The sequence below is a fragment of the Ranitomeya variabilis genome, chromosome 6 (genome assembly GCF_051348905.1).
Source record: "Ranitomeya variabilis isolate aRanVar5 chromosome 6, aRanVar5.hap1, whole genome shotgun sequence".
Lineage (NCBI taxonomy): Eukaryota > Metazoa > Chordata > Amphibia > Anura > Dendrobatidae > Ranitomeya > Ranitomeya variabilis.
In genome coordinates this window covers 570801825-570865663 of record NC_135237.1, presented here as the reverse complement: position 1 = coordinate 570865663, position 63839 = coordinate 570801825, and the positions used below count along the sequence as shown (strand labels likewise).

General features: G+C 43.8%; 1 protein-coding gene across 1 annotated transcript; it reads left to right on the top strand.

Annotated features, from left to right (window-relative positions):
• The first annotated feature begins 3398 nt into the window (after window positions 1-3398).
• Window positions 3399-57562, top strand: LOC143783338 (uncharacterized). The gene is made up of 18 exons (XM_077271741.1): window positions 3399-4544; window positions 4692-4770; window positions 5121-5303; window positions 5375-5498; window positions 9811-9896; window positions 9985-10054; window positions 21486-21574; window positions 21732-21840; window positions 22802-24213; window positions 44523-44604; window positions 47630-47742; window positions 48170-48331; window positions 48403-48526; window positions 51178-51275; window positions 51366-51432; window positions 51859-51947; window positions 52091-52211; window positions 53188-57562. Exons 2-18 carry the CDS (start codon window positions 4693-4695, stop codon window positions 54708-54710), a joined length of 4530 nt encoding a protein of 1509 aa, XP_077127856.1. The 5' UTR covers window positions 3399-4544; window position 4692; the 3' UTR covers window positions 54711-57562.
• Window positions 57563-63839: the final 6277 nt, after the last annotated feature.

Sequence of the window (63839 nt, the reverse complement as noted above, 5' to 3'; positions counted from 1 at the left end):
TGAGTGGAGTATATCCCCCTATTACCTCATTGCGGCAGCGTGGGGGTCTCTGTGCTGGGAGCGGCAGCTCCTCTTCGTGCCGTGGGTGCTCTGTGTCGTGGGTGCTGTGGGGCGGCGGCGGCACATCTTCTTGCAGCGTCGAGGCTTCTCCGGCATCTCCTCCAGGCCCGGAGGCACCGGCAGCCCCATTGCTGTGATGCGGTGGCCTCCGGGAAAATGGCCGCTGGGGGCGGCGCATGCTCAGATTCAGATCTCGTCTCCCGAGATCTCGGGAGAAGAGATCTGAATCTGAGCAGCGGCCATTTTCCCGGAGGCCACCGCATCACAGCAATGGGGCTGCCGGTGCTTCCGGGCCTGGAGGAGATGCCGGAGAAGCCTCGACGCTGCAAGAAGATGTGCCGCCGCCGCCCCACAGCACCCACGACACAGAGCACCCACGGCACGAAGAGGAGCTGCCGCTCCCAGCACAGAGACCCCCACGCTGCCGCAATGAGGTAATAGGGGGATATACTCCACTCACACTTTACTGTGAGACGCCCCCTGTCTTAGTCATCGGGACCACTCCCCCCCCCCCCACCCACCATATGCACATTTTATCTGTACCAGGCGTGTAAGACGACCCCCGACTTTTAAGAAGATTTTGAGGGGTTAAAAAGTCGTCTTATACGCCGGAAAATACGGTAATAATAATAACAATAATAGTATTAACCTGGGTAGTAAATAAATGTGGTGATCACCCCTTTCCTGTTGACTACTTTTTATTTTTTATATGATCACTTTGAGTTAAGTTTTGAGGTGTATTTATGTTCTAGAATTTATAGATTTTTAATAAATACCAATAAAGATATTTTTTAGTTTTGCATAATTGGTGATTATATATGCAATAATATACACTGTTTCCATTTATTTGGTGGGCAGGCTGAGGCGGCAGCGGTGGGCAGGCTGAGGCGATCATTAGATTCTTGACTGGGTGGTGGGCGCCGGTGGCAACATCAGCTGTGTGAGTAAATAACAAGTCCATGTATTTTTGTCCACTTTTTCAGTACGTGATTGTATGATACAATCATTCCTTCCCCCTCCCCCTTTCACTCCCCAACAGCAATGTATATATGTTACTGGATGATCCTGACCTGGATCATCCAGTAACTTATAAGTTTTGGTTGGGAAGTGGGGTGGAGAATTATTGATGCAAGTGAGTATATACGATTGGAAAGCATCTTTATTATTATGGCAGCGTAATTTTTGGAAGGGGGAGATCGGTCTGCGCTCACACAGCAGTGCATGGATCGGGCGCCGATCTCCTAACCAGCATCCTCATGCATGCTGTGAGGCTGCTGAGTTCAGGTCAGGAGACCTGAGGCCCGTCCCAAGTGCAGACCGATATTCACCAACAGTTCCACTAGTCAGATTCCTCTAGTTAGATCCAGAGTCTACCTTGTCATGGTGGTAGGCTTAAAAAATCTTTTGGTCAAAACAAAAGCTGATGGCTATGTATGTGATATGGTGTTAATGTGTGATTGGCGAGGAGGTGGTGAAGAAGTGGAGTTTTTCCAAGAGAGGGCAGAGGGACTGTTGAAGGTTCGATGGGTGGAGGCGGAGCTAGGGTGGAGGTGGAACTGGGGGTGGAGCCTGGGCAGAGTTTGAGGGGGGCCCCAAAATTTTGACAGTATGGGGCCCTGAAATTCCTAGTGGCAGCCCTGGCTACAAGGTACTAACCATGCACAATGCCCAAACTTTTGCATTGGCCCATTTTCTTTTTTGTAATTTTTAAAAAGCAAAAAAATGAAAAAATATATATTGTTTTTGCCTAAAATACAAAAGAAATGTCATCTTTAACTTTAGGCCTTTTATAGATCATTTCATCTTCAACTTACTTAACTGTTCACAATAACAGAAATTTTGGCCAGTGATGCCCAAACTTTACATGCCACTGTAGATCGTACTGGAAGCAGTGTCGGACTGGGGTGCCAAGGGCCCACCAGTAACATTGACTTTGGAGGGGCCCACTTTTCATCTGGATGCAAATATTACACTACCCTCATTTACAAATTTACCTGTATCTCTATATAATAATAAACTGTGTAGTTTGGTTAATGAATGATGAGATGCTGCTTTTTTCTGTACAGAGTGAATCAAGTGAATTGTGTCAGGTAGTGCCCATATAGTGGGGTTGGGGGCCCACATCAGCACAGGGACCCACCGGGGAATTCCGCTGTTAAGGTATCTTCACACTCAGCAACTTTACAACGAGAACGACAACGATCCGTGACGTTGCAGCGTCCTGGATAGCGATCTCGTTGTGTTTGACACGCAGCAGCGATCTGGATCCCGCTGTGATATCGCTGGTCGGAGCTAGAAGTCCAGAACTTTATTAGGTCGTCAGGTCGGCGTGTATCGTCGTGTTTGACAGCAAAAGCAACGATGTCAGCAATGTTAAACATGGAGCTAACGACCTGTGAGAACGATAAGTGCGTCACCGTTACGTCACAGGATCGCTCCTGCATCGTTCTGGAGCTGCTGTGTTTGACGTCACTCTACAGCGACCTAAACAGCGACGCTGCAGCGATCGGCTCGTTGTCTATATCGCTGCAGCGTCGCTGAGTGTGACGGTACCTTTACCCTATGGGCCAGTCCAAGCCTGACTGGAAGCCATGGGATTTTATGAGTTGTCAAACGCCAAAGGTATAAATTGACAAGAGTAAGGGTCCCACAGTGGCTTGAGGGACACCAACAGAGAGAGGACGGGATGAGGAGGTAGTGTGTGAGTGGGAGACACTAAATTTATGGTTTATGGTTATGGAGAGGGCGAGGTCTTTGATACCAAGTGAAGAGAGGATCTGTAGTAGGAGGGAGTGGTCGACTGTCGAAGGCAGAGGACAGGTTTAGAAGGAGTAGTATAGAGAATTGTGAAATGATGGGGAAGGAAGCTGGATTGTAGATTGTGAAAGAGTGAGTTATATGAGAGATGGGAGAAAAATTCAACATGGACATGCTGTTCGAGGAGTTTGGAGGTGAGAGGGGCAATAGCTGGACATAGAGGTCGGGTCGGGGGATGGCTTCTTTAGTATAGGAGTGATAGGTGTGGCATGTTTGGAAGCAGAAAGGAAGTTACTAGAGGTTAGCCATAGCTTGAAAAGATAGGTTAAGTCTGAAATAAGTCTGGTGGTGAGGCTGAGGAGGAGGTGGGATGAGATAGGGTCAAGTGCACAAGTGGTGAGGTGCCATTTGGAGAGTAGATGAGTCAGCTCTCCTTCACTGATGGTGGGGAGGAAGGTTATGGAGGAGGGACAGTGGTCTTTTATACAAAGAGGCAAAGTGTGGCAAAGTCATCTGCAGATATCAGGGAGGATGGAAGGGGCAGCGGAGGGTGGAGTTAAAAGTGTTGAATAACTGTGTGGGGTTGTGGGATAAGGAAGATACCAGGGATGTGAAATAGTCCTATTTAGCAGAGGTGAGGGCTGACTTGAAGTTGCTGTTTTGAATTCGTTGAAGTCTTATTGCGAGTGTTTTCTTCCAACGCCGCTCCTCAACCCTGGGCACTTGCCAAAACGTTTAGTGAGGTTATTGTGCCAAGATTGTCTATTGATTCGTTGCACTCTGCCATTCACGAGAGGGCCAACCGCATCAATAGGTGATGCCACTGTGGTGTTGTAGAAAACAGTGGCACTGTCTGTGTCATAGAGTGAAGATATGGAGAACAGAGGTAGAATAGAGTCATAAAGAGAATGTCTAGATGTGCAAGGTTTCCACTGAGGGTGTGCTAGTTTCTGAACATGAGGGGCAGGTGAGGACGACAGGGATGAGAAAGTGAGTAGATGGTGGACAGATAGTGGGAGAAGTGAGGTTGTGAGGTTAGATAGGCAACAGAGGGAGTGAAGAGAAGGTCTAGTGTATGTCCATCTGTGCTGGTGGATGTGAAGGACTGAAGACCAAAGGATGAAGCAACGGATAGGAGCTTGGAGGCTGCAGGCTGATGGGTGTCAGTGAGGATGTTGAAGTCATCCGTGATGATGGTGTAAATGTCAGCAGAGAGAAAGTGCAAAAGCCAAGTGGAGCAGTGGCCGGGCCTGGTGGTCAGTATATGGAGACCACTTGGAGGTTGGAATGAGAGTACATATGGACAGAGTGCACTTCAAAAGAGCAAAGGATGAGGCAGGGTAGAGGTGGGATTGGGTTGAAGGTGCAGTTATTTGAAAGAAGAAAACCCACTCCTCCACCATGTCTATTGCCAGTGCTAGGAGTGTAAGTGAAATGAAGGCCACCAAAACACAGTATAGTGGGTGAGGCTATCTCAGGGGGTGTTAACCATATTTCAGTTAGGCCCAGGAAGGATACGTTACGAGAGATGAAGAGGTCATTAATGGCATGGAGCTTAGTGCATTCCAGAGCACTCCAGAGAAGTGGTGCTATGGAGTGGAATTCGAAGGTGACAAGCCTTGATGAGGAAGGCCGGACAGGATAACATTTTCTGACACTTTTACTTCTAAGTACAGTTGGTTTTGTCATCGTCACAGGAGTCCTCAGTGTCTGTCCTCTGCCTGGAGGTCAGAAAGTTCTGTACTTCACAAATTATTTTGTCCCCTTTTACAGCCTCTCCATTTTCCATAAATGTGCTCTTAGCACCACGTTCCCAAGTCTAATCCAATTTTCTCCTATTCTTATCCTCTCTTTCTCCTGAATGACTGACCAAGAATGGACAAGGACTGGACTGACGTTACCAAAAGATTATTAAACGTCGCCTTTGAGATCATCTATCTGCTGACCAGAGAGGTAAACCTTTCTATCATCTCTATTGAGTCAGACATTGGGAAGGTCAAATACAAAGTAGGAAGTGATAGGAGCAATCCACTGTACTGGATAACGGAGTGAAAGAACAGCAGAAACCATGAAGATCGGTCATCAACATGGTCATGTAGGCATCAATTAATAGTGACGCATTGTAGGAGCAGTGACTGTGGTAAGCAGCATGTCACAATGAAGGTGGACTTCTTCCACAATGTCGGGAAGGTTAGCGGCCATATTTCCACTATTAGTTTGTAGTTCATCAAAGGGAGTTTGGGTTGAAGAGGTAAGGTTATAATTCTCCAGAAAGGCAATATGACATTTCTCTCCTCACACAGGATTACACAATAGTGAAGAAGACATCAAGTGACTGTGTGACTCCTGGCAGCCATGAGTCAGAAGGGCGGAGCAGGAGGCGGAGCCCCATCACAGATCCTCCCCCGCACTCCCAGATACATGAGAGGAGCAATAAGAAGATCCTAGAACTTGCCAACAAGATCATTGAGCTACTGACCGGAGAGGTGACTGCTGGGATATTATACAGGACTGGCACTGGAGGATTCTGGGTAATGACGGTATCATTGTCTGTCAGGTTCCTGTAAGGTGTCAGGACGTCACCATCTATTTCTCCATGGAGGAGTGGGAGTATCTAGAAGGACACAAGGATCTGTACGAGGACGTCATGATGGAGCATGGCCAACATCCTACACCACAAGGTAAGGAGAGACATATATATGAGCCTCGCTGTCCGCAGCCATGGGTGCAGGCTAGCATTAGCATTGTGAAGCTGTAATAGTCGTGTTCATGCTCATGTGTGTAATGACGTGAAATTCAGTAGTTCCCAAGTTCGCGTTCAAATATATCTATAGGGATATATTCCGTATATATTCCGATATCTTCTCCATGGAGTTGGTTTAGTAGCGTACATTATTCTACTATGTGATTTTATGCAGAGGCATCCCACAAAAATAATATACTATGTTGTATGTGTTTGTTTTTATCAACTTGTGAACTTATAAGCCATTTATGTCAGATGGTACGAGCCCTGAAGCCCAGTGATTGGCTGCAGCAGTCACGTGTGCACCACTGCAGCCTGTGATCACGTACCGAGGCAGAAGCAGTGAGCTGGACTATGGGGATGATTAGTAACACTGGAGTTCATTATTTTGACCTGTGAGAAGCTGTGATGAACCCGCACCTCACCACCCGCCTGACGTCAGCAGGATCACGTAATGTGGTCTCCCCACTTTCACCAACGTGACATTCTGCACCCCCTAGGCACACGTTAGGTCAGCTTGGAACAGTTTTGCAAACATACCCCCCTGTCCACACGGGCACAGTGAGTGAGAGGATGTGGCCCACGCAGTGACTGACGAGACACCACACTCACAACCCTGACAGGCTGAGAGGCCCCTTTCTCTAGCACCAGTGAAACAACGTCTGGTCATCCCAGTAGGACTGCCACCAGTTCCCCGTTAGATATAAACCCAGTCCGCTAACAGGATTTATTTTTTTTTATATAGCACTAACATATTCCGCAGCGCTTTACAGACATTATCATCCCCGATGGGGCTCACAATCTATATTCCCCATTAGTATGTCTTTGGAATGTGGGAAACCCACGCAAACACGGAGAGAACATACAAACTTCTTGCAGATGTTGTCCTTGGTGATATTTGAACCCAGGACTCCAGCGCTGCAAGGCTGCAGTGCTATCCACTGAGCCACCGTACAGTGCTAACTACTGAGCCACCATGCTGCCCAACAGGATTATATTGGTGCAGAAATGAGCCCCGGTAACATGGAAAGATAAGCTGAGAAACAGATGTGTGGATCGAGATGAAAGAGCAGCCGAGGGTAAATCAAACATTTAATCACCTTAAGGGCACATTAGGCAAAACACTATATACACAATGATTACACATATACAATGATCAGATATACAAATAGTGGTAGGACAAACGATATAAGCAGAAGGATCATGAGGTTCAACCATGTGTGTGCTGGGCCGCAGGGGGCATGGCCTGCCAGCTGCTTCTTAGCTCCTTCACAGCACGTTACTTGACGTGGTCCATAGTTTTAAAGTGAACCACAAGTATAACGGAGAGAGAGACCACATAGACTTATACTAACCTTCATCCACTTTAGGTCCATCCCCTGTCTTCTTGCCTGAACTTAAATCCTCTCTCCTTGGTTCTAGCAGCTAAACACTCCAAAACCTAAGATGGGTCATAACTCCTTAATGGATGGTCCTATGGAGGCGGTTTTGATGCCATCGGATCCGGCCGGGCCTCTGCTACGCGTTCAGACCAAACACAGCTTTGCTACCTAGCTCCTACTAGCCATTCTATGTAGCTCTCCCCCCTGTGGTGCTAGAACTGTTCGAGGACCAGGAAGGCGTTAGGTCCGTACCAGAGATCTGAAAAATTGAACTGGTGTGTGGCCAGGACGTACGATAAGTCCATATTCTCTTTATGAAATCATAGCTGACTCAACAAAGCAGTTAGACCGCTTGGTCTCCACGATGCAAGCAAGCCTTTTGGCCTGAGCTTGGCCTGTTCTAGGTGTGAGATCTGTCATTCACAGCCTTTTGAGGCTTGACCACCTGGTGTCCAGTTACAGCTGCACAACAGAAGGGGGTTTTATAATCCCATGCCAAATAGGATACAAATGATTAATATAAAATTATATCTCCAATATTCTTCACAGAAGCCAATGAGGAAAAGCACTTAATGACAATAATTTATGTAAAATTCACCAGGATTGCTCAACACGTCAGCATTGCTCTTAATTTCTGTTTTGTGGGTTGGTTTGACAGCCCTTGAGTAGAGACTCCTTAATATAGAAAAGAGACAGCGGACTACAGAATCCGTCACATCTATAGTTGTCATTCCATACACACTATCAGTTCTTTACCAGAGAAAAAAAATGATCAAAAAAGTATGCATTCCAATTAAAGTAGGTACATAAGAGAAAAAGTAATGGAGGCTTTCCTAAATAGGCGCTCAATTTTGTGACTTTGGGAATTTTCACATGATGTTTGCCAAAAGTCCGACACAATGGGCGGAGCTGGGGTGTGGTGTAGGCGTGGTGACCAATGCTTGTCAAATTCATGATGAGTGGTGGCATTTCTTACACCACAAATCTTCAGTAGCTGAATGAAGATTTGTGGTGAAGGGCACACGGTGGCATACTTCACTTTGAACCTCGCCTAATTCATCAAGAGTAGGCACCTTGCACACCTCCTCATCCTCTTCATGAAAACTGGTGTGAAATAACAATTGTTCTGATGAATTGGAGCCTGAGTTGATTTTTTTCTTTAAAAAGTATTGTGCTGGCTTGCTGGTGCTTGCATGTGCATGAAGAATGAAGGAAAAAATGTGTAATTGATACTTCAGCTCCACTATATAATTAATCAATCACACTGAGTCGACACTGATACTGGTGTTGAGGGAGGATCTGAAGTGACCTTTCATGGTTGACCTAGTGATTTTTAAATTGATCCACAGACCGTTGCTGGCAACTGAAAATGACCAGACGGAGACGTGTGTCTCTGTTTGGGGGGGGGGAGATCGAGCAGATCTCTGAGCCCCCATTTATTGTGTCGCACTTTTCATAATCTTAGAAGTTACACTTCAACCAATCAACATAAGAACACGCTCACAGTTCTTAACCTATAAAAATACAGGAACAGCCTGCACGTCAAGGTCCCGTAGAACAATACACTTTCAGTGTCATATCTTGTTCAGGCTGGAATAATCAAGGTCTCATAACAACTATGAACTTTTACCTAGTAACAAAATTTATCTTAAAACACCTAGAGTCGAAAAGCACAAAATGAAGCCTGCTTTAATTTTTCTTAGTTTAACCCTTCACACTGGCACCTTAACTATCGCCCTCTTCCATTATCATTCGCAGACTACTACAATCATCTTCTTCAGTGCTACAGTTATACATTACTTTCTGGAGTACTTGTCCAATGTTTTAGGGCTTTGTCTTCCTCTATCTATTTTAAGCCGGGTACACTGGCATCGTCGCGCTGAATATTTCTAAAATGGCTGCTGCATTCTCTGCCCCGGCTTTTATACAGGCTATAATAGTCCCTCCTGACTGGCTGCACTATACCATCCGATGTGATATTTTAAAATACATTATGGAGAAATCCATGCGGTCGATCCTGATGTCATATGAGCCTTTTGTGGCGGATACAATCTTTTGCATTGTGTAATATGGAGGTGTCTATTTTTTGGGGTGATCCTCTCGCTGACAACAATTCTGTGCTTGATATAAAAACGACTAATAATAATTGCGTCTTCGAATCTTGCTGCATAGGAGGATGAGGAGTGTCCACAATGTGATAACAGTCCCGGTAGTAATATATGGATCAAGAAGATTCTTTATCTAATACATACAAGCTCTGACTCCCAAAAGTCTTCATCAAGCAAGTAAAAAGGGTGTACACCCCAGTATAACAAGCCCAATGGACATCACACCAACTCAAATCATCGTGTAGATATCTCCATCCCTCAAAATGTGTACAATCATAATAATAATGTTCTGTGATGAGTATCCTAATTACAAGACATCACATGCACATTCCGGACACGTAATATAAAGATACATGCAACATAAACCGTTCAATAATTCGGATCGATGCGTCCCTGGTGTTGAGCCGACTCTAATGCAATTGTATTGAATTGAACTGCTGTTGCACATTCTTCCCTCTCATCTTGCTTTCTTAGTGCCTACAACTTATTCTAACATTTCACGAGACCTCCTTATCCAAAGAAAAGGTCCACTTAAACCGGACAGTTTGTGGGGCTGCAAGGCTGGACCCACCACCACTTGGAAACAAACATCTGTAACTTTGTTTACTTTGCTGCCGATTATCCGAGTTTACGATTCCGTCATGGGTTCATGGAAAAAACAATTTGGAACCATATCTATCTATCTATCTATCTATCTATCTATCTATCTATCTATCTATCTATCTTTCTATCTCTTCTTTCTTTTCTTGTGTCTCCCAAGAAAGAAGAAATCCACCAGAGAGATGTCTCCGTCCTCAGTATTCCCAGGGCCGTCCAGAGGAGAATCACCACATCCCGGAGAATCAGGTAAATGATGCTGAAGTGTCATCACCAAAATACGACCATAAAGAGATGGAACCCAAGATCACATCATATTTTTTTCTTTTTTGTTTAGGGTGAAGATACAATTGATATTAAGGCTGAGATTATAGATGAAGAAGAGGCGATGGAGGCCGATCAGCCATGTAAGGAGGAGAGAGCATCAATGGTTGTAAAAGAGTATCCTCTAGATACAGGTGGCGCTATAGAGTTAAGTCCTCTTTTTCTCAGAAGAGGCAATTTGCATATTTAATTTCCCAGAGGAGCATTGCACGGTGAATAAGCCTCCTTACCTTGACAAGCCAGCTGGTATGTCACTCTCCATAAGGAGAAACGTTACCCCTTAGACCCCAGTCCAGAGCCTCTCACCTGGCCAAATCAGTTCTCATGCTTCGCACTGACGAGGGCCAACAGCCTGAAACACCGTGTCTGCGAATTGAGATACTGATTTGGCTTTTATCCTAAGTCATATTGCACGACTCGTTAAAGGGTTGATTGTGACTTGTAGGATCGCTACTTCCAACAGGTGGCGCTATAGAGTTAAGTCCTCTTTTTCTCAGAAGAGGCAATTTGCATCCTCTAGATAAAAATCCCATCTTGTGGTTGTCACATGCAAACTACAATTGTGCTCAAAAGTTTACATACCCCTGCAGTATTTTTGCTTTCTTGGCCTATTTTCAGAGAATATGAATGATGACACCAAAACTTTTTCTCCTCTCATGGTTAGTGGTTGGGTGAAGCCATTTATTGTCAAACTACTGTGTTTTCTCTTTTTAAATCATAATGACAACCCAAAACATCCAAATGACCCTGATCAAAAGTTCACATCCCCTGGTGATTTTGGCCTGATAACATGCACAGAAGTTGACACAAATGGGTGTGAATGGCTACTAAATGTAACATCCTCACCTGTGACCTGTTTGCTTGTAATCAGTGTGTGTGCATAAAAGCTGAGTGAGTTTCTGGGATCCAGACAGACTCTTGCATCTTTCATCCAGCCAATGACATTTCTGGATTGTGAGTCATGGGGAAAGCAAAAGAATTGTCAACAGATCTATGGAAAAAGATAGTTGTGTCGGGGTCGTAAACGACAATTAATCCTCATTCACCAGTCATTCCAAATTAATATGTGTGCAAGGCATCTGGTACCGGATAAGAATGAGTCAGACAGGTAGCTGGTTCAAACTCAGTTAATGCCCCGTGCGTCCACACATGTCTACAACGGTCACACCAACTGGCTTTATTCTAAAATACACAATACTATATTGAGTGTTAGGGGAAGGCGTGCATTAGGCGGGGTTTAAGCTAGCATCCAGTCTTTCTGATTTGTTCTGACGTCTTCTGGTGGATTCCTCCTTTTCTTCACATTCCTTAAGTTTCGTTTCTGAGGAAATGGCTTAACCCTTCGGTCACTAACCTGAAACGAAACTGAACACTGGCGGCCATCTTTAAATACAATTACATTTGCTTTAGCAGGGGAAAACTTATTGTTTCACAGTATATGATATATAAAAGTACAAAGGTATAGAAAATATATATATTTTCACCTTGACAATCCCCCCTAAACACTAAGTTTTTCCCTTAAAGAAGGATCCTTCGAGACTGTCCATGTGATGGGAAAGGGGAGGTGGATTTCTTCATCCAGACACCTCAGAAACTCTCCCCTAGCGAGAGGCCTCCAGGCAGCTGAACCCTTCACTAACCTCACATGGAGTTCTCCCACTGTCCCTAAACTAAATCTCTTAGCATCATCTGAGAATGGGGGGTTCTGTCTACTCTTTTGAGGGGAATATACTTAGGGATCTCCCCTGGATCAATACCATTGTACTCTAGTGGATCTATTACTTGATTGAGGAAGGTGCCAGTCGGAGTTGCTTTGGCAATGACCTTTTTACACAAGGGAATAACACAACAGAGGATTATTGATCCAACTACAAGGAGGGCAATCAGTACTAAACAAGCTTGTTGAAGGAATCCCTTGATCCCACCTAACCAACTGGAGAAGAAAGATGTGTCTGCTCCAGCATACATGACACGTCGTCTTATTGTCCTAATTTGTTCAACTTCTTTAGAAACCTTCAGGTCTTTCGGATCTACATTTCGCCATTCAGGTCTGGCTGTTTATAATACGTCTCGTATATCTTTGGTCATACCGTCAATGAATGTATTTACCTATACTCTAACATCAAGTGGGTTTATGGGACTGTACTCCATGTCTTCCTATTTCAGCTGTAACCGTCCAAAGTATAGCTCTACACTCTCTCCTTTGTCACATCTGTAAAAAGTCTAAATTTGCGTCCTAGCACGTCACCTGTTTTTGTGCTCACTAACTACCTAGGCCTGCCCAGGTGCACTTATACGTCCAACATATGGTCATTATTTGTCTGTAGAATGAGAAAGGTTGGTTCTCAGGGTCAGCCAATTGTTTTTGCATAGCTAGTCAGAGGGCCTCCAGGGATAATACTCCTGTATCTGTCTTACCCTACCTGATGTGGTTGGTTCTCTGGTGGTGGGGGCGACATGACATGCTGGTCTACAGCTCCTTCCCAAAAGGATTACTGTCAGCCTACTCCTAAGAGTTAATGTCCCCACTATCCGCCAACCACAATCCTGTGTCAGCTTCTTATATCACTGCATGTGATCTTGTCTGGACAGGATTCAGTGTAATTCTCTTAGGTCGGGTTGCAGCACGGGTCATACAAGTGTTAGGGCCCAAATCCTCAACTATATCCTGGAAGGCATCACAGCTATAATTGACAAATCTTTGTTCACTGTAATATATATATATATATTTGATCCATTCAACATTTTTATTAATCTGCACCTGTGGGATTATAGAAGCAAAGCCGGCATAAATCTGGTTCTGGGCTTTAAACTGGTCAGGCACCCCCCCTTGGCACTCCAATGGCATCGATATATACTAGTGGATCTTCTTCATAACTCATGTGGAGCTGATCGAGACTTCTCCTCTTTCTGGTAGGTTCATCAGGTATCTTTGGTGTACATATATTGTGTATTTTTAATTAGCAAATCAGTATCTAAAGAACTGTTCTCTTTGCAGAAACTTGTCTTGAAGATCCCTACTAGTGTACCTGTGGTGTCGTGGGAATTGTAGCAGGTGTAATTGTCAGCTAATACGGTTACTTCTCCTGGGACCTTTAGTCTAGGTTTCTCATGAATCAGTAGGACATAATCTGGGCAATCAGTGGACTTCAGACCTTTCAAACGATTCATGACACAGGCAGTGGTGTTGTCATCAGGAAAAAGCAATGCATATGTGTAGAGATGTGTATTCGCAGCAGCACAAGCAATACATCCTACAGAGATATTCTGGACTCTTACATTGTATCTCACCCATTCTGACCATAGGTTTTTCCTTGGGGCTGTTTGTGTTTCTATGGAGAAAACCTCTTGCCAACTGAGACCTGGAATGGGGATCACTTCATTAACTACATTTTGCAAACGCTCACCTGGGCCTGTTTTAGGTGTACTGGTAACAGGGGTCATGGTTGGTCTGAAGCTAATATCCTGGAGCTGTATATGGCCTAAATACGCATAGGGTCCAGCACTAAATACATAATTATAATGCCTTCCTAATACGAACGTCTGCAGATCAGCAGATTGGGGGTTTTCAAGATTTAGGAGGAGGGGGTGACAGCTTTTACCCCATTTACAGCCCCTAAGTGGTTGCAGAAGGGCTGTTAGATGCATTCTCTCACGAAGACTCCTACCCGTCCCATCCTTGGGAACATGGCTTCACTAGGTTTATATCCCCAATCATCTCCCGTATTCCAGGCAGCATCTGTCCAATAATAACAATTATTGTTGTCATTTCTGGTAACACACATATAAAACTGGATGATCTCCTCTACCACCCGTTCAGTCTCGGGACACTTGACTACATCACAGAAATCAAATCGCCAGATACTTACCGGGGCTGTCAGATTTACCCAGAGAATAGTGGGACCTTAGTATTTTCATTTACATTAGGGGCCGAGAAGGTAGGGGCGAGGATGGCCCCTACTTCCAGGATCAAAAACAACAGCAACATTTCCGTTCAGTCACTTCTGTGACTAAACACTGGTTCGGTCTCTTTTACAGTGTGAGGCGTGGATCCAGGTGCTCTTTCCTTCAAGTTTTACTGCGGTGGGGGTGACCAGGATCACCGTGTGAAGTCCTTCAAATCTCGGCTGGAGACAATCTCTGCACACAAACTTTCACATACACCAGGTCTCCTGGCACAAAGGGATGGTGTCCAGGAACCTTGTCTGGGTCTGGAAGAGAACTGAAAACGGTTAAATGCACTCTGGCAAGGTGTCCATGTAAGGCCTGCACATAGCTAGTCAAGTCCTGGTACTTGAGCTGCAACTGTTGTGGAAAGAAACATTCAAGATTGGGGCCCCTGCCAAACAGAATCTCATACGGTGACAGTCCTGTCTTCCTGTTTGGGGTATATCTTACTGAAAACAAAGCTAGAGGGAGGCATTCTGTCCATGGTTTACCAGTCTCTGTCATTGCCTTCTGGATTTTAAGCTTAAGAGTTCCATTTAGTCTCTCCACTTTTCTACTACTCTGCGGATGGTATGGAGTATGCAATGCTTGACTTACCCCCAGTGCTGCCATTACCTCTGACATGATCTCTCCAGTAAAATGGGAACCCTGATCACTTTCAATGACTTCAGGAACTCCATACCTGCATATGATCTCAGCCATCAGTTTCTTCGCCGTTGTCTTAGCCGTAGCTTTGGCAACTGGGTAGGCTTCTGGCCAACCTGAAAATAAATCAATGCAGACCAACACATACTCATACGTCCCTACCCTGGGTAACTGAATATAATCAATCTGCAGTCTCTGGAATTGGTTAAAGGGCCGGGGAGTGTGTTTGGATGGGGTTTTCACTGTCCTACCCTGATTATGTGTGGCACATATCATGCAGCTCTGTACCTGCCTTTCTGCGCAGGTGGAAAACCCGGGGGCAATCCATTGTTTCTGTAGGGTGTCACACATGGCCGTCTTCGAGTGGTGCACATTCTCGTGCAGAACCTGTGCCATCATTGGGTACAGTACCTGTGGTAGGCAGACCTTTTCACCCCTCCCCCATAGTCCAGTGACGGTATCAGAGCAAGCCCCTGTCTTTTGCCACCTATTTTTCTCCTCCTTACTTGCCTGTTCTTGTAACCGGGCTAAGATGTCTTTCAACACAAGTGGAGATGGTGGGGTGTCTAGGTGATGTACTTGAGAGGCTACAGGAGTGCTTGCTGCTTTCTTGGCAGCCTGGTCTGCCAGTGCGTTACCCTTTTGTCCGTCCATCAGTGCCTTTGGTATGTGCCTTTACCTTTATGATGCCTGATTGGGTGGGAAACTGTAGTGCATTCATAAGTTGCTGGACTGCCTCAGCATGTTTAAAGGGGTGGCCATTTGCTGTCAGAAAAGCCCTGGCTCTCCAGATAGGCCCATAACCGTGTGTAATGCCAAAAGCATACCTGGAATCAGTGTAGATATTTACAGTCTTACCTTCTGCTAGTTTGCTCTGCTTCTTGTGCAGCCATATGAGCTGGCATTGACTCTGCCTTGATTACCTCATGTTCTGAGACCACAGCATATCTGGTACAGAAGCGTCCTTGGTCATCTTGGTGACGGGATCCATCTACAAAAAGCTCAAAATCAGCATTAGAATGGGCACACTAGAGACCAGCCGTTTCCTGAGACATCAATTCTAGACAATCATATGGTTTGGAAACCTAATCTTGTTCCTCTGGATCCATTCTAGAAAGAAAAAGAGTGTCCTTTTTCATGTCACCTACTCCTCCCCCCTTTGGATCCATAGGAACTGGAAGAAGAGTAGCGGGGTTCAGGACAGTGCACCTTTTCAAAGTCACATTAGTAGGCATGAGAATAGCACACTGAAGTTGCAGCTGTCTGGTCATGGACAGGTGGCTAGGTTGTACTTGGTTAAGGATACTATGTACATCATGCGGGGTATGGACCGTCAGTGGGTGATCCAAAACAATCTCTGAAGACTTGTGTAGCAACAGCTGGACAGACAACACAGCCCGAACACAGGAAGGACTTCCTCTTGCCACTGTATCCAAGCGGCCGCTGTAATAAGCAACAGGTCTCTATTTGTCTCCATGAAGCTGAGTCAGCACACCTGTAGCATGTCCTGCATAGGTGAGCTCTGTCTGCAATACTGTACGGCAGTGCTCGGGTGTCTTATAATCAGTATCTAGGGCCTGCAGTGTGTAGCACTATATCACAGGGCAAATTCCCTCCCTGGGTAGTCATAGCATCTCCTGGATGCAAGGGGCCATAAGTGGCAAGGTAGGCCTGACACTCTTGGGCTATGACTGGGCCCCCCTTTGGCATAACTGTCCACGTCAATTGTCATCCCTGATAAATGAATGCAAACAGAACTGGCAATCTGGGTGTAATGGAATACTGAAGAAGACATTGGCAAGATCGATAACCATGAACCAAGCAGCATCCTGAAATATCTGGGACAAAAGAATATGTGGCTTAGGCACCACCGGAGTTTCCGGAACAGTAACTGCATTAAATGCCTGTAGATCTTGTACCAGCCGGTACACAGGGGGTTGGCCGGGTGGGGTCTTTTTCTTAACGGGAAACAAGGGTGTGTTACATGGGGAAACACAGGGTATCAGGGCACCATTATCGAATAACATTTGTATTTGCCCCTTGAGACACTGCTCCTGATCATATTTCAAAGGGTATTGATGGACTTTAGAAAAAGGGGCACCAGGTTTGAGAAACACTTTTACTGGTTCTACAGGCATTATTGGGGGAGAATCTGGGTCTATCAGGACCATCATAACCGTAGGAAGGGCAAGTAGGATACACATCTCTTTATATTCATCTGCATAGGAGTTATATAACGCAAGGACCATCTGACCATCATCTTGGAATTATATCCTGGAGCAGAACTGTAATAATAAATCTGCCCCCAGTAAATTTACCGAACATATAGAAGAGATTACGAACTGAGCAGTAACTTCAGGGAAAGGTCCCACAGAGATAGGTTTTATAAGAGTATATTTATTGGGTCTGTCATCTACTCTAATTAAAACAAGCTCTTGATCTGAGAATTTGCATGGCGGGGCTGGGGAGAGAGGTTCCCGGACAGGGTTAAAAGGGATATTTTAGTATGAGACTGGATTTGTGTAAGGTGGGGAGGGCTGGAGCTGATAAGAAACGCTGCTGTCCTCCCAGCTGAGAAAGGGGTCTGTATTTGGAGCGGGGAATTGCTGTCAGCGTTTAGCAAGGGAAAGGTGGGGGCTACAACTCCGGGTCTTCTTGAACAGACATCTCTACACTAAGAATTAGTAACTCCGCATACATCACAGATCCACGCAGCCGGATCACAGGATGGAGGCGCACCAAGTTCTGACAACCCAACATATATATTGGTGCCTTAGGATTGAGGGGCACAGCCAGATTTCACTTTCAATTTACAATATTTCACAGATCTACCAGCACGTACAACACTAAGAAAACACAGAGAGACTCAAGAGCGCAGCGACCTGCTGCTGCCCCTCCCTACCAGAAACACGGAGATAAGGACAAAAATCACTGCATTCCTCAGCACAAAAAGGGAGAAGCGAGGCCCAGCTCCCTGCCCCCCCCCCCTCTTTCTCCGGCACGTAGCGCAGATAAGGAGAAAGAAGAAGAACTGACAAAGAAATCTCGCAGCGGTCTGCCTCGCCCCTCCCCTACACTACACAGCACTGATACAAAGCTCCGTATCCTCTACAAAGTCACAAATTACAGCAGTTTTCAGACCTAATTTCTACAAAACTTTCCTATAATCCTCCGTGGTCTGGGCGGAGCCCCAAGGACGGTCCGTACACACACACGCGACAGGTCTCCACCCAGGTTGGATTCTGCACAACACAAACAGGACACACCTACACTTCTGGAGATCTCTTTCCGCCGCCATTACAGGGCGCTGGCTGAGACTGCATTTTCATCATCAGTGGCACGGCGGCCATTTTACAATCTGTAAGATCACAGTTCAAAGGCATTTTATAACCAAATACGGGCTCTACATTATCTGATCCTTCCTCTCCATCAACCTATTTTCATCCTTTGTTCTTTAAGCCTCGCGCAACTCGCAGATAAGCTTCTTGACTGTCTCTTGCCCTCCCGTGACTCCACTATTGCCTTGACTTCCACAGAATCCTCATCTAACTTGTGGGGCACAGACTTCTTTTGCTTTAAGATACGCAGCATGACTCACAGAATACTACGCCCTGCTATAGCTCAGGATCGCTGGCAGCGATTTCAACACTGGTATTCTACAATACGGAATCTCGCTCAACGTATTGGAAAAAGAAGAGCCTCGCGCTCAACATTTTCTGTCCCTAACCTGAACACCAGTGATTAACAGACTATCCTGCCACGATATTCTAAACAGTCGGGAGGCGGTCTCCTAGTGAGAGCCCTCCACAGAAATACAGGTGGTCCCTGCTCGGGACGTCTTAATTACCTAGCTGGTACAATATCACAGAGGCTGCGTCTCCTATCCCTTCTCTAAGCCGCCCCACAATCTACAACTAGCTCAATCTTTCACTCCACTTCACTACTAGACAATAGTCACGGGTAGGGTGGTTGAACGGAGTACAATGACCGGTGGAGGAGGTGTGGTGTACAGAGGACGCACAGAATGCAACGTCTCTCAGTTGCTGGTTCAGAGCGTGGCACAGGATCGCGTTCGGTCTCACCACTCGACCGGTCACCTCCCGGACCCAAAGAGACCACAGACAAACCAATAACGGCTGAGACACTAGCAAGTGTGACACATACAGTGTATATGATCGCCACTTACCGTGTTCGGAGGGTGATCAGTCCTCGAGGTCAGCCACTACGGGTATCATCCACAGACATCCAGGCATGGGTCCAGAGGGTCTCGGATCGCTGGCCACGCCCCACGTTGGGCGCCAAATTGTCGGGGTCGTAAACGACAATTAATCCTCATTCACCAGTCATTCCAAATTAATATGTGTGCAAGGCATCTGGTACCGGATAAGAATGAGTCAGACAGGTAGCTGGTTCAAACTCAGTTAATGCCCCGTGCGTCCACACATGTCTACAACGGTCACACCAACTGGCTTTATTCTAAAATACACAATACTATATTGAGTGTTAGGGGAAGGCGTGCATTAGGCGGGGTTTAAGCTAGCATCCAGTCTTTCTGATTTGTTCTGACGTCTTCTGGTGGATTCCTCCTTTTCTTCACATTCCTTAAGTTTCGTTTCTGAGGAAATGGCTTAACCCTTCGGTCACTAACCTGAAACGAAACTGAACACTGGCGGTCATCTTTAAATACAATTACATTTGCTTTAGCAGGGGAAAACTTATTGTTTCACAGTATATGATATATAAAAGTACAAAGGTATAGAAAATATATATATTTTCACCTTGACAATTGTACTGTATAAAACAGGAAAGGGATACATCAAGATATCCAAGGAATTGATAATGCCAGTCAGCAGTGTTCAAACTGTGATTAACAAATGGAAAATCAGGAGCTCTGTAAAAACAAAACCAACATCGGATAGGCCAACAAAAATGTCGTCCACAACTGCCAGGAAAATTGTTCGGGATGCAAAGAAAAACCCACAAATAACATCAGCTGAAATACTGGACTCTGAAAACTAGCGGTGTGGCTGTTTCAAGATGCACAATAAGGAGGCACGTGAAGAAAAATGGGCTGCATGGTCGAGTCGCCTGAAGAAAGCCATTACTGCGCAAATGACACAAAGTATCTTACCTACAATACGCAAAACAGCACAGAGACAAGCCTCAAAACTTCTGGAACAAGGTAATGCGGAGTGATGAGATCAAAATTGAACTTTTTGGCCACAACCATAAATGTTACATTTGGAGAGAGGTCAACAAGGCCTATGATGAAAGGAACACCATTCCTACTGTAAAGCACAGAGGTGGATCACTGATGTTTTGGGGAAGTGTGAGGTACAAAGGCACAGGAAACTTGGTCAAAGTTGAAGGAAAGATGAATGCAGCATGTTATCAGCAAATACTGGAGGCAAATTTGTAATCATCAGCCCGAAAGCTGTGCATGGGACGTATTTGGAGGTTCCGAAAGGACAACGATCCAAAACACAAGGCCAAGTCGACCTGTGGTTGGCTACAGCAGAACAAAGTGAAGGTTCTGGAGTGGCCATCTCAGTCTCCTGACCTCAGTATCATTGAGCCACTCTGGGGAGATCTCAAGCGCGAAGTTCATAATAGACAGCCGAGGAATTTACAGGAAATGGAGGCTTTTCACCAAAAAGAGTGGGCAGCTTTACCGTCTGAGAAAATAAAGAACCTCATCCACAACTACCACAAAAGACTTCAAGCTGTCATTGATGTTAGAGGGGGCAATACATGGTATTAAGAAATGGGGTGTGTGAACTATTGATCAGGGTCATTTGGATGTTTTGGGTTGTCATTGTGATTTACAAAGAGAAAACACAGTAGATTAAAAATAAATGACTTCACCTGACCACTAACCATGAGTGCAGAAAAATTTTTGGTGTTATTATTCATATTCTCTGAAAAAAGGCCAAGAAAGCAAAGCTTCTGCTGGGGTATGTAAACTTTTGAGCACAACTGTATGTGTTATTATTATTTATTATTATAGCGCCATTGATTCCATGGCGCTTTAGGCTTCTTTTACACTTGCCGTGATTTTTGCGGGCCGTATTTTCGTCATTTTCACGGTCTGCCGCAACAACGGGCCACAAAAATCTTGCAGATCACCATTTTTCTGGTTTAGAATAGTAGGGAAAAAAAAGGCGATCCGCAAATACGTTCTTGACAGTGCACCGCAAAAACAAGCTTCCTTTGTTTTTGCGGCCCCATTGATTTTCAATGGGGGCCGTGTCCATAAGCCGTGAGAAGTATTGAGCCAGCTCCATATTTTTTCACGGCCGTAAATACAGCCCTCACGGCCATACAGCGTGTGGCGCTCCGACAAATTTATATGGCCCGTTTTTGCGGCCCCATAGAAATCTATTAGGGCCACAAAAATGGGCTGCAAAAATCACGGCAAGTGTAAAAGAAGCCTTACATGTGAGGAGGGGTATACATAATAAAAACAGGTACAATAATCTTAAACAATACAAGTCACGAGTGGTACAGGAGGAGAGAGGACCCTGCCCGCGAGGGCTCACAATCTACAAAGGATGGGTGAGAATACAGTAGGTGAGGGTAGAGCTGGTCGTACAGCGGTTTGGTGGATCGGTGGTTACTGCAGGTTGTAGGCTTGTCGCAAGAGGTCGGTCTTCAGGTTCCTTATGAAGGTTTCCACAGTAGGCGAGAGTCTGATATGTTGTGGTAGAGAGTTCCCGTGTAGGGGGGATGCGCGAGAGAAATCTTGTATACGATTGTGGGAAGAGGAGATAAGAGGGGAGTAGAGAAGGAGATCTTGTGAGGATCGGAGGTTGCGTGTAGGTAAGTTCTGGGAGACGAGGTCACAGATCTATGGAGGAGACAGGTTGTGGATGGCTTTGTATGTCATGGTTAGGGTTTTGAACTGTTCTGTGTCTCCTACAGATAAAAGAAACCCATCAGAGAGATGTTCCCTTCCTCTGCATTCCCAGAACCGTCCAGAGGAGAATCACAACGTCCCAGAGAATCATCAGGTATCAGCTCTGTACCAAATCTATAGAAGGACGTGTGGACATTTTTCCCTACACTGATAAATGATGTTGTAGAATTTTGGTGGTTTCTTTTTTAAATCCATTAGATTTTCTCATCCGTTTGCCGTATTTTACTGAATCATTCCATATATCAAACCAGGTGGAAGATGTGACTACTATTAAAGTGGAGGTTAAAGCAGAAGAAGAGGGAATATGGGGTGATCCACTGAGTGAAGAAGAAGAGGAATTTACACTAGATTTTACCACAGGTATGTAATAGTGAATTTAGAAAGGGATTTCATAACTTTCTTGGATTATGTACACACAAAGTATTTTTTCTGCGTTTTCGGAACAGAAACTTAAAGTTTTTAAGATTTGGAGAGTTTGTGCTTCAAAAAGCAGATAGCACATAGCCTTTAGGATGAAGTTCCACGAGCGTGCGGCTTTAATTTCACCATTCAAGCAAAAGTTATCTGATTTATTTGGATTACCCTGAACGGAAAACAAACAACATCATCATTGTAAATGTAGATTTATTAGGTCGCTTGATTTAGGAATACCTTAGTAGTAGTTGCGTTGTGTCATCAGGGGATTTGCTCGATTCCCTGACAAGGATGTATTTTTCTAATTCTTGAGTTGCATTAAGTCTAGGTTTATGTAGCAAAAAATGTCACTTTGTCATTGATACTTTAAAGCCAAAATCTCAAGTCCATAATACACGGCCCATGCTCGCGTCGCAATACCCAGACCCACCGACGAGTCTCCTGAACTGCCTCATATATTCCTGTGAGGCAGTTAGCTCAGGACACAACATCCATCGGTCAGGCCTAGTAGTGTGAACTGATCACGGTCCATGTTTCACAGATACTGACTTTGTTCAAAGACTAGTATTACACACGTAATTGCTTTTACAGTTTGATTGGATTTGCGAATCCTTGAGAATCGTTAATGAGTTGCATTTGTGTTTCCAGCCTTCAAATGTTATACAAAGCTTTGTAATGGTGGATTCACCTGTAGTTTGTGGATTAATTGTTGTGTTCTTCCAGATATGTATTCGAAAGGAATGAGAAATAGAAAGGAAGGACTGAGACTTGTACTCTTTCCTCTATGATGCACTTCTAGCTTTGACTTGAAAAACTGCATGTGTGTTTCCTGTATATTAATAATGTTATACATTTGTCTACTCTACGAATTTATAAAAATTCCAGAATAAATGTTTTCATCCCACAGAAAATCCTGAGGAAGACTTCACATTACCACTAAATTATAAAGTAGAAGATGAAAATATTGCACATCACGCCTCAGGAGACTTTAACGCACATCCAAGACCTCACAATACTGATCTCTCATATAATCCCCCAAGTAATGAGACTTCTACTTGTGACCAATCAAAGCTCATTACAAGACCTGATCAGGAAGGAGGTGTATCTTTTCAATTTGGAGAACAGTTTTTAAAAAGCTCAGATCTTGGTACACACAGAGGAATTCATGTAGGAGAGAAGAAATACTCCTTTTCAGAATTGGGGAAAAGTTTTACTCAAAACCCAGGACTTTATCAACATATATTAAGTCAGACAGGAAAGAAGCCATACTCTTGTTCAGAGTGTGGAAAGTGTTTTGACTATAAATCAGCACTTATTCAACATGAGAGAAGGCACACGGGGGAGAGGCCATTCTCCTGTTCAGAATGTGGGAAATGTTTTACCAAGAAATCAACCCTTACTCAACATGAGAGAATTCATACAGGAGAGAAGCCATATTCATGTTTAGAATGTGGGAAATGTTTTACAAATAAATCAAGTCTTGATACCCATGAGAGAATTCACACAGGCGAAGTGCCGTATTCATGTTCAGTATGTGGGAAAAGTCACACAGTGGTGAAGCCCTTTTCATGTTCACGCTGTTCAAAATGTTTTACGAAAAAAGCAAATCTGGTTAGACATCAGAGAACTCACACAGGAGAAAAGCCGTATTCATGTTCAGAATGTGGGAAATGCTTTCAAGATAGATCAGGTCTTGTTGTTCATGAGAGAATTCACACTGGAGAGAATCTATTTCCATGTCCAGAATGTGGGAAATCTTTCACAAAAAAATCTGAACTTGTAACACATGAAAGAATACACACAGGAGAGAAGCCGTATTCCTGTTCAGAATGTGGGAAATGCTTTACAGTTAAATCAAGTCTTGTTACACATCAAAGAAGTCACACAGGAGAGAAGCCACATTCCTGTTCAGTATGTGGAAAGTGCTTTGCAAATAAATCAGGTCTTGTAACACATAGGAGAACTCACACAGGAGAGAAGCCGTATTCATGCTCATATTGTGGGAGATGCTTTGCAGATAAATCAAGTCATGTTAAACATATGAGAGGTCACACAGGAGAGAAGCCTTATTCATGTTCAGTATGTGGGAGGAAATTTACAAATAAATCATGTCTTGTCACACATGAGAGAATCCACACAGGAGAGAAACCATTTTCATGTTCAGAATGTGGGAAATCTTTTACAAGTAAATCAGATCTTATTAAGCATCAGAGAATCCACACAGGAGAGAAGCCATACTCGTGTTCAATATGTGGAAAATGCTTTACAGATAAATCAGGTAAAATTAAACATGAGAGAAGTCACACTGAAGCGAAGCCAGTTTGATGGTCAGTATGTGTAGTGTAATGTTTTACAGGAAAATAACATGAAACTTATCAGTAGTATTAGACTGGATCTGGAAAACACCCAACTAAGGTCAGCTGTGATCGGGATCCATAGAGGAAATGCGCTATGAATGAATGAACAAAAAAAAAAGTCTTCTTTACTTTCAAAGCATTGAAGCCGTATTGTCACAAAGAACCTTGATTCTTATTACTGTGTTCATTACTTTATGCACACTGCAGTATCATAGTAAAAAAATAAATGTATCGGTGTCCCCATGCATATTTAGTATTTTTTTTACCATATGTGGACATCAATAATTGATCATAAATGTTATGGAATTGTACAAAAAAATGACAATTTAATTTGAAATAATTTGTTAACAAATTCACAGAAATTCTTCTTTCTTGTGTATGAATGCCTACAATGTAAGGGATTAGGTAGCGGAACAGTTGTCCCCTGGGGTAGAGAGGCCTTTCGCAGTCCACATAGCTGGCTCTGATGCTACTGACCGCAGCCATTTATTTTTTGTCTTCAATTGTAATATAAAAAATAAGCAAAAGTAAAAGCTGAGGCTCTAACTTCACATAATGGCTCCTAACAAATGTATTAGAGGCCACATTCAGAACAATAAGTAAAAATTCAAGTAATGCAGACCATACAAGCAGATATGAATGTAATCAGCACCAGCAGCAAACATCGACCTCGAAGGGCCCATGTTCAAGACTTGTTTCTATCCTCCTCCCCCATGTATGTCTGGCTCTACACACGCACAATTACTTGCATGTTCACATTAAACACATATATATAATATGCACTTGCTAAGGTATTACATGTGCAATCATACATTACGCATACAAATAGTATAAAATATATACACAAGCATGTATAAAATGCATACACAAACATCACACAATGACTTTTTTGTGATGCACTTCCTCAGAGGGCGAGAACATTTTTCTTATATTCGTTCATTCATTCATTCATTCATTCATAGTTATAACAGCCAAAACTTTTTTTCATGTAAGTTTCACTATATAACGCCTTTTTTTAACCCCTTTCTGCCATCGGATGGAATAGTACGTACGATGGCAGAACCCCCGCTTTGATGTGGGCTCTGGCGGAGAGCCTACCTCAAAGCCGGGACATGTCAGGTGTCTTGAACAGCTGACATGTGCCCGCAATAGGCGCAGGCGGAATCACGATCCACCTACGCCTATTAACTAGTTATATGCCGCTGTCAAACTCTGACAGTTGCATTTAACAAGTGCTTCCCGCCATCCGGCCGGAAATACGCGCACCGCTGACCCCCGTCACATGATGGGGGGGTTATTGGTGCGTCGGCATGACCACCAGAGGTCTCCTTGAGACCTCTATGGTTATTGATGCCAGATTGCTATGAGCACCACCCTTGGTCGGCGCTCATAGCAATGCTGCAATTCTACTACATAGGAGCGATCTGAGCATTGTCTTTATGTAGCTGAGCCGATCCAGTTGTGTCAGCTTCTAGCATCCCATGGAGGCTATTGAAGCATGGCAAAAGTAAAAAAAAAATGTTTTTAAAAATATGAAAAAACTATATATAAAAGTTCAAATCACCCCCCTTTCGCCCCATTCAAAATAAAACAATGAAAAAAAAAAATCAAACCTACATATATTTGGTATCGCCGCGTTCAGAATCGCCCGATCTATCAATCAAAAAAGGATTAACCTGATCGCTAAACGGTGTAGCGAGGAAAAAAAAGTCAAAACGCCAGAATTACTTTTTTTTTGGTTGCCGCGACATTGCATTACAATGCAATAACGGGTGATTAAAAGAACGTATCTGCACCAAAATGGTATCAATAAAAATGATAGCTCGGCACGCAAAAAATAAGCCCTCACCCGACCCCAGATCACGAAAAATGGAGACGCTACCTTTATCGGAAAATGGCACAATTTTTATTTTTTTTTTTATTTTTTTTTTTAAGCAAAGTTTGGATTTTTTTTTCACCACTTGGATAAAAAAGAACCCAGACATGTTTGGTGTCTATGAACTTGTAATGACCCCGAGAATCATAATATCAGGTCAGTTTTAGCATTTTGTGAACCTAGCAAAAAAGCCAAACAAAAAACAAGTGTGTAATTGCACTTTTTTTGCAATTTCACCACACTTGGAATTTTTTTCCCGTTTTCTAGTACACGACATGGTAAAATCAATGGTATCATTCAAAAGTACAGCTCGTCCCACAAAAAATAAGCCCTCACATGGCCATATTGACGGAAAAATAAAAAAAAGTTATGGTTCTGGGAAGGAGAGGACCGAAAAACACAAAACCGAAAAAAGCTGCGGGGGTTAAAGATGAGTTGTAGGTTTTTGTTTTTTTAGGGGACCACGTTTCCAAAAACTGTTGTGAATGTTACATTTTTATTCACTTTTTAATGAGTCCGATGGAGAAAAATAAAAAAAAATTCAATTTTTACACCATTTACCAATCATCATAAAAAAAACAACTGTTCATTGTTGCACAGGATGTTACGAGTACAGCAATACCAAATATGTCAATGTTATCTACTGGTTTGTGAGATTTATTTTGAAAAATTATTAAAAAGTGATTATTGTAATTTGTTTTTCTTTTTTTAGTAATCTTATTAATGAACCTTAATTGTTTTGTAGGGAGTACTGTTGAGAGCTAAATTTTGAGATTTATGGGTCTAGAGGAACTGGACACAACTATGCCCTTAGGGAGAATAGGAACTGGTTCAGAATTCTCAGAGATGGACAGAAACTTCAGAAGAGCGAGTCTCCATTTATATTTTTAACACCAGGTCTGAATGTTACCACAAAATCTAATCTGAAAAAGAACAGAACTGATCTACCTTGCCTTGAATTCAGGGGGAGATTCATTAAATGGCATGGCGCTCGCTGGCGTACACGGCCCTGACTGGCGAAAGCATCTGCTATCCAGTGTGTGCCGTCACCAGAGATATACACCGGCAGGGGGCTGTCGTACATGTGTGGGGTGAGTTACACCACTATAGTGATGTAACTTATGAGGAACTTGATGGGCCGGAGTGATCACACCCCGTACATGTCCTGCCCGTATTGGCGTAGCTGAACGGGACTGGCTTGTAAACGCCAAAAGTCGTACAAATTTCCTGCAACTGCTGAGTTGTGCCGTAATATTGCGACTAATTACGGTGTTTATGCCGTATTTCTGGAGTACGCACCTTCATGAATCACCCTTCAGTCCCTTAGCGGATTCTAAATAAGTCACATTTTTGTAGTCTATTTTTCCTTCTCAAAGGCCCATGTGATTGCCAACAGTTCCCGATGACAGTTTTCTCTAGGCAGATGGATATCCAAGAAGTATCGTTTCTCCTTGCGGAGAGTGACATGCTAAGCATGCCGAGATGAGGAGACTTAAAGCCGCAATGCTCCTCTGGGTAATATGCATATTGTCGCTTCAGAGAGGAAGAGGACTAGAACTCTAGTGCCACTTACTGGAAGGTATCAATCCTAAAAGTCAATGTCGACCCTTTAACGAGCCTAGTCACATGGCTTAGGATAATAGCCAAACCAGAATCTCAATTTGCAGACATTTGAAAATGTTTGCAAAAAAGCAGGCGCACGGATTGAACTGAGACAGTGCACCTTCTAATAACACTGCTCCAATTCTGGACTCTGAGGTCTAAAGGCTTCAAGTTGGGTTCTACCAATTCCTTAGTAGCTCAGACATATGAAGGGTCCATTTGGAAAGCTCTGCCTGACAAGATATAGGAAGTTTACTTAGGTCATAGATGTAGTGGTAAAATGGGACTAAGATCTAAACTGTAGTTTGTGACAAATTGGTGGCCTTGGACATTGCAGACCCGAGGAGATCGAGCCTGGATTGGGGCAGAACGTCTCGTATGGAAGAGATGGCGAGGGGCTGAGTCTTCCCTCTGAGAGGCTACAGCCCTACGCCGATGATCAGTACGATGTTCCTCAGCAGCACCTCAGCCTTGGCATTGTGATATTATTATAATCTCCACAGTCAGGATCGTCACAAAAGGAGCCCACGGCCACAAAGAAGAGTCACCCTGCAGTAAGGGAATAACAAATCCCACACATAGCTGTTAGAAGCAGAGAGTTGTAGGCTAATAAAGGACATAACGGGGAGTGGTCAGCAGGGAACTACAAGTACCAGCATGTCTAGGCTGTTATGAGAGTCCTGGACATGCAGCGAGGAGTCAGACTTTAAGTTTTGACTTCAGAAAGATTTTAATGGACTCAGAAAGAGGGTAGGTGTAATACTATTGTAGGAACTCGAGGATTCTGATAGCATGGGGCAATGAACAGACAGAGACGGGTTTCTTTAGTGCAAATAGTGTATTTGTACAACAGCAATAACACCCAAAACAATATACTGATAACCCACAGTGTCCTGGAATGAAACAAGTCCTTGAAACATATACCGCAAATCGGCAGAGTTCTTAAGGCACAGTCCTCAGCAAGGTGATCAAAAGGTGAGTGTGACGGGTGACGTGGTGCAGATCCAAACACTGTCGGTACAGAAAGAGTCAGATCCAGGTATGAAGTAAACACAGGGAAGTCCAGAACAAGTCCACAAGTTCATCCCAGGTGTGATTGAACACGGGTAAGTCCAGAACAAGTCCACAAGTTCATCCCAGGTGTGGCATAAACACGGGTAAGTCCAGAAACTAGTTCACAAGTTGATCCCATATGTGACATAAACACGGGTAAGTTCAGAAACGGGTTCACCTTTAAGTATTATACTGGTGTTGTTTCCAACAGCTCCCTCCAGGGAGAGTGAAGGATTAAGTAACAACACTCCGTCCCAAAACAAAGTCCAGAAACATAGTTCAAAAACACAGTTCTTACCAGAAGGAGTGAACCGAGGGTTAAGTTCCAAGTCAGCAGACTAATGATAACCTAGAGAGTGTAGCTTACATATGCAGGGAATGTCCAGAGCCAGAGGTAGAGACACACTCAGAACCAGCAGCTGAGCTGAAGGAGAACAGAATCAGAATACTCCAGCAAAGAAACTGACACCTGACCCGGGTTTTAAAAAAACGAACAGGAAGTAGGGCAGACAAAAACAGCAAACTCCATCTTAACAAAGGGCAAAATCATTCACAAGGTGACTTGGAAAACCTGGATTACTGACAGTAGGAAAGGTCCAATGACCAGATGTTCTAAAGGACAGAAATGTCAAAGAAGGATGGGAGATTTTGCTTAATGATATTGGGGCCATAAATGATGATAAATTGAGTGTGGGGGAAACAAATAATGAATTGAGGATGGGGGTGGGAGAAAGAGGACATAACAATGAATTGGAGCTGGGGGCCATGTAAATATAATGAATCAAAGAATCGGGAAGGCGATGGAGAAGCGTTGAGGATGCAGTGACTGGTAATGAAATGTGGAAAGAGTACGGGGGCTAATTAATTTACATATTTATTAGGTGGAGAAAGTGGCTATGTATAGATAATGGGGGCACAGTGATGGGTTTAATTTATATTTGGAACATTGGGTTACATAATAACAAATTATATATTAATGGTAGGTGCACGTCTGTATTTAGCTGTGTACTGTAGAAGTTTGAGAAAGTGAGGAATGTGCTCTAGAATCTGTGCTCTAGATAACTGCGTTATTTTCTGCAGAGACAAGTCCTGACTGAAAGAAGTGATGGCAGTCTGCGCTGGATATAGAAAAAAGAAAGATGAAGGACGTTAGCTAGAGACGTCACCAGTGCGTCAGTGTATTATCTGCACACTGACACTATACACTGTATACTATATACAGAGCTCCTGTGTATAATGTCACTGGTGATCCATATATTACCTGTACACTGACACTATACACAGAGCTGCGTATAATGTCACTGGTGATCACTGTATTACCTGTACTCGAATACTATACAGAGGTACTGTGTATAATATCACTGATGATCACTGTATTACCTGTACACTGACCCTATATACAGAGCTCCTGTGTATAATGTCACTGGTAATCCCTATATTACCTGTACACTGACACTACAATTGTGGCCAAAAGTATTCACACCCCTGCAGTTCTGTCAGATAATACTCAGTTTCTTCCTGAAAATGATTGCAAACACAAATTATTTGTTATTATTATCTTCATTTAATTTGTCTTAAATTAAAAAACACAAAAAGAATTGTCCTAAAGCCAAATTAGATATAATTCCACACCAAACATAAAAAAGGGGGTGGACAAAAGTATTGGCACTGTTCGAAAAATCATGTGATGCTTCTCTAATTAGTGTAATTAACAGCACCTGTAACTTCCCTGTGGCACCTAACAGGTGTTGGCAATAACTAAATCACACTTGCAGCCAGTTGACATGGATTAACGTTGACTCAACCTCTGTCCTGTGTCCTTGTGTGTACCACATTGAGCATGGAGAAAAGAAAGAAGATCAAAGAACTGTCTGAGGACTTGAGAAACCAAATTGTGAGGAAGCATGAGCAATCTCAAGGCTACAAGTCCATCTCCCAAGACCTGAATGTTCCTGTGTCCACCGTGCGCAGTGTCATCAAGAAGTGTAAAGCCCATGGCACTGTGGCTAACCTCCCTAGATGTGGATGGAAAAGAAAAATTGACAAGAGATTTCAACGCAAGATTGTGCGGATGTTGATTAAAGAACCTCGACTAACATCCAAACAAGTTCAAGCTGCCCTGCAGTCCGAGGGTACAACAGTGTCAACCCGTACTATCCGTCGGCGTCTGAGTGAAAAGGGACTGTATGGTAGGAGACCCAGGAAGACCCCACTTCTTACCCCGAGACATAAAAAAGCCAGGCTGGAGTTTGCCAAAACTTACCTGAAAAAGCCTAAAACGTTTTGGAAGAATGTTCTCTGGTCAGATGAGACAAAAGTAGAGCTTTTTGGGCAATGGCATCAACATAGAGTTTACAGGAGAAAAAAAGAGGCACTCAAAGAAAAGAACACGGTCAATACAGTCAAACATGGTGGAGGTTCCCTGATGTTTTGGGGTTGCTTTGCTGCCTCTGGCACTGGACTGCTTGACCGTGTGCATGGCATTATGAAGTCTGAAGACTACCAACAAATTTTGCAGCATAATGTAGGGCCCAGTGTGAGAAAGCTGGGTCTCCCTCAGAGGTCATGGGTCTTCCAGCAGGACAATGACCCAAAACACACTTCAAAAAGCACTAGAAAATGGTTTGAGAGAAAGCACTGGAGTCTTCTAAGGTGGCCAGCAATGAGTCCAGACCTGAATCCCATAGAACACCTGTGGAGAGATCTAAAAATGGCAGTTTGGAGAAGGCACCCTTCAAATAAAAGGGACCTGGAACAGTTTGCCAAAGAAGAATGGTCTAAAATTCCAGCAGAGCATTGTAAGAAACTCATTGATGGTTACCGGTTATTTTGGCTAAAGGTTGTGCAACCAAGTATTAGGCTGAGGGTGCCAATACTTTTGTCTGGCCCATTTTTGGAGTTTTGTGTGAAATGATCAATGTTTTGCTTCATTCTCTTTTGTGTTTTTTCATTTAAGACAAATTAAATGAAGCTAATAATACCAAATAATTTGTGATTGCAATCATTTTCAGGAAGAAACTGAGTATTATCTGACAGAATTGCAGGGGTGTCAATACTTTTGGCCACAACTGTATATACAGAGCTCCTGTATAAATGTCACTGGTGATCACTGTATTACCTGTACACTGACACTATATACAGAGCTGTACTGTGTATAATGTCACTGGTGATCACTATATTACCTGCACACTGACTATATACAGAGCTGTGTATGTCACTGGTGATCACTATTACCTCTACACTGACACTATATACAGAGCTCCTGTGTATAATGTCACTGGTGATCCCTGTATTATCTGTACACTGACACTATATACAGAGCTCTTGTGTATGTCACCGGTGATCCCTGTATTACCTGTACACTGACAGTATATATAGAACTCCTGTGTTTAAAGTCACCTGTGATCACTATATTACCTGTACACTATACACTATATACAGAGCTCCTGTGTATAATGTCACTGGTGATCACTATTACCTGTACACTGACACTATATACAAAGCTCTTGTGTATAATGTCACTGGTGATCCCTGTATTACCTGTACACTGACACTATATACAGAGCTCTCATGTATAATGTCACTGGTGATCCCTTTATTACCTGTACTCGAACACTATACAGAGCTCCTGTGTATAATGTCACTGGTGATCCCTGTATTACCTGTACACTGACACTATATACATAGCTCTCATGTATAATGTCACTGGTGATCCCTTTATTACCTGTACTCGAACACTATACAGAGCTCCTGTGTATAATGTCACTGGTGATCCCTGTATTACCTGTACACTGACACTATATACAGAGCTCCTGTGTATAATATCACTGGTGATCACTGTATTACCTGTACACTATACACTATATACAGAGCTCCTGTGTATAATATCACTGGTGATCACTGTATTACCTGTACCCGATAGTATATACAGAGCTGTATGTGGTTTTATTGGTCATTTAAAAAAACGTATGTGACACATTCCCTTAAAGAAAAATAAATAAAAATATACCTAAAAAGAGTATTGGATATTTTAAGAAATCTTTAATCGGTTACAGTAGAGTAGGGCACAGGCCAAAAGAGTCTACCTTGTCATGGTGGCAGGCTTAAAAAATATTTTAGCCAAAACAATAGCTTATGGCTATGTGTGTGATGTGGTGTTCCATGGGAACTATGAATGTATAATTGGTGAGGACGTGGTGCAGAAGTGGAGTTTTTCTAAGAGGGGCTAAAAAGCTCAAATACTCGTTACTCAAACCAAGCAATTCCTAATGCTCATTTCGAGTAAAAAGTATAATGGAAGTCAATGGGAAATCCGAACATTTTTCATGAAGACCCAACAAGGTGGTCTGAGGGCAGTGAAAATGTTGAAATGAATGGAAAAAGTTCTGAATGGAAGGAGAACAGCATGGGGAAGACCTCTGGAAGCATCTATGACCCCCAGATTGCTGCTGGGAACAATGGGGTCACGCTTTTACTTCACTTTAAGGACTGAAAATAAAACATTCAAAAAAAATTAACAAACATTCCTTCCTGTATAATGACTTGTATATAATGCAAAATAAAAAAAAAAAGATTTTAATAAATAATTTAACCCCTTAGTGACAGAGCCAATTTGGTACTTAATGACCGGGCCAATTTTTACAATTCTTACCAGTGTAAATTTAAGAGGCTATAACTCTGGAACGCTTTATCGGATCCCGCTGATTCTGAGATTGTTTTTTCGTGACATGTTGTACTTCAAGTTAGTGGTAACATTTCTTCGATATTACTTGCGATTATTTATGAAAAAAATGGAAATATGGCGAAAATTTTTAAAATTTTGCAATTTTCAAACTTTGTATTTTTATGCCCTTAAATCAGAGAGATATGTCACAAAAAATAGTTAATAAATAACATTTCTCACATGTCTACTTTACATCAGCACAATTTTGGAAACAATTTTTTTTTTTGTTAGGGAGTTATAAGGGTTAAAAGTTGACCAGCAATTTCTCATTTTTACAACACCATGTTTTTTTTAGGGACCACATCACCTTTGAAGTGATTTTGAGGGGTCTATATGATAGAAAATAACCAAGTGTGACACCATTCTAAAAACTGCACCCCTCAAGCTGCTCAAAACCACATTCAAGAAGTTTATTAACCCTTTACGTACTTCACAGGAACTAAAACAATGTGGAAGAAAAAAATGAACATTTTACTTTTTTTTGCAAACATTTTACTTCAGAACCATTTTTTTTAATTTTCACAAGTGTAAAAACAGAAATTTAACCACAAATTTTGTTGTGCAATTTTTCCTGAGTACGCAGATACCCCATATGTGGAGGTAAACCACTGTTTGGGCGCACCGCAGAGCTTGGAAGTGAAGGAGCACCGTTTGACTGTTTCAATGCAGAATTGGCTGGAATTGAGATCGGACGCCATGTCGCGTTTGGAGAGCCCCTAATGTGCCTAAACAGTGGAAACCCCCCACAAGTGACACAATTTTGGAAACTAGACCCCCCAAGGAACTTATCTAGATGTGTGGTGAGCACTTTGAACCCCCAAGTGCTTCACAGAAGTTTATAACGTAGAGCCGTGAAAATAAAAAATCTCATTTTTTCTACAAAAATGATCTTTTTGCCCCCAAATTTTTATTTTCACAAGGGTAACAGGAGAAATTAGACCACAAAAGTTGTTGTGCAATTTCTCCTGAGTACGTCGATACCCCATATGTGGAGGTAAACCACTGTTTGGGCGCACCGCAGAGCTTGGAAGTGAAGGAGCACCGTTTGACTTTTTCAATGCAGAATTGGCTGGAATTGAGATCGGATGCCATGTCGCGTTTGGAGAGTCCCTGATGTGCCTAAACAGTGGAAACCCCCCACAAGTGATACCATTTTGGAAACTAGACCCCTTAAGGAACTTATCTAGATGTGTGGTGAGCACTTTGAACCCCCAAGTGCTTCACAGAAGTTTATAACGTAGAGCCGTGAAAATAAAAAATCTCATTTTTTCTACAAAAATGATCTTTTTGCCCCCAAATTTTTATTTTCACAAGGGTAACAGGAGAAATTAGACCACAAAAGTTGTTGTGCAATTTCTCCTGAGTACGTCGATACCCCATATATGGGGGTAAACCACTGTTTGGGCGCACCGCAGAGCTTGGAAGAGAAGGAGTGTCGTTTTACTTTTTCAATGTAGAATTGGCTGGAATTGAGATCGGACGCCATGTCACGTTTGGAGAGCCGCTGATGTGCCTAAACAGTAGAGACCCCCCACATGTGACACCATTTTGGAAACTAGACCCCTTAAGGAACTTATCTAGATGTGTGGTGAGCACTTTAAACCCCCAGGTGCTTCACAGAAGTTTATAACGTAGAGCCGTGAAAATAAAAAAATCGCATTTTTTCTACATTTTTGCCTCCAAATTTTTATTTTACCAAGGGTAACAGGAGAAAATGGACCCCAGAAGCTGTTGTACAATTTGTCTTGAGTACGCCGACACCCCATATGTGGGGGTAAACCACTGTTTGGGCGCATGGCTGAGCTCGGAAGCAAAGGAGCGCCATTTGACTTTCCAATGCAAAATTGACTGGAATTGAGATCGGACGCCATGTCGCGTTTGGAGAGCCCCTGATGTGCCTAAACAGCAGAAACCCCCCAAAAGTGACCCCATTTTGGAAACTAGACCCCCCATGGAACTTATCTAGATGTGTAGTGAGAACTTTGAATGCCCAAGTGCATCACAGAAGTTTATAATGCAGAGTCGTGAAAATAAAAAATATATATTTTTTAACAATAAAGATTTTTTAGCCCCCAAGTTTTTATTTTCACAAGGGTAACAAGAGAAATTGGACCCCAAAAGTTGTTGTCCAATTTGTCCTGAGTATGCTGGTACCCCATATGTGGGGGTAAACCACTGTTTGGGCGCACGGCAGAGCTCGGAAGGGAAGGAGTGCCATTTTGGAATGCAGACTTTGATAGAATTGTCTGCGGGCATTATGTTGCCTTTGCAGACCCCTAATGTACCTAAACAGTAGAAACCCCCAACAAGTGACCCCATTTTGGAAAATAGACCCCCCAAGGAACTTATCTAGATATGTGGTGAGAACTTTGAATGCCCAAGTGCTTCACAGAAGTTTATAATGCAGAGTAGTGAAAATAAAAAATATTTTTTTTCCCACAAAAAAGATTTTTTTAGCCCCAAAATTTTTATTTTCACAAGTGTAACAAGAGAAATTGGACCCCAAAAGTTGTTGTCCAATTTGTCCTGAGTATGCTGGTACCCCATATGTGGGGGTAAACCACTGTTTGGGCGCACGGCAGAGCTCGGAAGGGAAGGAGCGCCATTTTGGAATGCAGACTTTGATAGAATTGTCTGCGGGCATTATGTTGCGTTTGCAGACCCCTAATGTACCTAAACAGTAGAAACCCCCACAAGTGACCAAATTTTGGAAACTAGACCCCCTAAGGAACTTATCTAGATATGTGGTGAGAACTTTGAAAGCTCAAGTGCTTCACAGAAATTTATAATGCAGAGTAGTGAAAATAAAAAAATATATTTTTTTCCAACAAAAAAGATTTTTAGCCCCCAAGTTTTTATTTTCACAAGGGTAACAGGAGAAATTGGACCCCAAAAGTTGTTGTCCAATTTATCCCGAGTACGCTGATGCCCCATATGTGGGGGTAAACCACTGTTTGGGCGCACGGCAGAGCTCAGAAGGGAGGGAGTACCATTTGACTTTTTTAGCGCAAAATTGGCTGTCGTGTTTGGAGACCCCCTGATGTACCTAAACAGTGGAAACCCCCCAATTCTAACTCCAACCCTAACCCCAACACACCCCTAACCCTAATCTCAACCCGATCCATAATCCTAATCACAACCCTAACGATAATCACAACCCTAACCCCAAAACAGCCCTAATCTCAACCCTAACCATAACCCTAAACAAAACCCTAAATCCAACACACCCCTAACCCTAATCCCAACCCTAACCCTAATCCCAACCCTAATCCCAAACGTAACACTAATCCCAACCCTAATCCAAACCCTAACCCTAATCCCAACTCTAACCCTAACTTTAGCCCCAACCCTAACTTTAGCCCCAACCCTAACCATAACTTTAGCCCCCGTCGTCACAAAAAAAGTTCAATGTAACCTTTTTTTTGTACGTCGCGTCCGCCATTTCCGCGGATGCGTGGCCGTAACTCTGCCCCCTCCTCCCCAGGACATAGACTGGGCAGCGGATGCGTTGAAAAACTGCATCCGCTGCCCACGTTGTGCACAATTTTCACAAAGTGCGTCGGTACATCGGGCCGACGCATTGCGACCGCCCCGTACTGATGCAAGTGTGAAAGAAGCCTAAGGCTACTTTCACACTAGCGTCGTACTCGGCCCATCGCAGTGTGTCGGGCCGACGTACCGACGCTAGCGTTGTAAGCGCCGCACAACGGGTGCAGCGGATGCTGTTTTTTCAACGCATCCGCTGCCCCATTGTGAGGTGCGGGGAGGCGGGGGTGGAGTTCCGGCCACGCATGCGCGGTCGGAAATGGCGGACACGTCGCACAAAAAAGTTACATGTAGTTTTTTTTGCGTCGACGGTCCGCCGAAGCACGACGCATCCGTCGCACGACGGATGCGACATGTGGCAATCTGTCGCAATGCGTCGCTAATGCAAGCCAATGGAGAAAAAACGCATCCTGCAAGCACTTTTGCAGGATGCGTTTTTTCTCCAACGACGCATTGCGACGGAAGCCAAAAAACGCTAGTGTGAAAGTAGCCTAACCCTAGCCCTAATCCTAACCCTAAATTTAGCCCCAACCCTAACCCTAACCCTAACTCTAACCCTAACCCTAACTCTAACCCTAACCCTAACTCTAACCCTAACCCTAACTCTAACCCTAACTCTAACCCTAACTCTAACCCTAACTCTAACCCTAACCCTAATTTTAGCCCCAACTTGTCTTCTCCTGCCGGCCGGCAGATGGCAGCAGATGGCGGGCGCACTGCGCATGCGCCCGCCATGATGAAAAAGCCGGCTGGCAGGAGAAGACAGAAGAGGACCCAGGGACCCCGGGTGAGTATGATAGGGTCCCCGAATCCCCCTATTTCTCTGTCCTCTGATGTGCGATCACATCAGAGGACAGAGAAATAACTGATCGCTTTTTTTTTTTTTTTTGCGGTCGCCGGTAAACTGTTAATTACCGGCGATCGCAAAGCAGGGGTCGGTGCAAACCGACCCCGATCATGTTCTTTGGGGTCTCGGCTACCCCCGGCAGCCGAGACCCCAAAGAACATCCGGGTGCCGGGCGGCGGGCGCACTGCGCGTGCGCCCGCCATTTTTTCCCGGAAAAAAGATGGCGGCGCCCATGGGGAGACACGAGGAGCACCGGGGGAGGTAGGTAAGTATTGGGGGGCTATTGGGGGCCATCGGGGACCACATTTCTCTGTCCTCCGATGTGCGATCACATCGGAGGACAGAGAAATTAAACGGCAAATCGCGTTTTTTTTTTTTTGTTGCGACCGCCGGTAAACGGTTAATTACCGGCGATCGCAACTCGGGGGTCGGTAAAAACCCCCCGAATCATGTTCTCTGGGGTCTCGGCTACCCTCGGCAACCGAGACCCCAGAGAAAATCCGACTCTGGGGGGCGCTATTCACTTTTTCCACAGCGCCGTTAATTAACGGCGCTGTGGATTAAGTACCCTTAGCGGCCGCCGTTAAAAGGCGTATCGGCGGTCGTTAAGGGGTTAAGTAAAGTAAAATTTACATTTTTTTTTAGAAAAAATTGGATATTTCGGTGTAATTTATGAAGGAAGCAAGAACTGACAAAAATATGATGGAAGAGGGACTCAAATATGCCCCGTATTAGACATAAAGGAGGCCTCATACACATTCTGTTGAAATTGTCATGTATCGGTCTCCTAGACTCATAAATGCTATGCACTAAGTGCAAATCCTGCCAAAAATTACAAGCAAGGTCATCCATACACCCTTCAAGGCACCAACTCTAGTACCTCATTCAAATATTGTGAATTAAGTGTAGTTGTAGTACTCACACACTCACAAAGGCTAGGCACAGAGTGCAAAGCCAGGAAAAAATTATAAGCACGCTCATCCAAAGACCCTTGAAGGCAACAACTGGAGGGCCTTATTAAAATATTAAGAAAGTGTAGTTGATGTGCTCCTACACTCCTAAAGGCTCCGAACAAAGTGCAAGCTATGAAAAAATGATAAGGAGGTTAATACAGTCACCCATAGACCCTTGAAGGCAAAAAGCGGAGGGCCTCATTAAAAATTTTTGAACATGTAGTTGATGAACTCCTACACTCATAAAGGATTTGCACAAAGTGCAAAGCCAAGACAAAATTATAAGTATGGTCATCCATTGATCCTTGAAATCAACACCTGTCAAGCTTTCTTAAAATATTGAAGATTAAAAACATTTTATGTGCTGCTGTCATCTGGTGGTGTGGAAATGTTAGGGCTAATCCAAGCTTTGTTCATTTTTATCGGAGTAAGCCTGTCAGCACTTTCTGCTGACCGACAAAAGTGTTTGTGTATTTTGAATCCCCACCCGACGGTGCTAAAAAATGTTTAGACAAGACCCTAGAGGCAGAGCAGCAGAACACCTCCAAGGCATGGTAGAGGAACAGCTCATCCTTAGTTATGTGGAACCCTGCATGTGACGCTTCAGGAGAAACTCATAAGGTTTCACACGTTGTCGATCGATCGGAGACAAGGGCACACAAGTCTGTCAGGAAACTCTACAAGAGTGGGGTGAAATAGTTACATGGGAATTTCTTGAAAACAATAGAATACCACCAAAAATAGAAATACCCAAACACACGAATACGTAACATGAAAATAATGAAATCTTTATTACGCACGGTATAAAAACATTAGATAAAAAAACAAAGGGGAAAATTTCAACAAAGACAAGTTTATATATAATTATATCTATAATATAGTCTCTGAGGAAGCGGAGGCAGCGAAACGCAGCTGGGAGGGACAGTGGTGAGTGTGGTACCTCAGTGTTTGCTTTCTGGTAGGCCTGGGCAGGAGGTTTTACTCCTTGGCTCAGCATATACTTCTCGCCTGATTGTCCTTCCATGTGATTTTTTGGCTACTTGCTCCGCGTCCTCACATCTCTGTACTGCTCTGCTACATTTGCTGACTTTCTCTTTTTGAGACATTTTTAGCCATAATTTTTGCTTGTATTTTGTATGCACTCTTTCTCCAATCAGCAAATGTGACACATTGTGGTTATTCTTATATTTGGGGGGGGGGAGCAGTTCTTCCTGTCTCTACCTCAAGTTCTGCATTTCTGCACACCACCACTAGATGGCGCCGGTGACTCCTGTCTATCATTACGGACCGTGCTTCTGTGCTGCTCTTTGCTGCAATGTGCCTTCTTTGTCTGATGTGTTCACACTGTGCAGACTAAAGCGCCGGTTACTGTTACATGACGGGATTCTGTGCAGTCCCGGGTCTGAGCTGCAAAGCTATGGAAAGCGCCTCACATGACTGAGGGGGGAGAGGTGAGGCGGGAACTACAAGTCCCAGCAGGTCCAGGATGTACAAATGCGACATCACAGTACGTGATAGGGAGATGAAGGCACTGCAATGAAGAGGGGAACTACAGGTCCCAGCATTTACGAGCTGCCGAGGGCCAGAAAAGGCAAACCGCCCAATGATCTACCCCGACTTCTCCAGGGAAAGAACCGCACGGCACTGGAGCTCCGCCCCTCTCATGTCACGTGATTAGCTCCTCCTGCCAGTTACCACCATTGGGCTCCGCCCACTCACGTGACTTAGCACATGATCATCAATAATCACGTGTCGTCTCCTGTGCGGAGCTCCGCCCCTCACGTCATCACAGGTCCTGCACCCAGAGCAGCGATCCCCAGGTACAGGGAAGGTCCTGCTCGGCTGTGCTGTTTTCTCTCTGTTATCAGCCAGCAGACTATATACAGAGTGTGTGTGTGTATATATTAATGTATATGTGTGTGTGTGTATATAGGTCACAGGAGAGGGGATTGTGCTGTCTTGTGCTCTCTGTTATCAGCCAGCAGACTATATACAGAGTATATATATATATATATATGTGTGTGTGTGTGTGTGTGTGTGTCGGTGACTCCGGCCATGAGGAGGTCACAGGTCACTGTAGAGGGGTCTGCGCTGTTTTCTCGCTGTTATCAGCCAGCAGACTATATACAGAGTGTGTGTGTGTATATATATTAATGTATATGTGTGTGTATGTATATAGGTCACAGGAGAGGGGATTGTGCTGTCTTGTGCTCTCTGTTATCAGCCAGCGGACTATTTCCCGTCATTCAGAGATTTCTATACAAAGTATATATATATATATATGTGTGTGTGTGTCTGTGTATATAGGTCACTGTAGAGGGGTTTGTGCTGTCTTGTTCTGTCTGTTATCAGCCAGCAGACTATATACAGAGTGTATATATATATATATATATGTGTGTGTGTGTCGGTGACTCCGGCCATGAAGGGCCACAGGTCACTGTAGAGGGGTCTGTGCTGTTTTGTCCTCTCTGTTATCAGCCAGCAGACTGTCGTCTGTCCTGGAAATCCCGCATCTCTGATTGGTCGAGGCCGCCAGGCCTCGACCATTCAGCGACGGGCACAGCATGGCGACGATGATGTCATAAAGGTTGCCTCGACCAATCAGCGACGGGCGCAGTCTGCCGTGAATTCTGGAATCATCATTGTCCATATACTATGGGGACATGCATATTCTAGAATACCCGATGTGCTAGAATCGGGCCACAGTCTAGTATAGTATATATATGTATGTGTGTGTGTGTGTGTGTGTGTCGGTGACTCCGGCCATGAAGGGTCACAGGTCACCGTAGAGGGGTCTGTGCTGTTTTGTTCTCTCTGTTATCAGCCAGCAGACTATATACAGAGTATATATATATATATATATATATATATATATATATATATATATATATATATATATATATATATATATATATATATATATATATATATATATATATGTGTGTGTGTGTGTGTGTGTGTGTGTGTGTGTGTGTCGGTGACTCCGGCCATGAAGGGTCACAGGTCACCGTAGAGGGGTCTGTGCTGTTTTGTTCTCTCTGTTATCAGCCAGCAGACTATATACAGAGTATATATATATATATATATATATATATATATATATATATGTGTGTGTGTGTGTGTGTGTGTGTGTGTGTGTGTGTCGGTGACTCCGGCCATGAAGGGTCACAGGTCACCGTAGAGGGGTCTGTGCTGTTTTGTTCTCTCTGTTATCAGCCAGCAGACTATATACAGAGTATATATATATATATATATATATATATATATATATATATATATATATATATATATATATATATATATATATATATGTGTGTGTGTGTGTGTGTGTGTGTGTGTGTCGGTGACTCCGGCCATGAAGGGTCACAGGTCACCGTAGAGGGGTCTGTGCTGTTTTGTTCTCTCTGTTATCAGCCAGCAGACTATATACAGAGTATATATATATATATATATATATATATATATATATATGTGTGTGTGTGTGTGTGTGTCGGTGACTCCGGCCATGAAGGGTCACAGGTCACCGTAGAGGGGTCTGTGCTGTTTTGTTGCCTCCCCGTTATTGCTGTGACGTCTCCGCCCTCCATATAATATATGTATTAGGCCGGTGCGGTCAGTGGCCAGGGTCGGGTCCTCTCCTCAGGACATGTTCCCACGGTCAGTAAACGCTGCGGTTGGACGCTGTGCACTTGTGCATCATCCAGATGTTACAGCATAGTGTATGGATTTCAAGAATCCCCATAGCCACTGTGTGTACAGACGCGTGCGGAGACGGACATGCACCGCGTCTTTCCAGACCGCAGCATGTCTAGTCATCTTGTGGAGACACTCAAGTCTCAGCAAGATAAATGTCCCCGTACAATGTATTGGTCGCGGTGATTCCGCACAGTTCTATGATCACATGTGGAGTCACCTGCGTACAATAGCCGGCAGCAGACCTGTGCTGCGCCCAACGTGCTGCCGATTACTGACCGTGTGCACCGACCCTTACAGCTTCTGGTTACCACAGCCACAAAAGGGGTTAAATGAGCTAAGTACAAGACGGCGCCGACCCTTTCCCCATAGACCCCATCCCCCCACTGCTCACAGCTCAGCCTTCGGCTCTTCACCTGAACTGCTGCGGAACCTCTTTTGCCACATGAAGCTTTAATCAAGCGCTGTCTGCACAATTTGGGCCAAAAGCTGCGTCACGTCCTCTAAGTGTGAACCTGTCCCAGAGTGGAGCCTCTTCCCCAGTGCCTCTCACTGTTCCTCTGCTGTAACTGTAAGGCTGCGTTCACACAAACGTCTGAATTCTCTGGTCGGTCGTGTCTGCAAGGTCGGAGTAGTAAGCCAACCGAGACTGGTGTGTGGGATTTCTCTTCTTCGAGCACATGGACGTTATGATTGGTGAGTGTGCGGTCAGGGTGCATCTGCCACAAATACATCTGAACTGGGCCCAAGGGGGATCTCCGAGCCGACATCTATGGCAGATCCAACTGTATAAAGTGGCACTGTGCCCCCTTAGGCCGGCGGAGAGTGGTGGGGGAGCCACACACGTGGTCACACAGCGGCGGCCGTACCTGGCCAGTGAGGAGTCCCAGGTCCTTCACAAAGGTGCAGATCCCAGAAGTGTTCACATGCCGTAAATGTGTGTCCGGAATATTCCTATAATCCACACGGTCAAAGTGACGAGAACCTTTATTTACGTTGTGTAAAACCCTCGTCCCAGCGAGTTTTCTGTCATTTCCCCATCTGTTCTTTATTAGTAAAATCTGTTCAGTGTTTGCAGTAAAATCCTCACTAGTCGCCGTCGTCTGCCTTTCCCGGCGCCGCTGCTGTCTTTCTTCTGCATCGTGTCATCGCATCTCCTTCTCGCTGGCTCTTACTATGAACCATTACTTCCTTAATGTAAGGCCCCTTCACACGTCTGTATAATACCAGTACCGGACAAGACAGTACCACTCTGATCAGTGACCCAACATTGAGTCTTCTGTTTTTTTTCCATTATGACTTAAGAAAAATCAGTTCCAAAGCTTCTCCTATACACACATACAGCACGCGGAGGGTACACAGATGACACATGGCTGACATCTAAGTGCTGCACATGTTCTACATCGACCTTGTATTGTCCCTTGTCATCTGAGCAGCTCCATAGATGATAATGGCTACATACAGCATCCATGAAAAAAAACTGATGCCACACCTACTGCAAACATGGACATGTAATTCTGAGAGCCTTGTTATCAGTCTCCCAGGCTGGCGATGAGGGAGTGACGTCCGACCACATAGAAATGTTCACAACTGCGATCACATGATGCAGGAGAGGATTGCAGCGGCGCTGGAAACGGAAGAAGATGGCGACCGGTAACTAATGAGCACACACTGAGCGGACATTACTGATAGCGATAACAGATGGGGATATAAAAAACCCAAACTGTGATTGGCACTTTCCGCACTGTAACTTGTATCAACACTTGTTCTGTGTTCATTTCTGCAAGACAACTTGTATAGACATAAAGCTGTAAGTTATATCGACAGCAGAATATGACAGCCTGTGCCTGGAGGTGATAATATCTAATGTCACAGTGGATGCAAGAATGATTATACGGACGGCAAGAATGAGAAAGGTCCAAGTATACTGCGCATTAAAGGGGTTGTCCAGTGAAGATAAGTTATCCCCTGTACACAGGATAGCAGTGGAAGTCCGATAGTTGGGACCGGCATCGATCAGATGAACAAGAAACTTTCATCCTTGTTAGAATGGAGCGGCAGTGTGTGCGCTCGACAGCCCCACTGAGAATGAATGCAGCAGCGTTTCGGCATCTGAATCGCTAATTTATTCTAACTGGGATAAAAGTTCCCCATTCTGCTGGTTGGTGCTGGTCCCAGCCGTCAGACCCACACTGAGTTATTACCTCTCTTCACTTCACTAAAGAAGTTCATGGGCCCTTCTTCAGACGTGTTCTGCTAGAAAGACCCTAAATCATTTACAATAGAAGTCCATGGTAAGGCTCAAAAGACGGGCACTTGCTTTAGGGTGTTTTGTTAGCGTTTCCAGCACTTCAAAGCGCTAAGTTTTTGTCCAACTCGGGACAATTCAATGAATCCCCAATACCCACAGTTTTAATCGCACCGTAAAACTGCCTCTCTTCAGACTGGCCTACCGCCTCACCTCACTTATCTAACTATCCCTGTTTGCCCATATATAATATTCTTCCCATCCATGTATGCATACCTTAATTTTTTTCAAAGTGAATACTCTCCATAAAATTGTATTTCACAAAATGTCTGTGGAGTCCCCACACTTCCCGTTATTTTCACTCCAGTCGACTTTGGGAAAATGGCCGCCTGAGGCAGCGCATGCGCAGATTGAGATCTCGGGAGAAGAGATCTTGGGACCTGAGATCTCAATGTGCGCATGTGCTGCCTCAGGCGGCCATTTTCCCAAAGTCCACCGTAGTGAAAACAATGGGAAGTACGGGGACTCTGCCAACATTTTGTGAAAGCGAGAAGTCCGCCGCAGCCTTGCACCGCCGAGTAACCATTGCTCCCAGCCCGGGGCTCCCAGCATCGTCCGACTCCTGCGACTGCCGCCAGCTTCCAGCAGCAGCGACCCCGCCTTGTGACCCCGCTCCACCGCAACCGCCTCCCCCAGTAAGCTACATTCGGATTATAAGACACACCCTCATCTTTCCAAATTTGGGGGAGAAAAGTGTGTTATATATATATATATACACACACACACACACACACACACACACACACACACACACACACACACACACACACACACACACACACACACACACTAGTAAACTAATAAACAGGACAATAAAGAATCAATAATTCTATAAACATTTCCTTCCTTACATTTAACCCCCCAGGGACGTTGTGTATGAGTGGTAAATCCAGAAAAGCCTCCCTATCACTCGCAGTCATCTTCTCGCACACGTGGGGTCTTGTATTTAGTGGTGTCACTTATAGTGGTGTCTTTATTGTAGACTGAAATAACATGTCCGATACATGTGATATAACGGATGCACAATGTTATGGAGATTCTCATTACGCCCTTCATTAATAGTGTTTGATTGATAATGTTTTATGGATTGTACAGACCGTGAAGAAGAAGAGAGGAAATTAAAAATAAAAAAATGTTTTCTGTCCGCGCCAGTAGAAGCCCTTCACTGACAGCCAGGCATTTGATCAGTTAGTCTTGTTTTAAGGCTTGTAGAGACTGGGTGATAAGACATTTGCCAAGGTCGCTGCTTTTCTAATAACAGTCCTTTCAGGATTGTGTCCATCTTCTCGTCATCTCACAATGTGGAGATTTCGGTTTATATTGGTAGAAATGTCTGTAAAAAATGAATTGTAAGAAAAACATAAGAGGCTTTATAGGGCTCGGGCTTGTTGCTTTTCTGTTTTTATGTCTTAGCATTTTGTCTCCTTTTTATCACGTCTGGTTTCATGTGCAGCAATGTGAGATCTCGCTGCTGGGACCAGTGAGGGCGTCCTGTATTTCTATGGTGTCCGTGGTGTATTAGAGTGGATTCTTGTTGGGATCATTGCTACATTTTTATTTCGATCTCGTGAGCTCCCCTATGGGAATAGCTTTAAAGGGAACCTGTCACCCCCAAAATCAAAGGTGAGCTAAGCCCCCCGACATCAGGGGCTTATCTCCAGCATTCTGTAATGCATTCTGTAATGCTGCAGATAAGCCCCCAATGTAACCTGAAAGATGAGAAAAAGAGGTTACATTATACTCACCCAGGGGCGGTCCCGGTTCTGTTCTGGTCCGATGGGTGTCGCGATCCGGTCCGGCGCCTCCCATCTTCATCAGATGGCGTCCTCTTCTTGTCTTCACGCTGCGGCGCTGGCGTACTTTATCTCCCTATTGAGGGCAGAGCAAAGTACTGCAGTGCACAGGTGCTGGGCCTCTCTGACCTTTCCCGGCGCCTGCACACTGCAGTACTTTGCCCTCAACAGGGCAGACAAAGTACGCCTGCGCCGGAGCCGCGGCAGGAAGCAAAGAAGAGGACGTCATCGTAAGAAGATAGGAGGCCCCAGACCGGACCGTGACGCCCATCGGACCGGACCGCAGCGGGACCGCCCCTGGGTGAGTATAATCTAACCTCTTTTTCTCATCTTTCAGGATACATCGGGGGCTTATCTGCAACATTACAGAATGCTGGAGATAAGCCCCTGATGCCGGTGGGCTTAGCTGATCTTCGATTTTGGGAGTGACAGGTTCCCTTTAATGTTTTGTGGGGGTGGAAGCTCTGTGCTTTCAGGATGGTGGGTCCTGATGTTGACTTTCTAATAGCTTTACTAGTAATAGCTGAATGATGACAAATTTGAGGTTCCATATCCCGAAATGTGATGGTGTACGGCAAATACATGTCTGCTCCAGATGAAGAGCAGGTCGTCTATGTATCTGCCGCACCAATGATTGGAGCTGCAAAAACGGTTATTAACATTAAAAATAATCCGCTCCTTCCACTGTGACACAACCAAGTTGGCAACGGATGGAGAAAATTTGGCGCCCGTCGACACTCCGCTCCTCTGTAGGAAGAATCTCTGACTAAACATAAAGTAACTGTGTCAAAAGGAAATGTAAAAAATCATGTAAATCCAGTGTATATTGACTACATTTGTCCAGGTTGTGATCGATGGCCGGTAACGGTATTTGTGTGAAGAAACTACGTCTCAACTTCACAACTCAACCATGACCGTTTGTTTCACCACTTAATACCTTGTAGTGAATTTAACGCGTCACATGTATCCTGTGATATCCTGGAGGACGTGCAGCACATAAGAGTCCTGAGCGACCGAGGATGGACACGGACCAGAATAACCTCACCAGGAAAATACTAAGCTTCACCTTGGAAATCCTCTACCTGCTGACCGGAGAGGTAAACTTCTGTCCGTACCTTCAAGGGATTATTTATCATCCGAAACATCGAAAAGGTAAAATCCACAAGAGGAAGTAATAGGAGCGATCCGATGTCCTGTAAAAAGGCTCCGGAGCCTTGTAGGAAAGGTAAAAGTATGGAACAGCAGATGGTGTGAAGATCCGTCACCATTCTGGTCGTATCATCGTGATCACTGCGCCAGAGGTAATGTTGTGATGCCGACACGAGGAAGAGACGGCGAGGCGGGAAGCAAGAGCAGCGATGCGGGAGTGCGGCTCGGAGGCGAGGGGATGCCCAATGGTTGTGGTAGCTTTACTGATCTATAACAAGGGGCCATCCTCCACGTCAGAGGTTTCTGCACTTATGTAGGCAGCGATTCTTTACTGTACGAGCACTGAAACTTTCATGCTCTCTCTTGGTCACACAGGATTACACACTGGTAAAGAAGACGTCAATGACTCCCAGCAGCCGTGAGTCAGGAGGGCGGAGCCTCATCACAGATCCTCCCCCGCACTCCCCGATCCATGAGCGGAGCAAGAAGAAGATCCTAGAACTGACCAACAAGACGATTGAGCTGCTGACCGGAGAGGTGACTGCTGGGACATTATACGGTAGCGGCACTGGAGGATTCTGGGTAATGACGCTCTTGTTGTCTGTCAGGTTCCTATAAGGTGTCAGGACGTCACCGTCCATTTCTCCATGGAGGAGTGGGAGTATCTAGAAGGACACAAGGATCTGTACGAGGACGTCATGATGGAGGACGCCCAGCCCCGCACATCACCAGGTAAGGAGAGACGTATATATGAGCCTCGTTGTCCGCTGCCGTGAGCACAGATGTGAGTAATGATATGTGATGTGGGGACTCCCTGTTTAGGCCCCTAGTAAACATTTTATAGGGCGACATTCACCCAACAGATTTTCTCATCCATCCAGCTGGCTCAGTAGACTGTGCTGTATACTGCAGAGACGTCCCACAAAAGTAATATCCTGTGCGGTATGTGTTACACTGGTGATGTTATCGGCCGCGTGTGTCACTGTACGGCTATAGTGATGTACGCTGGAGACTGGAAAGGGAACCTGTCAATCAATTCTTGCCGTCCAAACCACTTGTACCATGAATTAGAGCCCGACGACACAATTACGTTTTATCCTAAGTCACATGGCAAGGCTCGTTACAGGGTCGATATGGACTTGTAGGATCGCTGCTTTCTGTAGGTGGAGTTCTTGTCCTCTTCCTCTCTGAAGAGACAATGTGTACGGCTGCAGTCGGAGCCAGTGGCCAACAGTAGAGAGGAGACTCCTCCGGTGCTGCCCGTGGCGGTCTGCACTGCTCTAGTGACCGGTCTCTCCTGTGGGTGTATGTAGGGAGAGTCCTCAGCCGGCTTTTCAGACTATACTTTCTGTAAAATGCCGCAGTGTTTCAGAGATAAACCTACCTGGCTGCAGGAGTGACGACGACCTCTGATTCCTGCTTCTTGTGGTCTTGGCAACTTGAATCAAATGACAGGTTCCCTTTAATCAGCGGTATTCGTTGGGAAACCTTAACCTCTTCACGACATTTGACATAAAGTTACGTCATAGGAACCTCCGGTCACCAGACATTGTGGTTGGGGCAAGGTGCTGCTGTACCTTACAACAGGGCATAGAGATCCGCCGCTGCCCCTCGAAACTCTGGTCGCTGTGATTGGCTCTTCAGTTCTGAGATCCAGGTACGATCTGTTCTATAACAGCACTGATCACAGGCTGGAGTCAGGAGACCGGAGCGTCCGCAGCCCCGGCACTGATTGGTGCACACGGACGATGACGTTGTCTACCCTCTTAGTGACCACCTCCTTCCAGCGGTCACTGTGTCATCCTTGTGCCGATCTGCTGGGCCTTGTGGTGCCACAGACTATTTTAGCCCATGCTACCACTTCCTTTCCCTGCTTTTTTTCTAATCCTGCCCAATCCTTCCCTCTCCCCTGCCTCAACCCCCTTCTTCCACCAAGCGCTGATCAGTACTTGATCTCTCGATTTTTGGCAGTTTTTCTTTCTCACCACCTCCACGCTTCCGTCCTACAGCTCAGTAATTGTTTTTACTGTCGTCAATTTAGTAAGGTTTTTTTTTATCCAAATTTTTATATTCACCTTTTTAATTTTTAATTTCTAGATTCTTTTCTTCTATTCTATTCTTTTTTTTTTTCTTTTCTGTCTTCTAAATTTAATAAAAGAAAGTTTACACACCTAACTAAAATTTGGCTATGCAACATACATACAACATACGCGTCAAAAACGCAAGTGACACACACTACCCACGTGAAAAATAAAATGTCTCGCTCTTCCCAAACCCGGTACTCAGCGGAGGAGGCATACGCCTTCCTTGCCCCCGACACTGATGGTGAGGGAGAGGATCCCACCTTCATTTATTTTTCATCCTCTTCTTCCTCCAGTGATAATGATCCGCCACAGCACAGGATATGAGCTAGCGCCCACCATTACTGACCCTGTATGGACCTCCCCCCCCCGAAGACTATGAGCCTCAGATTCCTAATTTTGTGGCATAATCAGGAATCCAATTTGACACCACCGGCCTCATGAAATCTACTTTTTCAAAGTCTTTTTCTCTGAGGATAAATGTATATGCCCTGCAATTTTTGACCCAAAACCGCCCTTCATCATTTTCTAACTGCACCCCTGTAAACACATTAGAAATGAGGAAGTTCTGGGGCCTTGGCCTTCACATGGGGATAGTGAAGAAGCCAGAACTTTGGCAATAATGGAGTGTTGACATTTTATATAACCCTTCAGTATTCCGCATGGCCATGACCCATAAATTCTCAGAGGCCATCCACAAATTTTGGCATTGCAACAACTATGCACAATGTCCTCCCCGAGATGACGCCAACTTTATCCGACTGTTCCATCACATATAGCAGTGAGTGAGAGACTCATCAAAACAAATTTTACATCAGAGTGAAATCTTTCCTGAAATCGTGGCTACCTGGTCCTGCTTTGTGGCTAAAAAAGTCCAGTTCTTAAGGTTGATGTCGGTCATAAAGCTACTTTGATGGTGGCAAGTCACGGTCTACTCATAACCCTACAGTGATGCCGGTTCTCATTTTAGTGTCACCCTATAAAAAAATAAGGATTATAACGGATTGGTTTTGAATTTATGTCCAACTTCATTTCACCAAAACCTGTTGTACTCTCAGAAGGTGAGCGGCCTCACAAAATGTCTCCGGTTTACATGTTCTTCAGTAGATTAGTGTAAGCTGACGAGGACGGAGCAGCTGATACTAAAATATAGTAATGGGTCTAAGAGTCTTGTTACAAAGGATGGAGTCTTTGTGATTTTGTCATGGGCTCATGGAAAAACCATTATCGTCAAGTGTAATCATCTGTTTCTTACTATGTCTGCCAAGTTACCATAACATTCACCGATTGTCTCTCCCACAGATGGATCCAGGAGGAGAAACCCACCAGAGAGATGTCCTCGTCCTCTGTGTTCCCCGGACTGTCCAGAGGAGAATCACAACGTCCCGGAGAATCATCAGGTAGATGACACTAAAGTCTCATCACCGACCTTCGACCACAAAGAGATGGCACCGGAGTTAATTCTACCTTTTTTTTTCTTCTCTGTTTAGGATGAAGATCTGTTGGATATTAAGGTTGAGGTTGTAGATGAGGAAGAGATGGAGGACAATCAGCCATGTAAGAGAAAAACTGTGCAAGTTTGGTCCGAGTTTCTCATGTGCGAGAAAAAAAGTTTAGTCACCTACTTGGTGAAAATTGGACCATACAAGTGCTGTCCGATTTTTTTTTTTTTTTTTTTTCACACACCCATAGACTTGCGTTGCTAATTTTGATCTGACATTCATATGAAAATCAGACCTGTCTCCACGATTTTGTGCTGACTGCCAGGGCCATGAAAAATCACAGACAGGTGAATGACCCAAACACTATTGTAGGTACAAGTGCTATCTGTGAAAATCACGCATCGCACGCCAATGAAAAAACAGACATCTGTATGGGGTCTAAGGAGGGGAGACCATCACTGGTTGTAAAAGAGCGTCCTCTAGATACAACTCCCATCATCCGGTCATCACATGCAAACTATCTGCTCTGTGTCTCCTACAGATGAAAGAGACCCCCCAGAGAGATGTCCCCGTCCTCTGTGTTCCCCGGACTGCCCAAAGGGAAGTCACAACGTCCCGGAGACTCATCAGGTAGATGGTGCTGAGCTCCGTATCAGATCTATAGAGGGACGTGCGACATTTTCCCCTGAACTCAGAGATGTTGTGATAGAATTGTGGGGATTTCTTACATTAACCCATTGGCTTTTCCCTTCAATTTGCATATGTCACATCAGGGGGAAGATCGGACTAATATTAATGTGGAGGTTAAAGCAGAACAAGAAGAGACGATGATGAGGAGCGATCCACCGAGCGTGAGTGACGTGGGAGAGGAAATTCCCATAGATTTTACTGCAGGTATTTAAGATTACAGAACGGGAATTCAGTTTTCTAAAAAATGGTTGTTTGTCTATATTAGTATGATCTGCTGATATAGCGCCATTTATTTCTCAGCGCTTTATATCCATCATCATTGTCCCCAATGGGGGTTTAATCCCTATCAGTAGTATGTCTTTGGAGTGTGCGAGGAAATCCACGCAAAAGTTCTGGGAAGAACATGCAAACTCCTTGCAGATGTTGGCCTTGGTGGGATCTGAATCCAAGAGCAACAGTGATAATCACTGAGCCACCGTGCTGCCCAATGTATACTACAGTGCTTCCCAATAAATACTACAGTGCTAACCACTAGACCACCGTGCTGCCCAGGCTACGAGTCTGCAGTCACTTTATATCACTGCAGGCTTGTGAAACCTCACATCATGCACAATGTACGTTTGAGGATTCTCTGGTGCTGTGACCGGAAATATGCGATTTACATAATTCCAGCCACATTCCGACTAGACTTGGATTGAGCGAGGTTGTGCCCATTTAGTCGGCACGTGACAACATGTATGCAAATCATGAAACCCCATACACAAAAAACATGGTAAATATTATATTTATAAGCAGTATTTGATGTGGATTTTTCCAATGGAAAAATCGATTTAAAACTAATCTCTATGTGAACATGTCCTAAGACTCGGATTACACATGTAATTTCTTATACACTTTGATTTTATTTGCTATTCCTTGTGAATTTACTCCTGGCCAGATGTCTATTCAAAAGAAAAGAGAAATATAAGGGTATGGCTCGTACTTCTTCCTGCTGGATTTACTTCTGGCTTTGGCTAAAAAAAACTGCATATGATTCAGAAAAATAATTACAAAATCCACAAGAGGAAGTTATCACAAATGTATTGAGTGAAAGACAAATTGTTTAAAATCTGCGCGTATTTGGGAATGTTTTATGTATTTATATCGTGGTTAAAAAAAAATCCATCATTATTCGTTTCAGAAAATTCCAGTAAAAACATAATATTATCACTAAATTGTAAAGTAGAAGATGAAGATATGGCTCATCACTCCTCCGAAGAAAACTTGATCACCCTCACTGTACCTCCAGGACTCCACAGTACAGATCTCTCTTATAGTCCACCTTATCTTGAGGATACTACTTGTGACCAATTAAAGCTTTTTATGACAAGTGCAGATCAGGAAGACGGTAAATTGTTTCAATTTGGAGAATATGGAAAACAGTTTACAAAAAGCTCAGATCTTTGTACACACAGAAGAATTAACACCGGGGAGAGGCAGAACTTTTCAGAATGTGAAAAATGCTTAACTAATAAACAAGGGCTTTATCAACATGTATTAAGTCAGACAGGAAAGAAGCCATACTCCTGTTCAGAATGTGGAAAGTGTTTTGACTATAACTCAGCACTTATTCAACATGAGAGAAGGCACACGGGGGAGAGGCCATTCTCCTGTTCAGAATGTGGGAAATGTTTTACCAAGAAATCAAGCCTCACTCAACATGAGAGAATTCACACAGGAGAGAAGCCATATTCATGTTCAGAATGTGGGAAATGCTTTACAAATAAATCAAATCTTGATGCCCATGAGAGAACTCACACAGGCGAAGTGCCGTATTCATATTCAATAACTGGAAAAACTGACACAGTGGTGAAGAACTTTTCATGTTCACTCTGTTCAAAATGTTTTACAAAAAAAGCAAATCTTATTAGACATATGCGAACTCACACAGGAGAAAAGCCGTATTCATGTTCAGAATGTGGAAAATATTTTCAAGATAAATCAGGTCTTGTTGTTCATGAGAGAATTCACACAGGACAGAATCTATTTCCGTGTCCAGAATGTGGGAAATATTTTACGAAAAAAGCAGAACTTATTAAACATGAGCGCATACACACAGGAGAGAAGCCGTATTCCTGTTCAGAATGTGGGAAATGCTTTTCAGTTAAATCAAGTCTTGTTAAACATTGGTTAATTCACACAGGAGAGAAGCCACATTCCTGTTCAGTATGTGGGAAATGCTTTTCAAATAAATCAAGCCTCGTTAAACATAAAAGAATTCACACAGGAGAGAAGCCGTATTCATGTTCAGAATGTGGGAGGTGCTTTACAGATAAATCTAGTCATGTTAAACATATGCGAGGTCACACAGGAGAGAAACCATATTCGTGTTCAATATGTGGGAGGTGCTTTACAAATAAATCATGTCTTGTAACACATGAGAGAATTCACACAGGGGAGAGGCCATTTCCATGTTCAATATGTGACAAGTGCTTTAAAGATAGAACAACTCTTGTAAAACATGAGAGAACTCACTCCGGAGAGAAGCCGTATTCATGTTCCATTTGTGGGAAATGTTTTACAACTAAATCCAGGTGTGATAAACATCAGAGAAGTCACACAGAAGAGAAGCCATACTCGTGTTCTGTATGTGGTAAAAGCTTTACAGATAAATCTAGTCAAATTAAACATGAGAGCAGTCACACACAAGAGAAGCCATTTTGATATTTTGTAGATGGAAGATCTTATTTTGAAACTAAAGAATTCACATAAAGGAGAAACCGTATTGGTGTTTGAAAAGTGGGCAGCGCAATTACAGCAAAATGCATTTAATACATCAGTTCATTCACAAACATGAAAAAGTCAATTAGAATTATTTATTTTTCAAGTGAAATTAGCCTGGATCTAAAAAACACCCAACTGAGGCCAGCAGCCATTGGTGTCTATGGATGAAATGTATTGTGGATTTAATTCATGACAAATGACAAGCCAGCATCTGGGTTCTGATTAAATGAATCCAACTTTATTTCTTAATTTGTAATCCAGAACATTTTTACTGACAAATACTCATGGATATTATGTGGGAAAAAATCAAAGAAGAGTCTTAGTTACTTCACAAGCAGTGCAGCCAAGATGTTTCGGTGAATGTTTCTCCTTATTACTGCATTCATAAATGTTTCCCCACTATGGGAGAATGCAGAGTGACATCGGGAAGAAGTAAAGACAGCCCATGTAAACATTTTAAATATTTTGTCTATATTATGTGATCATCAATGTTTATCCAATTTCTTGCTACCTCCAACTCAAAAATATTTCCAGAATCCGTCCTTTCCTCATCCCTGAATCTACTAAAATGTTACCCCATGCCCTCATCATCTCCCACCTAGACTACTGCAATAACCTCCTCGGTGGCCTACCTTCTAACACTCTAGCACCTCTCCAATCCATCTTTGACTCCTCTGTCCGACTAATCCACCTCTCCCCATGCTACTCTGCTTCTCTCCTCTTAAATCTCTTCCCTGTCTTCCCATTCCCCAACATATACAGTTCAAACTGCTGTCACTGACCTACAAAGTCATCCATAATCTGTCTCCTCCGTATAGCTCTGAACTAATCTCCCAATATCTTCCGAAACGTAATCCCCGGCCTTCCTCCACACTCATACGTTCTTCACCCAATTGCCTCCAACATTTCCTCCCCCATCTTCTGGAATTCTGTGCCCCAACAAGTCCAATTATACCCCACACACGGAAGTTTCAGACAGAACTTGAAAACCCATCTATTCCAGAAAACTTAACGCCTGCAATGACACCTCTGCCGCCTCACCATCACAAGAGCGGCTGCAAACTCCCTAATCTATTGTCTCCTTCCCCATTATCCTGTAGACTGTAAGCCCGCAGGGGCAGGGTCCTCTCCCCTTTGCACATGTTTGTCACTATTAGTCTGTCCATTGTAATTTATATCTGTATCTTGTATGTAACCTCCTCATATACAGCACCATGGAATCAATGGCACGCTAACCATAAATAATAACTACACATGATAACTGATGTAGTAATCCGTGCTCTCACTAGCTCATAGCACATGCACATTCGTCCTAGGGTGAAACAATCCACACAAAAAAACATATGTTGCTGTTGCTTCCTAGTGCTATAGTTTTTCACTGTGTAGGTAGGAGAAGGTTATAACAATAATAATTTTTATTTCTATAGTCAGCATTTTACAATTCGGAGGGTTATTTGAACAGACAATATCAGACATTACAGAGTAGCACAAAGTTCACCATACTTGAAGAGGAGTGAGGGTCCTGTGCGCTTGCGCTCTATGAGGAAGTAGGAGGGACACAAAAGGTAAAAATAAAGTCCTTGTCATGTAAGGTCCAGCCATCAGTATAATAGAGGCCTTCAAATAATGCTGCATGAAAAGGTCAACAGCCAGAGTGAGTACAAGTACAGATACAAGGTGCTTGTAACTGTGTGTAAGAGATTAGTGAGAGGAGGGGATAGGTCAGTTTAAAGAAATGTGTTTTTAGAGCATGCTTGAAACTGGGGATACTGGAAATTAAGTTGATTGGGATAGCGCATTTCAAAAAATTGGTGCAGCACAAAAGAAGTCCAGGTTCAGATTATAGAGATTGTTAGCTTAAGGTCATAAGCGGAATGGAGAGGATAGGTAGGTTGGTAGATAGAGATGAGGGAAGATTGTAGGGTGGTGCAGCACTGTGGAGAGGATGGGTAGAATGGTAGATAGAGATTAGGAGGAGATGTAGGGTGGTGTAGAACTGTGGAGAGGACAGGTAGTGTGGTAGACAGAGATAAGGAGATGTAGGGTGGTGTAGAACTGTGGAGAGGACGGGTAGTGTGGTAGGCAGAGATAAGGAGATGTAGGGTGGTGCAGCACTGTGGAGTGGATGGGTAGTGTGGTAGGCAGAGATAAGGAGATGTAGGGTGGTGTAGAACTGTGGAGTGGATGGGTAGGGTGGTAGAGATGAGATGTAGGGCGGTGCAGCAGTGTGGAGTGGACGGGTAGTGTGGTAGACAGATGAGATGTAGGGTTGTATAGAACTGTGGAATAAGTTTATGTTGGATTCTGTAGCGGATGGGCAATCGGTGCAATTACTGGCACAGGGTGATGGCATCAGTGAAGCAGCTGGACAGAAATATGATCCTGTCTGATACATTCAGGACGGATTGGAGAGGGGACTGTTTAGTAAGAAGGAGACCCATTAGTAGAGTATTGCAATAGTCCAGACGTGAATGAATAAGAGCGACGATGAGAGTTTTTGCAGTCAATGGTAAGAAAAGGTTAAATTCTAGAAAAGCTTCGATACCATCATTTCATACAAGAAAAAACACAATGGCCAAAAAAACCAAAGCGTGAAAATCAAGTAAAAAACAGTAATTACAATCAGTTTTTCTTCTATGCAAAAAACTGACATATGATTGAGCCCATAAAGAAATAAAGCCACAGTTCTTGAAAAGATACCGACCGTATCTACACAGGCTCTCAAATTTGCTTTCCACCCTCCCCCCCACTCCATCACCCTTTATCTGTGTCTCCTATTTGGGTCTCTTGCCTTTGTTTTACAGTAAACCCATATTCCTTGGAGGCCAAGGACAATCTTATGACCCCAATGTATTTTTCTTTATATTCACACATTTTTTTAAGAAGGTTATACTCTGTGACAAGCAGGTAATATCACATGCCGACAGGTAATATCACATGTTGACGTGTAATATCACATGCCGAAAGGTAATATCACATGTTGACGTGTAATATCACATGCCGAAGGGTAATATCACATGCTGACTAGTCTCTTCCAGCTTCTCAATTATCTTGAGAATTCGGATGATACTAGTCGGCATGCGACAACAAATGTGCAGACTGCGTACATGTGGTCATGTGACCGCTCGCTAGCACAGGGGCAGGGGGGCTCATACAGGGAAATCGTGACTGTGCGCACATTCCACACTAACATGATTCTGCAGTCACAGACTGCACACTTTAGTTTCCTGTTTAAAATCGAGACACTTTTCTCAACAATAGCAATTTTTTCTTGGTCATTTAGGCTACTTTCCAAATAGTATATAGGATTGTCTTTACCATTGTTCACCTGCGAGTGTAATGTCCTCGTACAGACAAACAGGTGGGGACAAGGATTTTCTGAAAACCCTTTTAAATTCTGTATGCCTGATGTTAGGCCTCCTCAGTTCTGCTACAAGGGCACTTCTTTATGTCATCTAGAGCTGTTGAGTTGGCATCTAAGGGCTCTTTTCCATTTGCGAGAAACACGTCCGTGTCTCGCATGTGAAAACCAAGCTCTGGCGCCGGCACTCCAGAGCGGAGCGTGCGGCCGCATAGCAATACATGGAGCTGCACGCTCCGCTCCCAAGTGCCAGAGCTTGGTTTTCACATGGGAGACACGGACGTGTTTCTCGCAAATGGAAAAGAGCCCTAAGCGTAACAAATGCACTAAGGGCCTAAATTATTTATACAGTGCTCAGCATAAATGAGTACACCCCAACAAATTTGTCAGAAGACCTTTAGCAACATTTCATTAACTGGATCATGAATTCAAGCACAAGTATTATAGATAAGTACAATTCCAACATGACAATGATCCAAAACTCACATATATGACCACTGCTGTATTTCTGAAGAACAGTATGATAGTAATTCAGTGGCCAAGTGTCCACTGATCTGACCCAACTACACACCTATGAGGGAGTACTGAAGCGACAAGTTGTCAGCACACTAAATGCAGTGAGGGGTTAAGCTAGTTTGTATAATGGGCTGGCTTTTATGTGGACATCCATAGAGTGGGTGGGAGGATGTCCACCTTATCTCCACCCCAGGTAGTGGTATGGGGCTTAAATAGCTGGGCTCCAGAGGCAGTCTGGGTTCAGCAGGTCTGGAGAGAGGATCTCCAGTGGTTTTGTGTCCTGAGGAGGAAAGACTGAACTTGTGTTGCTCAATCTTAGAAACAATTCTATGAGGATCTGAAAAAAATGAGGGCAGTGAAAATGGTTAGGTTGGAACATGGAGGGGACAGATTATGTAAGTTATTAATAATATTTTAAACTGAATTCTCTTGCTAAGGCCTCGCTCACACGGACGTGTAAAACAACCCAGTTCTATGCGATGTTTTATTGGATTGCACTCGGGTTATACCATTGGGCGGTGCAGATCTGTGATTAATCGGATCGCACGCATCCATACAAGTCTGTGAGTGCGCATGAAGCATCGGACTGGAGTTAGAGGTCATCACGGTCTGATATACGCTCACGGAGACAATGGAGAAATGAAGTTTTCCGTCTTCTCCACACCTGTGCTGCGATTCTCTCATGTGAGAAATTCGGATCACACTCAGAAGACACTCGGATGAAACGCTGAGAGAGATTGAGCCGAGTATCATTGGCCCATAAGTCATTCACGAGCATTTTTGATTATTTAAGGGTGAAGAAATAAGAGGATTTGTAATAGAAGGTAGAGATGGAACAAAAAATTCCACTATACAAGCTTCAGTACTCCGTGTCTGCCAGACCATGGCAGTGTGAAGTTCCTTGGCCGGGACTTAAAGGGGTTTTCCAGGACTATTTTTTTTCTCATGGGGCTAGGAAATTACAGGCAGGTAGATGCAAACTGCCTGTCTCTTCTGCCTGATTGTACCGGATACCGGCTCAGAGCGATCATCTGCAGCGCACGTCACCGAGAAGCTCTTCTTCCTCTGGGCCGCTCTGTCGATGTCACACTGATTCTGCGCTGGGCAGAACAGGCCGGTGGCTCACTATTACTTGGCTGTAAGTTATTAAGCCCTTAATAGAAAAATATAACCCCTTTAAATACCACAATGACACCCAGGATGCCAGCAATCGAGTGCATGGCCTAGGAATGATGAATTGCTGGACCACGGGGACTGGAAGCGTTAGAGTGGCATGTAAGAGTTCGGGCACTCCTGGTCAAAGTTACTGTTACTGTGAACAGTTAAGCAAACTGAAGATGAAATGATCTCTACAAGGCCTAAAGTTACAGATGACACATTTCCTTTGTATTTTAGGACATATATTTATTTTTTCGGCTTTTACATTTTAAAAATTACAGAACTACAAAAAAAGAAAATGGGCCGATTCAAAAGACTGTGCTCTAATTTCGGACATGGGCGCACTATAACATATCACTCCTCTGGTTTTACAGGTAATACCATCTATAATGTAACAACTTCTCTTGTCCACGGGGTTAATACATTCCTTCATCTCAGGGAGACATCTACAGGAGCATGATCCACAGGGATGAGACCCTGCTTTCTCTTTCCTGTTAGGGGTCCTGTATTTTGTGACGTAGGTTTAGTCCCCTACGGTATGTTACAGTTTTAGGTTTGTTTTATTTTTTGGGAATAGCACAAGCACATGAATATATTCTATTCGGCACTGTGCAAGTAAAGAAATAGTAACGTACGTCTGAGTCTGTTTTACAAGTACTATTTTTTTTTTTTTTTTTTAAAGTGACACTACATTTTAACTTGTTGCAAATTTTACATTTTTTTGCATTTCCGTTTTTTCGTTCCCTTCTTCCCAGAGCCGTCACTCTTGTATTTCTCTGACCACGCAGCCATAGTATTAGCGACACCAAACGGGGGCAGTTTTTTTTTTTTTTTTTATTATTATTACTGATGGGAAAATAAAAAGAAAAAAATTTTAGGGCGTCACCCTTTTCTGACACTTGCTGATTTTTAATTTTTCGGCCGATGGCGCTGTGTCATGGCTTTTCATTTGCGGGACGAGACACCGTTTTTTGTCAGTAACATTTTGGGATAGCTGTGAATTTTTGATCCCGTGTTACAGAATTTTTTGTGGTATTGCAGCAAAAAAAAGAAAAAAAAAAAGTATTTGTGGCGTTCTTGATTTTATTTTCCCCTCCATTTAAGATTTTTACCAATCGGGTTAATTATATTTATATTTTGATAGATTGGACTTTTCTGAAAGTGGCGCTACAAATATATTGTATTTAAAAAAAAATAAGTAATATTAATAATAGCTTTATTTTCAATGGAGGAGATAGGGAGTGATTGAAACTTTTTTTTACATATTTGTTTACTTTTCAGGGTAGGTGCACACACTCTGTAACCCCTGGGGGTTGGACACTGCATACTTGCACAGCGACCAGATGTTACAGCATAGGAGATGAGGTCCCACTATGCATGCAGGGATGCCGGCAGATCACCCGCAGAGATGGACATGCGAGCCTGTGCAAGATAGATTTCACCTGTCACGAAATAGGAAAGTTCTGATTACTTCACTTACACATACAGAGCTCTCAGCTGCAGTTTCCTCTGCCTGCCAACACAAGGCTGGAATTCTGAGTCACTTTCTTCCTCGGCCTATGTGTGTAACCCTAAACCCCTCATTTCCCCCCTCCCTCAAGAATTTATATGGCTCCATGCAACGGCAGACAAGTCTCCCTATCCTACTCATTCCCCCCTCCCATCTGATACTGACTAAAAATGGTATAGAAAGTACGAGCTTCTATTGTTCTTCTAAGGTTATATATATAGGCACCGATCCGGGCTAGAGATATAAGGATTATATATTCCGGATGTCCATTGAGAGATCTGCAACCCTCTGAAATCGCTAGAAGCTAAACCCAACGAGTGCAAGGAGCAGGTTTCTCCCTAAGCGTGTCGTATAACTACGCCAGGTGTACACTTAAAAGAATAGCCCCAACGTGGTACACCTCCTGATCATTGTGTCTTTCATATATGAGGTTCATACGGCGAGCTAGGCATAAAAATGGTTGCCATAACTCTAAGAAAAGAGGACTCAGCCTCTAAGTGAGGTCACCACAGAGGTAGTGCTTTAGTTTTAGGCTAGGAAATAAGTGAGTGAAACCGCAGTCTTCACGTGTCTTTGGGGTCTAGCTGCTATACAGGGATGATGAATGGATATATGCTCACCCTTCCCCCACAGCAGTCAGTCACGAGATGATATGACATAATGAAATGTAAGTGTTTTTCAACTTTAATCCCATTTTATTTGTAATTGTATTGTACATATGATATTGGTCTATCTTTTTAGACCTCTGTAAACACTGCCTACCTTTTTTGGAGTAAAATATAAAATTACTAGCTTGTCTCTCCTTGCTCTATAACGTACGGACACGTCCTCTGAAGTGAATTACGCTACTAATCTGGGTTGGCTCCGGACCCGTTAATAATTAAGAAATCAGAGCTGGTGGCAGCGGATTTGTCCTGTGCGGTTGGGAATCTTTGTAGCGATGGCAGGCGTTGATAATTATAGTTCCCGCCTGAGTGGGAGTAGTTATTTCACCCTTGCTGCAGTGAGCCAATTAGCCAGTGCAAAGTAAGGCAGCCTTTCTGGCGACTAATTATCCTAGGTGCAGTACCCAGTCTGACTGGAGGGTAAGGGGGCGCCAGAGAGCTACAAGTTCCAAACTGGAACTGGGATATAGATAAATCCCCTTCAGAAAGAACCAGGGGCAACCAAACAACCCCGATTCATGACAAATTGGTGTCAGTGGTGGGGATGATACAGGTATCCTCCCCGTGAACCGTGACACCACCCATACAATGTACTGGATGCGGTGAATCCGCATGGTTCAGCTAAGACATGCAGATTCACCTGTGAACAATAGCCGGCAGCGCTATGGATGAAGCGGACTTCTGCTGTGTCCAAAGCTTGCCAGTTACTGAACATATGCACCTACCCTTACTGTTCTTATTGAAGCTGCGATTGTCCGATCCCTTGTGTTCTATGTAGCGGATGCCAGAGCATATAGCAGAAATCCGTCGCCTTTGAAGCCCAGCCAGTTCGATTTGCTACATACTGCAATGCGAGTACAGTATACATTCTAAGATCAGACGATCGCAGGATCAAGACTCCCCCAAAAAAAAGTGAAATCAATTTTTTATTTTTAATCAAAATTTAAATAACCCCTTTTCCCACCATTAAAAAAAAGGAAATAAATAAACTTGATGTCGTCTCCCCAAAAGTCCAATCAGAAAAGTGATCGTGACCAAAAAAATTACCACAAAGAATTTTCCTGATGAAGGGGTCAGATAGACCTTGAAACGCGTTTAATAAACCACCAGAATTCTGAATATCTGAAATTGTATCATTGTGGCAGCGCGGATTTAATCCACAAATTATCCTTTACAAACGTCTCTGAGAAGGTCGCGTTGGCGGCCCGTGGATCTGCAGCAGCCAATACACACACGCTTTTGCTTTATTGCATCAGGTGAGCGGCTCCTTGTTAAAAACTACAATTAATCTGAAGGATAAGATCCTAATTGCGCTTTTGTATCTGATTAATTTACATGAGAATATTCTGGCTGATAATGACTTCAGATCCTCGTGCCTTGTACTTCCCTGATGATGAAGATGGGCAACTGTTGTCATGTTGTCGGAGTATATTTTCATGTGGGTACGATGGACTAGGGTTACTGAGGTTCTGAGGACTTCCTCTACAGCCTTGAGTTCTCTGAAGTTTGAGGACCGTTGGCTTGTCTCGTTCGACCAGGACCCCTGTAACACGTGTCGGGATACCATGGCTCCCCATCCTTTCCCGCTGGCGTCTACTTTTATAGTGACTGCTGGGTCTTGTGTCCAGGGAACCCCTCTACTTGTAAAGTTCAGGTGGTATCTGGATCTTCCTGTCCAAGGATTCTGGGGACCCAACCCAGCATGCCAGGATATGGGACTGAAGTGTTCTGGTGTGCGCTTGTGCCCATGCCACCATCTGGATACAGAATGTGATCGATCCAAGAACTGACATGGCCTATCTTAAAGATACTACTCCTTGTTCTGTAGTATCTATCTTTGCTTTCAGTAAGATCTGTTT

Bases quoted from the DNA above. Each gene is read 5' to 3' on its own strand.
- LOC143783338 (XM_077271741.1), top strand. From the start codon at position 4,693: ATGGACAAGGACTGGACTGACGTTACCAAAAGATTATTAAACGTCGCC. The intron at 47,743-48,169 runs GTAAACTTCTGT...TTGGTCACACAG, and splicing joins TCTACCTGCTGACCGGAGAG to GATTACACACTGGTAAAGAA. The intron at 48,332-48,402 runs GTGACTGCTGGG...GTTGTCTGTCAG, and splicing joins TTGAGCTGCTGACCGGAGAG to GTTCCTATAAGGTGTCAGGA.